A 66556-nucleotide genomic window follows, 5' to 3' on the forward strand; every position below is an offset into this window, starting at 1 on the left:
GATGATTTAAGCTTCCTGGGGATTTAAGTGCTTGTCTTTTTTAAGTGACATTTCTAAATTACGTGCTGTAAAACCTAGAATAGCCATAAAAATATCATATCTGTGACGAAACATTAAATGCTAAGGGTCATATACTCAGCTAGCGTACATCAGCATAGCTCTACCAAAGTCAAGAGGGAGACGCTGATATATACCAGCTGAAGATCTGGCCTAAATCTTAAAGGACTTATCTCCATAATCAATAAAGACAGCCAGAAAATTATATTTAGCCACAACCAGCAAACTAACCTTGTGTCATTGTGAAAAATTTGTAAATTTCCTCCACTCATCCATCATCAAGACATAATAAACCTATAATCAAAATGATAGAACTTCAACTTTTGCTGCCAGTCTGTCCTCAACAGATTTAATTTAATAAACTCTTTTTGTTCTGCAATAGCTCCATACAAATCCTTTGTGGACAGCAATAGTAACAATGGACACTTTGGGGTAAGAAAAGACAAAATAAGGCTCCAGTCCTGCAAGCTGCTCCATCCAGGTGGACAACCGTGCCCACGGGGAGTCAATGGGGTTCCCCACAGATCAAGGGGTCTAACTCAGGGGAATCTTGTACAGGATCCAGGCCTACTTGTTCTAAGGGAAATAAAGTACAAAAGAATTAATTTTTCTTGCCCACCCTTCTGTTTTCTTTGCAGCATATGCCACTGGCTGAAAGCCAAGCCCAAGAGGACTGATTGCTGTAGTTTCAGATGTGGGTTCCAGGTTTCTGCACCTGTAGATAATGTTTCTATGTCTCACTTTGCAACACTCATGGAAAGGTAAACTGCTATCCCCCTTTGGCTGTTTCCCTCATGAGAAACATCTGCTTTGTAAGGCCCCTTACTTCCAATCATTTATGACAATGGGCCCAATCCAACCCACACTGAAGTCAATAGGAATCTTTCCATTGACATGGGAAGGGCCAACAACTTTAGCTTCCACCAGCCAAAAATCCCATCAAGCAGAATGCTGAGCTGTCACACACAAGGGTCTATGTTCAAAGAAGAGACTCCGGTCCAGAGAACAGGAAGATTTTGAAATTAAAATCACTGCAAGCATGTACCCATCAAAGTCAATGGAAACTTTGCTGAGGCCCTCAATGGGAACAAGGAAAATCCTCTCATTGCACTTTCAGAACCCTTGTGCAATATCTCACAGAATGGGAAAGTACTGTTTACAGTAGCTTCATGCTCCTGTAGCTTTATAATACTTAGTCCTGCCTTGAGTGTAGGGGACTGGACTAGATGACCTCTCGAGGTCCCTTCCAGTTCTAAGATTCTGCCCGTTGCCTTGTGTGTTCAGAATGTCATCTCGCACCAGAAGGCAAGTCTAGAATGAATACATAGGGGAATGAATGAATTATATAAGCCAATGGCAAAACTCACATTGACTTCAACTGGAGCAGGAGAAGCAGCCCTTCTATTCTATTCTCTCCTATATTCTAAATTCACTTCTCTCTTCTATTCTGGTTCGGACACTTCTCCCATCACTGTGGTATCTGAGCACCATAGGAGTTAACAGAAAAGGGGAAGGAAAAGAAAAAGTCAGTATCGTATTCTATCTAAAAACTGAGAATGAAATAGAATAAAAAATTGTGTGTGCATAATAACCTATTTTGTCCCTTAGATTTTTCCAAAAGGTGCTGAGATTCCCACTGGAGAGACCGGAAACCAGAGTTCAGTCTCTTTTGGGTTGTCTTTGGGAGCTGAGTATTTTGCATTTTCACTTTGAGGAGTTGCATTATAATAGGGTACTTGGCTTGGAACTAAGCCATTGTAACTTTATATGAATGACTCATTCTACTGAAAATCTGTGGGGATAAAATCACCGATAGTCATCTGACTGCATTTGTCAATGGACTGTGCCTCTGAAAAATAAAGGACTTGACCCTGCATTCCTTCCGCACGTACTGAAGTCACTGGGAGTTTTGGGTGCACAAGGAATGCAGGGTAGGACACAAAATAGGGCCTGATTCTCCTCCCCACATAGGTTTCACAATAGCATAATTCCACTGATTTCAGTGGAGTCACTCCTGATTTACACCAGGGTAGCTGAGAGCAGAATCAGACCGCAGGCCTTTGTTCCAGAGAAGCCCTTAAAACAGGGCTTAACTGAGGCCAAGAGTCTATTCACATTTATGCCAGTGTAAACCTGGAATAAATCCACTGGGATCAAAGGAGCTATTTTAGATTTACAGTGTATACATGAAAGCAGAATTTGAGCCTTAAAATGTAAGTTCCTCAGGTCAGGACTATCTGTTTGTTAAATGCCAAGTGCACCCATGGTCCTATACAAGTAATAATCAAAATAAATAATAATTAATATATCAGTGCCTAGAGGCTCTCGCCATGAGTGGGCTCTGTTGCACTAGGCACTGTTCAAACACAGAGTAAGAGACAGCACCTGTTCTGAAGAGCTTGCCATCTACATCCTCAGGACAGAGGTAGGAAGAGAAACAGAGGCCTGGAGACATTTGGGGCCAGATCCTCAGCTGTTATAAATCAGTGTCTCTCCGTTGACCTTAGCAGAGCTATAACAGTTTATACTAGCTCAGGATTTGGTGCTTGACTGTTTTCCTCTCATGCACCCCCACAAGCAGGGCAGGATCCTCCGCTGATGTTACTCCATGAAATAACATGTTACATCTCCATGAAGTCAATGGCACTACGCCAATTTACACCAGCTGAGGATCTAAGGTCTCAAAGTCTGTAGCAGGGAAATTCTGCATTTTTGCTAGTGTTTATGTCTGGTCAAATAGAACACCAAGTGAAGGAGTAAAAATGAATGAACAGATAGGGCCTGATCCTCTTCTCACTTACACTAATGTAGGTTAAGAGCAAATCCAGTCAATAGCATTGAACTGGCATAAAACTGGTGTAGGTGAGGGGAGAAACAGACCCATGATCTCAGATGAATTTACCAATCAATGTATTACCTTCAAACTATGCGCTGATTAGATACCAACACATACACATTTTTAAAGCCTTTCTCAGACATTGGAGAGAAAGTAAGCAGAGCATACGGAAAAACACCCCTACCTCGATATAACGCGACCCGATATAACACGAATTCGGATATAACGCGGTAAAGCAGTGCTCCGGGGGGGCGGGGCTGCACACTCCGGTGGATGAAAGCAAGTTTGATATAACGCGGTTTCACCTATAACGCGGTAAGATTTTTTGGCTCCCGAGGACAGCGTTATATCGAGGTAGAGGTGTATAACTGTTTGCTCATAAAAGCTGCTAAAATCTGCTGAAGTTTACCAGCCATAGTACTGTCTACTACAATAACCGTGGCCTTGTTAAAAAGAAAGAATTTGGTAAAGAAGTTGGATTTGCAATTATGACTACCTAGTAGGTGGGAAAGGTAGCGGTAGGGATCTCACCTACCCTATGTATGTAATAGTTTTGTATTTTTAACTCCCCCCCATCCCCAAACCTCAAGAGGATCTCTTTTAATGCTTTAAAAATGCATAAGGCCTCACAGTTGGCTACTGAATTTTCAGTGTTCCTTTGCTGCCACCCAGTGGTAAAGAAATATAAATCGACTGAGGCTTGGAAATAGAATGTCTAACAGAGCCAGAAATAAGGAGAACTGATCCAAGATGGAACTAAAAGGCCTTGTCTATCGTAGCCTTCCTTCCTGAAAAGGTCCAACTAGTGCTACCTCTCGTGGGAGTTCTAGTGTAGATGAGGCATTGGCAGCTGCTGCCATTTTAACCACTGTACTGTCTACACCTGTTCTGAGCAAGGGGAGACGACATGGTTAAAATGCCAGAAGCCTGTCTACACTGTAGCTCCCGGTGATGCTACCAATGATAGATTTGTACTGTTGGGAAATTGTATTGGAAAAAGACACAGCATGGGGTCCTGAATAACAAAGCGCCCAACATTACCACATGGTACCTTTGATTGGGGAAGTGCTTCGTTAAGCATTTGCTCTCGGTATTAATATTTATTTTTGGAGCATACACTGTAGCAAATCTAAATACAGAGGTTCCCATTTAAATTCTTGTCATGTTGGCATCCTATTGCATTGCAGAGACGAGCCCATGGTGAATAATGTAAGACCTGATCTTATTTTCCCTTTGTACCTAAAACTCCCATGGAAGTGAATGGGATTTTTTGCCTTTGTAAGGATGCCAGGACTGAGCCTATAGTGGGATATATTGGAAGGAAAACATGCCTGGTGTCCACAACCTTGCTTGGTTCAGTGTGGTTTCGTGGTTAGAGCAAGCAACAGGAAGTGGGCATTGCAAGGTTCTGTCCCCCACTCTCATTGTGTGACCATCTGGGTCCAACTCTCATTACATTGTAGTCAGTGTATGCATATCTGAGGGCAGGATCTGGCCCTTAATTTGCTGACTGTACAATTTTTCCTGAGATTTGGGGACATAAGGCAAAGAAGAAAAGGTATTTGCAAGCTTAGAATGTTTAAGAAGAACAAAATAAGTGGATCTGGTCTGGATCTGGGAAGTTTGCCATGATTTTTAAAAAAATTACACTATAGGGAACAGGTATATCTAGAAATACTAAGTTCTTCCCAGAAGTGACTCACTTATCTACCACGATCTTTCATTTAATCCTATTGGAATTAGGAAATTGAGTTTGGGATCTTTGTTAATGGGTTGGGCATACTGTATGAGAACACTTCTTTTTGTATTGCTGAGTACCACTCAGCTTACTACTGGTCTCGGTTATAGCAGTATAAATCTGGAGTAAAAATCATTAGACTCTGACATGTGTAGGAGCTCTACGTTTTGAGCTGTGGCAAAATACTTAAAAGATTCTGCATCTCTTTAATGTATGCAAAAGACCAACCTGTGGCAATCATTAGGCTTCAGTTGCAACAAAGGGGATCCAGTAGGGTAGATTTGGATTTTAGTGAGGCCAGCGTAAATTTGATATAAAAGTTATTCCAACCTGAGACCAGTGTCACTGAGACCAGTGAGAGCTGCACAGATGCATCTAAGGGCATAAAGCAGTCCAGTACATTTTAAAAGTATGAAGTATAAACAATTATATTCCAAAATAATATGGTAAAAGAAGGCTATTAAGATTGCTAAGTCAAGCATCAAAAGTTAGGTAATGCCAGATTTATGGCTCTGCTCTTCGTGCCTATGATACAGGGCCAGATCCTCAGCAAGTATAAATCGCTGCAGTTCCATTGAGGTTTACATTGCTTGACACCAGCTGTAGATCTGGCCCTGTGCCATATGCACAAAGAGCAGAGCATAAATCTGTCCTCAATTACTAGATCCCACACTATTTTGGGGAACAAATATTTAATAATGGGCTCTTCACTCTAACAGAGAAAGGTATAACATAATCCAAGGCTAGAACCTGAAGCTAGACAAATTCAGACTGGACATAAGGCATACATTTTTGACAGGGAGAGGAATTAACTACTGGAACAATTTACCAAGGGTTGTGGTGGATTCGCCATCACTGAACATTTTTACATTAAGTTTGGATGTTTTTCTAAAAGATCTGCTCTAGGAATTATTCTGGGGAAGTTCTATAGCCTGTGTTATACAGGATGTCAAACTAGATGATCACAATGGTCCCTTCTGGCCTTAGTATCTATGAAACTGATTTTTCCCCCCACTTTTGTGTGTGGCTTTTCAAAACTCTGCAGGAGGCTCAGGGGGGCTTGAGAGCATGCACAGTGCAATTGGAATGTTCAGTGAAATAAGGACAATTTCTACTGTGCATGTGCACATGGCAATTTTCAGGGATTATGTGTGGCCCAAACCTAGACAGATTTTCACAAGGACAGTGGAAGTCGCCTCTCTGAGTTCAAGTATGGAAAATTTCAGTCCGAGTAGTTAAAGTTTGACAAAGGTATAAGCAACTGAAAACAGAGTGTTACAATGGAAATTGTTAGGCAACCTTAATATAGGTGTTGCCACTGGTTCCACTTATAATAAAAGGAAATCTGATTTAAACACCACCAAAGGCCACCAAAAACTAGCTGATTATATATGCAGGTACATACATACATACATTGGGCCTGCTTCTCCACTCTTTTATACTCTGTTTTTTCCAATGTACCTACATTGAAATCAAAGGAGTTAAACTGGTATAAAGGAGGGGAGAACTGGTCCTATCCAAACTATCTCCCAAACAAAGATTTCATTAATACACTCTCTGATTTCGATCTATGTTGAGGGAGGAGTTTACCACAATATACTACCAGGATATATGTTTCTTAGCATCATAAGGCGCGCTCTGTGTAACAGCCTTCATGAAAATCCCTTTCCATGGAAACATTACATGTTTTCTCTCTTGCTTGTGCTTGGGGAGTAGGTTTCATCAGCTCAAGGCAACAAATTAAACAGATTGTCAAGTGAGATAGTATAAACACTGTTCACTGTATCTTTCAGCTTTAATAAGGGGGAGGTAACTGTGTGGTTTTAAACAATGACTAATTCGTTCCTAAGGGGACAGAAACTTGATAAAGAAAAAAGTTGGGAGAAAACACAAGCTTAAACATGTTCAGGAAAAATGTAATTAATACCACAATGGCCACCATCCAAGTTCATTTCATTATGGGCCAGATCTTCAACTGGTGTAAGTCAGTATATCTCCTTTGAAATCAATGGAGTTGCACCAATTAACATCAGCTGAGGATCTGGCCTTATCATTTTTGTGTATTTAATATTGTGTTTGCAAGTGTCCGCAGGTGAGCATTATTCATGTCTCTCTCTCTTCTGAAGCACATTATTTCAGATTTGACGATGTTCATAGATTGCATCAGAACCAAGATTTTTTCACTCTTGCATATTTACATGATTCCCTTGAAATCAAGGCTGTTCTGTTGGCGTAAACCTGGAGAAACAGAAAGGTGAACCAGGCCGACTTGCTAGAGTTTAATACAGGCTTCAAAGTCTACCACAGAATCTGTCCACACTAGATTGAAGAGAAGCCTCTTGGAGTGCTGAATCATCATACTGAAATCTCTTCCTCCATTCCCTGGAGGCTGCCAAATTGAAATGAAGCATGACCAGGCAACACTACACTGAAAAGTAAAAGATAGCCTCTTAAATGTTCCTTTTATAAAGCTTTTTATCCACAGTTGAATATTTAGTATCCTAGACTCCGAAATATATCACTTAACAAAATTGAGGCCTTGCCATTGCATATAGCAGTTATTCCTCCAAGATTTTCATGACACATTCATACAGCTTAGTAGTAAACATAAGGCTTTGCTCTTTCCTCTTCAGTACAGCTAATGAAAACTGAGCAACATAAGCTCTGCTTTTTACATCACCACCAATAACTATTCCACGTCTCTGTGACCCACCCCTACAGAGGGGATGTAATTCAGCAGGGAGGCATCATTTTAGTGGTAGCTTGAAGCATTCTCTACAAGTGTGTCTGGTTGAAAAGCGGAAATGAAACCAAAAAATGAGTACTGTACACTGTTCTTGCCCTGGTAGAGGGATTGAAAGTGCTCTGTCAAGGAGGAGCACTCAGGCAGACCCTTACATTGGAACTCTTCTTGTAAGCAATATCATTCAGAGCAAATTAAGCAAAAAGAGGAAAACCTACAATGTGAAATTGCAGAAGCCTAATGTGTTTTTTTCTAATACACTTATCATTGATGACTATAAAATGAGAATATAAAAAGCAAACAAGACTTTGGTCTCCTAAGCTGCTAAAGTCTGAACAAGAATAATTTTTGTTTTAGAAAAAGGCTTAGCATAGCAAGTAAACTGCAGAGTAACCAAGGGTGTGCGATGCTATAAAGTATCTTTTTTGCAAATGACCTATTTCAGTATCTCCGTTTTGCAGTGGGTATAGTACTTCCATACTTTAGGTCAGTGGTTTTCAAACTTTTTTTCTGGCGACCCGGTTGAAGAAAATTGTTGATGCCTGCGACCCAACGGGATGAGGGGTTTGGGGTGTGGGAGGGGGTCAGAGCTGGGGCAGGGGGTTGGGTGCAGGAGGGGGTCAGGGTTCTGGGCTGGGAGAGCAGGCTGTGGACTGGGGATGAGGGGTTTGTGCACCAGCCATGTTGGAAAAAAATATTGTAATTAAGCAAAGTTACAAATTACTTTTGCGATGGATATTTTGGGGCCCAATCCAGCTCCCACTGATGTCAATAGAAAGTTTGGTTTTCATTTTTGCCATTGGCTTCAGGGGAAGCAGGAACTATGGGCCAGATTCTATAATCAGATGTGCACAGAGAGCCCCTTGTGCCCACAAAGAGCATCACTTCAGTCAATAAGAGTTTGTGCATGCTTATACAATTGCAGGATAGGGGCTTATGTGAGTCTGCTGTTCTCTAGTGACTGGGTGCAACTTACAATGACCATGAAGTCCTTCTATAGCTAATAAAGCACCTACTTCTGTCCAAGTGGCAGAAGCCTTTGTTGCTGGAGCTGTATAACCAGGGTTCTCGTCCTACTTCTGCAGTGGGTGTAGTTTACTATGGAAACTGGGTAGCCTCTCCATAGTTAAAATTGCCATTATAAAACTGATTTTGATCCCCTTGTAATTCCAAGAAAAAGGAAAATCTTTGCCTTTTTTGAGGGTAAGTGTCTCATGGACAATTAGAACATTTTTTGAGAATTTTGATTAAATTGGGTAAGTATTTTTGAGATTGGTGTCTAATGTTTCTGAGCATCGAATTTAATTACATTACACCAAAAAACATGTCAGGTGAGTAGACTTTTGACTTTGGCACATGAAAAAGGCAGCGTTCAAGGGCAGGAAGAATAAAAAGAATGTAAGGGCTTGTCTACACTACCGCTTACTTTGATGTAACTTATGTCGCTCAGGGTTATGAAAAAAAAACAAAACACCCCTGAGCGATGTAAGTTACATGAACTTAAAGTGGTGTCTACATTGTGCTATGGCGGGGTGAAACGCTCTCCCACTGACATAGCTTTCACCTCTCGTTGAAGTGGAGTAATTATGTCGATGGGAGAGCACTCTCCCGTCAACATAGCGTGTCTTCACCAGACGTGCTACATCAGCATCGCTGCACTGATGCAGAGGCACCGATGTAGCACAGTAGTGAAGACAAGCCCTATGAAAATTCCTATTGGAGTAAACTATAGGTATTTTCTGACATTAAAGCTAATGGAGGGAAAGAAAACCCATGTTGATAAGAGAAGATTTTCTAGGTTGGCCACCCAAGTAGTCAGGGCTACTGTTCAAAAGAGAAGGCAAATTCCAGGTGCTGATCAATTTATTCCTCCTACATTTCTCTTGGCCTTCAGGGTTTGCACACAGGTCCATTTTCCAGGAACTGACTTTAAGTATCTTGCCAAAAGTTATACAGCAAGTTTGTGGTACAGCTGGAAACAGAGCCCTCATATCTGAGGTGCTAGACTCTGCAGCTTATCTTGAGTTGATCAAAATCTTTTTAGTTAGTTAAACCAGTTATGAAATTGGGCTATCCACTCTTGTAAGGTGCTTTGAGATCTCCAGATAATAAAAAAAATCTTTATTAAATACACCTTTTCAGGTGGAATATCTAAAAGACAGAAAGTACTATGACTTGGCTGAAATATACTCTGGCCTAGTAGGTTAGTCACTGTGACACTGTACCCCATATTCTTCATAGTGATATTATAATGATGTATTTTATGCAAGATAAGTCATGTGAGGGGTCATTGGAAAGGTTATGATTTGCTGAATGATTATACTATTTGTATGCATGTATCCTTTTTGTTTCTGAAATTATAAATATTGACTGTGTCTATACTTCCAATGTAGTTACACGTGGGTAATGCCCACTAGACAAGATGCTGTCAGTCTAGATAGTGGGTGGGGAAGGGCCTATCAGGGCAATGGGCCATTAAGAAAAACAATAGTCCTTAGGAGTAGCTTATGCCACACCTGCTGAGCCTTCCTAAAAACGCTACAGACAGCTTCTAAGTAATGGCTGCTATGATTCTACAAGGACATGTGATGAGATCATATGTCTCTAGGCTCCATCTTGGTATATCAATATTTTTCCACAGACTGGTCTGGGAACCAAACTTTGGGAACAAAAAATTCCCGCCCTATGCAAAAGCTATATAAGGCAGGGAGTGACATCATCTGGTGTTCCCCGCTACCCACACAATAAGACTCCTGGAAACACCTGAGGAACAAAGACTGAACTGGGGGAAGTACTGGGGGTAGGGGATTTTTAGCAGGTGAATGAAACACCTGAGGATTCCAAGCTGTAAAGCAAGTGCAGCTTGCCCCTTAAGAATCTGCAACCTGCTTATATCATCTCTTAAGGTGAGAATCTGCTATTCATATCCAATCTATTTAGTATGTTAAACAAAAAACCCAAACTAAGCTTATTTGCCAAGTAATCTGCTTTGATCTGTTTGCTACCCCTTATAACAATTTAACATCTATCTTTTGTAGTTAATAAACTTGTTTTTGCTTTATCTAAACCAGTGAGTTGGAGTGAAGTGTGTGGGAATCATAACTCAGGGGCAAAAGGCTGTTGCATATTCCTCTCCACATTGAGGAAGGGGGCACATTTTATGAGCTTACGCTGTACAGTACCCTGTGCAGTGCAAGACGGTATAATTTTGGGTTTATACTCCAGAGGGGGTGCATGCCTGAGGAGCTGGGAGGACTTTGCAGCTTGTCACTGCAGTACAGTGTGAGAGGGAGCCCAGGCTGTTGGGTCAGGGGGCTGAGTGGTACCCTAGTTCCAGGTGGCACTCCGTGAGGAACCCATCACCGTGAAATCAAGAGACCTAGCTTTCAGACTTAGGTCCAATACTTGAATAGTTATTTCTTTTTACCAAAGTTTGGAGAGAAAGAAGGCTGTAGTGTGCCTGGCTAATATTGGGCCCAATCCCAAGACCACTGACATCAGTGAAAAGTTTCCCATAGATTTCAGTGAGCTTTGAATCAGGTCCTTAGATACGTACTGGACATGGTATTATGTCAGGCACATGGTGAAAAAGCAGGGTGTGGTTTGAGCATTGGCCTGCTAAACTTAGGGTTGTGAGTTCAATCCTTGAGAGGGCCACTTGGGGATCTGGGGCAAAATCAGTACTTGGTCCTGCTAGTGAAGGCAGGGGGCTGGACTTGATGACCTTTCAAGGTCCCTTCCAACTCTATGAGATAGGTATATTGCCATATATTATCACTACCACTCATTCCTTTAATTTAATAATCTGGTGACTCATCCACCCCATTAATTTAAAAGCTGCATTTTCATTTATCTACACAAATTAAAAAGGAAAGGTTTTGTTTTTTAAAATTTCCAAACAACTTTATTTCAAAACAAGTTATAGATGCTAACCTACTACATACTAAACTATCACATAATCTTCAAAATACAAACACTTAAAAAGCATGGACATTCCTAATGAAGGATCCTAAATCTTACACTGCCCACATAATAAACAAACACATTCTTATCAAGTATACATTAAATATATCTTTTATCACAACACAATCTTAACTGACACAAATAAATAATAGTACTATTCTCTCATCAGTAACTTCGGAATATAAACACAAAACTCACTGAAAGAGAATGTATATGCATGTTAATGACAAGTCCATAAACATACATAATTTTACCATAAATCAATAGTGTTACACACTTTTCCTATTACACTACATAAAAAATATCATCAAGAAAGAGCAGTTATAAGTACTTTATCAACTGATAGCAGAACTTGTTGGGAACTATATTTATACTTAATTCTATCCCTAAAAAGTACTTATACTTAACACTTAAGTAAACTTACACTTATACTTAACACTTAATACTACTCCTAAAAAGTAAATATTTGAATAGCAAAATCAAGATTAAAAAGAAAAAACACTCCACAAAATAACACAAAGAAAAACACCCATGCGCCATAGTTAAGATTGTTGTATTGAGATAAAACATGCATTTCTTTATACTGCGTAAATGTGTGTGTTTATTATGTGGGCGGTATAAGATTTATGATACCTTAATTAGCAATGTCCTTGCTGTTAAGTGCTTGTTTTTGTAGATAACACCATAGCGAAGTATATGGTTTGCCATTTAGCAATCCTAATTGGTTTCAGAAATCAATTGTTTCAGGTTTTGGAATACATACTAAAGGGTGAGTTGCCGTTGATTTCAGTGGAACCCATTCTAATTTAAATATTTAATTTTGCTTAAATAAATAAGCAAAATTAATACCTGACAATTTTCCTGTTTGGAATGAATAAAAACCTGTGTGTATCAAGAATAAACCATTTCATTTGTAGTCACTATGAATGGCAATTCCTTATCCTGCAGCAGAGGTAACAAAAGCATTTAAATACAGTTAATGTAACAAAGTCTTAGTGTTTGATTTTAAACCGAATATCAATTCTGTATACTACTTACTGAATTAAATGCTTTCTTTGCCTTGGATAGTAACAAGAGGTAGGTTTGGCTGTCTGCTGTCTCTTTAAATTCTACAATCATTCAGACTTTCAGGATAGACCTTTCTGACAGACCAAGTCTAACTCTGTGTTAACTGCGACAATTATTTGGTGTAGACCCTGCCAATCACAGCAGATTGTGTGGAAGGCAAGTAATTACAGCACAGTAAATTAAGAGCAGAAACATCTCTATTCCCACTTAAAGTTAATTAAGCTCATCCTACATTTGTAGCATCTGGGAACAGGTTAGCCATAAGTTACTGCTATTTGTTATTAACCTCTCAGGATGCTCAAAAGTCAGTGCACCACAATGTTTCCAGTATTTAGTGTTAATAGTTTAAAAAACAGATAATTAACACTAGTCCACTAATAAGTATTACAAATAGATTTTTAAACTGGCAGCAGTTTACTTGTTTGGATTGCCCAATATCACAATTGAGATAGTAGTTATTGCCTGTTATTAGCAGGTCAGGGGGAGACAAAAGGACCCATCCTGAGACACAGCGCCAGTTTTCTCTGCATTACACGGGCATAAATCTAGAGGAATTCCACGGAGTCAATGGTATTACTCCAGAGTTACACCCAGTGAAATCAGAGAGCAAAATCTGGCAGCCATTAACCTGCCATGTAAGTGCTGTATTTCTACTGTACATGCAGGACAGGGGTTTCTGAGAGGAGATGCAGTGGAACTTAGCAGCCTTCTTGAAACTGTGCAGCATCCTAGACATACTCACTCCAAAGGAGCTTGTGGGGAAGGAAGAGATGGTTTGTGGGCAGTTCCAGCTGAATGACTACTGGGTCCACAAACACGCTGTATCTTCAACTACACCTTAGGGGCTATTATTTCAGCTACAGCAAGTCTGCACGTTCTTCTAGCCCTGCCTCCTGTTTTGGGAAGGGAGAAGGGTGAAGAGTCTCTTACCTCCAGTACCCCTGTAGTTTTCCCCTTTAAGGCCCCTTTAACTGGGCTGTGCAAGGAGGATCAGAATACCTGATTATGGTGGATGGGACCCAGAATTCTCAGTTTCTCTTCTGTCACCATCATTAACAATATAGATGAATGTGGGCAAGTCATTTAACACTTCGTGCCTCAGGTTTACCCTCCAGTAAATTTAACTACCTATTTTGAGGCTCAACTGCTTTGAGATCCTTGGTGCCATGAGTAAAAAGTCTTTTTATTGTCTTGCATGTCACAGCCTATTTCACAAGAGTGAAATGTACGCTGTCTGTAATGCTACTCCTTAAGTCCTACTTACAGAAAATGTGAGGAAAGATGCACTTCTGCAGGTCCAATACTCAACAGATTAAAAAACCCACAGCTGGCAACTTTAAAACATCCACACAAACCAATCCCAGCCTCCAGGGGGGAGTATTACAGACCTACACAAAACTTTGTAGGTTCCTACCCATATATAATAAGGCAACATCACTTACCATGGCACATGTGCTTGACTGCCAACTACTGGTCTACAAAGGTGATTTACTGCACCAAGGACTGGCTTGACTATCTGCTACCCATGCAGGAGTTGGCAGTTAGTAGTCCTGTTACTTCCTATTAAACATTTATCTGTACACACTGTGCACCTAGCTGAAGGTTGAATTATGGTCCCTACCTGTAATTATCCCTTTATAACACAGAGAGTTATAATAAAAGGGTTAAAGGAAAATTCAGAAAATCATGTTCTAAGAGGAGTTTAAGAAAATGTCCACAATATAACTCTAGAGGAATGAAGTGTCCTTCAGTTTTTAATGACGTTACTAAGCCTTTACACAGAAAAGTTCATTTTAAAATGCCTGTTCTGTTCTTTCCAAGGGTAATTTGAGTTTCTTGATAGTGAGATTATTACAACCATCTATTGCCTGGGAAGGTACAGAGCTTACATTTTATCTGTGGAGATATTTAACCTTCAGGAATGTTCAGTAGTGATTAACACTTCACTGGGATATTTTTTAATACTTCAGTATTCAAGTGAAATCTCCCTGCTAAACTTGCATATGAAACTATAAACCCTACTGTGATTACCAGGGCCTACAGGTAGTATTTTATATTGTCCTCAGTTCTATTCAATATATTCACAAATGATCTGGGTAATGACATGGAGAGTACATTTATAAAGTTTGCAGACAATACCAAGCTAGGAGGGGTTGCGATCGCTTTGGAAGACAGGACTAGAATTCAAAATGATCTTGATAAAATTAGAAAAATCGTCTGAAATAAATAGGATGAAATTCAATAAGGACAAATGCAAAGTACTTCACTTAGGAAGGAATAATTAATTACACAAATACAAAAATGGGAAATGACATAGGAAGGAGTACTAGAGAGAGAAAAGGGCCCGGGGGTTATAGCCATCACAAACTAAATGAAAGTCAACAATGTAACACTGTTAAAAAAAAAAATAGTGAACATCATTCTGGGATGTTTTAGCAGTGTTGTAAACAAGCCATGAAAAGTAATTATTCCACTCTACTCAGCAGTGTTAAAGCCTTGTCTGTAGTAGTCTGTCCAGTTTTGGGCACCACACTTCAGGAAAGATGTGGACAAATTGGAGAAAGTCCAGAGGAGAGCAACAAAAATGATTAAAGATCTAGAAAATATGACCTATGAGCAAATATTGAAATAATGGGTTTGTTTAGTTTGGAGAAGAGAAGCCAGAGAGGGGGTTATGATAGCAGTCTTCAAATACATAGAAGATTATTATAAAGAGGGTGATAAAAATTGTTCTCCTTAACCACTGAGGACAGAACAAGATGTAGTGGGCTTAAACTGCAGCAAGGGAGACTTAGGTTACAGATTAGAAAAAACTTCCTACTGTTAGGGTAATTAAGCACTGGTACAAATTACTAAGGGGGGTTGAAATCTCTGTCATTGGAGGTTTTTAAGAACAGGTTAGGGGACTCTTCAGGGACTATGGTCTCAGGGCAGGAGAATGGACTAGATGACCTCTTGAGGTCACTTCCAATCCTATACGTCTATGGTTCTAAGCCATTAGTAAGCAATTGCTGCCAAGTGCTTAGCTAACCAATCCTGTTTTTCCAAGACTATTCCGCTCTTGCTTTTACTAGATAGCTGAAACTTCAGGAGGCTTCTTCTCAAAACTTTCTCTAGCAAATTCTTCCCCTGAGCGCCCCCACCCCCATTTCAGAATGCTGCTATCCTGCTGTTTTCCCTGTGACTGAAAAGAACGTCTGGCTCCCTACTGTTAGTCCTGGGGGAATTTTGCATACAAAAATTAAAAATTCAGCAAAATTCTGCATATTTGGCAAAACAACAATATAATCAAGCCAGTTTCAATTATTTTGGTAATTTATTTCAAAATACTTGTTAGCAACAATACAGACTAAAAAAGATTCTAGTAATTTTTTTTTACAAATAGATTCCTTACTAGGCATATTAATACAGAACTTTGAGTAATTCATTTCAGTTACAATACAGAAACATATTTCCTGCACCCATCAGAAGCAATGCAAAAGCTTGGGGGAGTGAGGGGTAACAGAGGAGCTGAGGGAGAGGGAAGGAGCCTGGAGTGAACCTGAAGGGTTGTTGGGTGTGGCTGGGAGAAGTATGGAAGTTTCTTTTTTTTCGGGGGGAGCGGGGGAGGAGGAGAAGAGATTGTTAGGAAGTTTGGGAGCCTCCCCCATGCAGACCCTGGCTGATCCCAAGCCTCTCCCATTGAGTCAGGCACATCTGCCCCTGTCTGTATGCTGCCCCCCATCCCCATGTATCCTTGCAGCCCACCCGCTCCCACCCTCATGTGACCTTGCACCCCCCATTCCCATTCAGCCTCTGGCTCAATGGTGTTATCCCACTAGCTCCTAAGTCTGCACCTGTCTGTCTCCTGCACTAACCATTCTGAACCCCAGTCTGTGACACCCGCCCCCCCAGCAGCCCTGTGTGCCCTACTCTGCCTGTTCTATCCTGGCTCGACTGTGCTGTGAAGAACTTCTACTCCTGGGGGAATTCTGCGCCACCGCGCAAGCACTTCTTGGGCAGAATGTATTTTCTGCAGAAAAAACATTCTGCACCAGACATGAATTGTGTGCATGTGCAATGGCACAGAATTCCCCCAGAAGTACTAGTGTACACAGGCTGACTAGAGGTGAAAATTGAATAAACAGAGCATTAATGATCATCCCCTGTGCACTGTACCATAGGCCTAGTTTCTGTGCTTAGGACTATTGGTCTGGCCCAGAAATCTTATCTCCTGCATGACTATCCCATGTCTCTGTTGATAAATTGTATAGTCAATTGCTTGACCACACTTTGGCTTCGTATGAAATATATTCAAGAACCTAAAAACCAATGTCAGGATTACTGCTAAAAGTCAATAATAATATAGTACAGGAGGAAAGGTTCAATATGATACCGATTTCCAGGAAGTTGTCTTGTGCACAGTTGTTACATTCACCTTACATAGAAGGTGTGCTCCCAAAGTTACACATTTTAGCTCGGAGTATTTATAGGATGGACAATTTTACAAATTATGAAATGCTTTACCCGTCACTAAAATCCAGTCCACCAGTTTGGCCCAGTTCCTTAATTTCTTGTTCTGCTCCTTCCTTATCTTTGTTTTGGATACTAACATTTGAGGTACAGTCCATGAAGGTTTCTCCTCAGCTTGTATCTGGGTAGAACATTAAGCTATTTTGCCTTTTGACAAGTTTCTTATTTTCTAATGCCAGAGCTGAACTTCAGCTTTGTGAAGTAGCATGGGATATAAAAAGACATAGGCTAATTCAGGCTATGTAACAGCTAGAAATATATATGCACATATTATTTTGATATTGTACACTTAATGCATATTAATGTGGTATCAATAATACATATTGCTGATGTGATTTTATGTACATATATATAGTGATGGGATTTTATATGCATATAAAATCACATCATCAGTATGTATTATTGACACCACATATATTAATCTACATTAAACACACAGTATTTGGCTTGAGTGGCCTGAATTAGTTATGTAACTGCTGAATAATCTCAATTAACTATGGCCTGAATTAGCCATGTAACTGCTAGAAATATATGTACAATGTAATGTTATTTTGCTATTATGTGCTTAATGCATATTAGTATGTGTGGTATCAATAATACATACTGATAGTGAATTTTATATATACACATTTAAAATCCTATCAGTATGTATTATTGATACCACATATATTAATATGCATTAAGCACACAATATCAATATGTTAAGCATATTTTATAACACCTCAGGCCAGCTTTAGAACTTACGTTTTTAGACTAACACTTGATCCTGCAATAAATTCTGTACATACTGAGCTCTGCACCCACACAGAACCCCACTGAAGTCAATGGGTCCCTGCAGAGTGGTCCACCCACATGAAGGACATTGCAGGACCAGGACCTAAGAGGCCCTCAAAAGGACAAACAGACTTCCAAAGGGAGTAAGTTCCCCCCACACCTATCACAAACAATACTGATTTACACCATCGATTTGTATTATATGTTAGCTTAAATAGTTGGGAAAATATTTTAAGATTAAAAATAAAACTAAGCCCAAAGATGAGTCATACGACTTTGAGTTCTTCAGTTATACATAAGTATACCTGTTTCCACAGGGAATCGAGTGTCCTTATTTTGGCCCTGATCCAGCAAACAAACACTTATGCACTTTTAACATACATAACTCATGTGAGTGGCCCCATGGACAAATCGACGAGACTACTTGTGGCAGTAAAATTATGCCCGCGAATGAGCATTTGGAGGAGGAAAATCCTTTGTTAAAACAAAGAATAGCAATTATTCCAGAAATCAGCGTAAAATATATTTACATATTAGCTTAGGCTTGTTTATTCTTCATCATAACATTCACAGAGCCATTTTCTAAACATACAAAGCTATTAACATTTGTGCTTAATAAACAACTGGACAGTTTATCAAAACATCTCTTTAAAAATACATTTCTGAATGGTCAATGGTGATATAGCTTCAGTTACAGCATCTCATTCTACTCAGTCTAGACTACATGTAAGCACATGGTGGTGTAATTCTTCGGAATAACTAGGTGAACAATAACTTTCCATATCATATCCAATAGCTTTCAATTATGCATAACAGAGAAATTCAATGTATCTCAACTCCAAATGAACAATTCAGTAGAATCTTGTTTATTCACATTAACAGGTGAGAGACCTAATGCAAATTACAGGTGAATCTCAGATTGTTAGGATTGGTTCAGTGAGCCCAATTCACCATTGCACTGTACCTTGCATTGTCATTTACACGGGTAAAAAGCAAGTGTAAAATGCTACCCATTCTGATTTGATAGAATTTTACACTCACTTTGCCCCAGTTCGAGGCCCCAATCCTGCAATTTACAACGTAAGGGCAGACTTCTGTATGCCCAAGAAGCCCCCATTTAAGGCAATGGACTCTGTGCAGGAATGCCCCTAATGCCTGTACATTGTAAGACCTCAATCTTGCAATTTAATTATACAAGGTGCAGGGCAACAGTAAATTTAACCCAGTATGTCTGATACTGGGTTTTCCATTTACAAGCAGGTAGTGATACTTCACTTAGGCCTGGTCTACACTAACCCCCCAATTCGAACTAAGGTACGCAACTTCAGCTACGTGAATAACGTAGCTGAAGTCGACGTACCTTAGTTCGAACTTACCGCAGTCCAGACGCGGCAGGCAGGCTCCCCCGTCGACTCCGCGTACTCCTCGCGCCAAGCAGGATTACCGGAGTCAATGGGGAGCACTTCTGGGTTCGATTTATCACGTCCAGACAAGACGTGATAAATCGAACCCAGAAGTTCGATTGCCTGCCGCCGAACCAGCACGTAAGTATAGACAAGCCCTTATATTCATCCCATCACTAATACCAGCACTTCCATCTTTCAAATCAGAGCACGCCTAATCACAGGCATTTTCTCGCCACCTTCAACACAGCAAACCTTCTCCACCAAAAAAACCAAATTTGTATTATTAATTTGTGAGCTTGCAGTGTACTGAAACATGAACTAACAGGTTCTCCTGAACAAATTCCCAACAGATTAAGAATGCATATGCTCCTTAAAAGAGTACAAATTAATCATATATGAAGCAGGGTATTTGCCCAGTATTTCAATACTTTTTACCGTACTAGAGAATACTTTCCACACTCAGTATCAAAGGGAACAGCAAAACACACCATTCCCAGAGCGAATCCCTGCTAAACTGTCCATCTCGCAGTGCCAGCACTAAGCTCTCATCCATACTTAAAGGCCATGGAAACATTAAAGACCATAAATAGCTCTTAATTCAAGTTGAGAGATTGGAGAAAAAAAAAAAAAAGAGGCATCATGTATATTTAATACAAGCAATACAAAGGATAGTATGCCCTACAAATTAAGCATTACATACACAGATGTACTTGAAAACCAGTGGCTCCTACATAAACAATTCACACAGACTAGATGTCCATCGCTTGTGACTGTCTGAATATTCAGAGATTAAATTTAGCAGTAACTAAGAAAATAGAGTTCCAACCAGCCAGAATTATCCCAAAAATTATTAGAATTAGAAGCAAATCATGAAATAGCACATTATTACAAAGAGCTGGCAAAAATGATTAGTTTGTTCTCATTTAAAGAGCCAAGCTTTAAAGTTAATCTCCAAGGACCAACTTTCACTGTCAGATATACATGTGTATATACAGGTGTGATCTCAGTAGCAGCTGTTCAACGTGACCCTACAGTTTAGATCTTTGCTAAAGATATATTCACCGAATTGTTGTTTTACTTCATCATTTATGTGATGCAAAATATATATACAAAACACAATTTAAAAAATAATTTTCTAGTTATCTCCCTATCTGATAAACAAAAATACAACCAAAAGAAAATAAAAAACTAGTTTGTTTTTCTCTTTTTTGTCTTAGCAGAAGCTTTCACTTTAGGATTATTTTCAGGTTTTGGTTCCCATAATGCGTTTCTTACAAATCTTGCTGCAGCTCCTTTATCCAGTTTGGACGCCATTTTCTTGTCAGTTATTTCTTTGACTCTGTTCATGTACGTTCTTATTCTCTCCTGGAAGATATTAAATAAAAAGCACACCCAATATTATTCTGTGAAGACATGTACTATTAAAATTGAGATCAGTGAGAACAAAGCATACGGAACATGATGCATTCCATAATATACAGCAGAATAAAATATTTCATCTCTGTTCAAACTCCAGTGGATTCTTTGCAAACTCAAGACTGCCCTTTTAGCAGATTTTCTGCAACACATGGTGATTGTACCAATAAGTGTATGAGGCCATTAGTAGTACAACTTCAAACATCTTTATATATCTAGGCATACGTATGGTCCTCATTCCCATAGTATTTTATCTAATACTATTACAACCTAGGGGCCTACTCTTCCAATCCTTAAAAAGGTCATACACCCACTGAAGTCAATAGGAATTTTGCACAAGTAAAGCCTGCAAAATTAAGCCATATGTGCATTATATACATATAAAATATATATCTGCTGAAATTCAAATCTCACTACTTCCAAAATATTAATCTGCCCAACCAAAACCAAGAAAGCATTTTTTTTTTTTTTAAAGAAACTCTCGATTATTCTGTGATGTGTATTTTATACAAACACACACAGAGGAAGTATGGTCCTCTGGGACTCAGGAGATCTAGTTCAATTGACAGCTCTCCCACAGGCATCCCATGAGACCTTAGACAATGAGTTAATGAACAGCTATTATGTAGCACTTTACATATTCCCTGAATTAGAGACAATAAATAAAATATATACATTTCGTGTACACAGCTAATACATATATCAACATACAGCGTATGTGTTATATATGCACATGGCCAACATTTTCTACCTTGGGTCTCTAAAGTCAGACACCTACATCATTTACCTGTTTTTCAAGGATGATCAGAACCCACATCTCAAAACTGATCTCTGAAAATGTTGGCCAATATTCCAATGTAAAAGGTGTAGTTTTAACTCGTTAAGCTTTACAGGGTATGAATTTATGGTACGCTGTAATATTTCTCTAGTATGATTGAGATTGCTAATCAGAACAGATGGCAATCCAACACAAATCAGCAAGGGAAAGGAGTTGACAGAAACATCGCAACAAGGTGACAGAAAAAATGAACTCTGACAGCCGGAAGGAGAGTTTTATTAATATCACTTGAAACCCCAAGTATTACCGATACATGATTACATGTTGAGCAGAGTTCTAAAAACAAAACAAATGGTGGGAGAGTAACTTTTTCTGATTGCCCTTTCCACATGAGTGATAAGAACATCACATTACTCATGGACAAAAGAAAGATTTATTCATTCACATTGCTACTTGTAAAAAGAAATTGGATGAGAAACTAGAAGATAATCTGCTTTCAACTAAAATCATCAGCAATTGTCAAGTATATACCAGTATATCACTTGCTTTAGATTTTTATGCTGTATATTTTTAAATAATATATTAAAATAGTGCAATGCTTTTGTACCAATATAGCATAAGAGGGAGCAGAAATTGAATCACCATGAAAAATTAGCAATCCAATTTTTGTTCCATGATCCACTACAGACTGCAAAATCCAAATTATAAATAGAACACGTTCTTTTGATATTCAGAGTAGTTTTCTGTATTCTTCAACCATAAGCACTATTACCTTGATTATGTAGCATTACCTTTATGTGTATTCTAATAATACATATAAGTAAAATATATTCATACAGCACCGATCTATTATTATTATTTACATAAGCATTTCTAAAGGGCATAATTTCTATTTTTAATATTGGTATTAGTATAATATTTCTATTATTTTCTTCAAACTAAATGATTTGATTTTTGAAGTCAGCAGAATTTCCAAGATAGCAGACCTTATATACTGTACTCATGTATCTAAATGGAATATAAAGACAAACCTAAAAGATTTATTATAGGTTGTAAATATGTCACTAATGCAGAATTACTGGACAGTACACATACAACTGATGCCAAAAAAGCTTTTAGCTTTGTTGCTGAACTGGATTCTTTACTGCTGAGAAAATGAATTAATGGAGGAACTGGAAAAGGGGGGGGCATCTTTCCCGTCTTTGCTAGTAAATCAACCACACTATTCTTTTAGTCATACAAGAGTCAGAAAAGGCAGTCTCGGAGATTAACATGATTCCAAGTATTTATAGGAAAAAACACCATACTGGAAACTATAAATTACTATTAGACATGTAACATTTTTCTGTTCAACAGATACAGTGAAAAGCTGGTCTGCTCAGAATCCAATTCTCAAACAAAAGGTGGGGAGGGGGGGAAGAAGGGGAAGGTAGGATGAGACCATTAATCTTATTCTGCTTTTCCAATTTTACCAGGCTTGACAACTTTGCTTTCCACAGATGATACTGTTTTGAACTAAAAATATCATGACTTTCTTAATTTGGAGAGCTAAGCAGCTTATATCAACAGTTATACAATGCTGTGCATACACTACACCAGTGCATGGAGACTGAAATTACATTTTTAAATGCAGAGTTAAAATTATGTAAGAATTACTTGCCCTAGGCAAGTCTGATTTTGCAATGCATTTTATATTGAAATCTTACCAGCTCTTGTTTCACTGGATGTTCCTTGGGATTGATTCCTTGAGTGGCCAGGTATACTGCAAGAAGAAAATGCGTTCTGTTGAACATAAGGGCAGGAATGATTAAGGTCCCAATCCTGTAGCTGACAATACACAGATGAATTGATGAAGTTTGCAGGATTAGAGCCTAGCTGCTCTGTTCAAATATCTAATTTAAAAATATTCTAATCAAGTACTCCAGTACCAATCTAATATGGTTAACCAAAAAGGACAGAAGAGGCTGCCAAAAAAACCCAATATCCTCATTTACATATCTGAGGCTAGCCTATGTAATTACCAATTTTAATTTAGAATTTCAGCATTGCTTACCCTGATTGAAGGATATTAGCAAACTTGGGTTCTTAGGATAACTGAAAGAATACTGGATAGATATTTGACTGCAGAATTTGATTATTTAAAATTTACAGCCATCAAAAAAGAGTTAAAATGGCCACCATAAACTCTGCTTCCTCTTATCGCCCTCCTCCAGCATACTTACCCCAAAACATCGAATTTAACGTGTATGCAGAAACCAAATCCAATTTTGCTTGTTCAAGAGGGTCCAACTTAAAAAACAAACAAAGGTGATCATTTGCTTCTGCATTGTTTTTAACTAAGATGTATAGTAGCTTTCAGTAATATACACAGTATAATTCCATATGAATATATTTGTGACAAAGAACCAATGGTACATGGTTTTGCAATCAATTGTCCTTAAATATGCTGTTAATACAGGCAATTTAGCTACGAGGAGAACTTTTATCACAGAAACTAGAGATGGAAAATATTTTTCAGGGGCTTGCCTACACACAAGAATTGTACTACTTTAAATTTACTGGGACATTTAAAGTAATATAGTGTGTTTTAACCAGGATGGCTTATTCCCATAAGAGAAGGGGAAATAAGTTGGAGGGAGAGTTAGCTCAGTGGTTTGAGCATTTGCTTGCTAAACCCAGGGTTGTGAGTTCAATCCTTGAGGGGGCCAATTAGGGTTCTGGGGCAAAATCAGTACTTGGTCCTGCGGTAGGCGGCTGGACTCGACCTTTCAGGGTCCCTTCCAGTTCTAGAAGATATACCTATTTTTTTTTAAGCTATAGTGGTATAAAGCACCTTTATACTGATACAACTAGGGATTTAATTTTGGTAGAGAAATTCACACCCACAACAGAAATAGTTACATCAGACAAAAAGTGTGTGTAGACCATGCCTAAATCATCAAAGTCTCTCTCTGCAGGATTGTTCCTCAGTGTATATTTATTCACTTTTTATCCAGTTTAACATTAAATGCCACAGGCTAATAAAAGGTGATGGGTCTGGTTGCTGAGAGGCACTGAGCACCTGCTATGCCGACCTCTCAGGATAAAGCTCACATTTCATCACCAGGATTTTTCCTCAAAATAACTCTCCCTATCCCCAAAATAAAACAGCACAGAAATTTAGAATGCAAGAAAAAGTTATTGAAATCCATTTAAAGTTATAATAGAAGGTTAGTATGCCACAGACAATTAACAAACACGAACACTGTACACATTAGATGATGTGTTCTAGGTATGTTGGAACACTTTAGGCTATACATCGAAGGAAGAAAAAACGGGTAATGAGGTTTTTTTTTTTTTTTTGGACTGTCAAAGTCAATTTATTGTTTTAGTCCTATAGGATTTCCAGGAACTCTGATAACATCATACAGACCACCAGCTCTAACATGGATACTGTCGAAAGACTGGTGTTGTCAGGACTGATTTCTTCATAATTTATTCATGTTAGGAATCCTTAATGGATAAACAAGTCCTCTCACGTATGAGCTTTTTTGCCCCAAAGAAAAATTACAAATTCAGTTTTAAATGTTAAAAATATATAGCTGCTTGTATGAAGTCCTCTGGCAGTACTCCTTGCACTGAATCTACATGCAGAAAAAAAAATATGTTTTATAGACTCCCTTAGATCTGCTCTTAATAGTAGGAAGGGATAGCGCAGTAGACTAAGCATCAAGTTTTCTATTCCTTGGAACCAAAAGTTCAAATCCCAGCGTCAACTCGTTCTTCCTAAATATATAAATTGAGAACAAGGAAGTTTACTGCGTGAAGGTCTTTCACATAAAACTATTGAAAAATGGCTCGCCTCTGTACTCTTGGGGGACATTAAAGATTCTATGGCCTTTTCCATAGGGGTGGGGATAAGCCCTCACATCCTTGGCCTAAATGACCTTACTGACCCACTACTCTGTGCTAGCTGGCTAATGCATTGGCTACATTTCAGTGTTATTTTGTACGTATATAGCTTGTGAAGCACTTTGAAATAAGAAGTGTTCTATAAACGTGAAAATATTTATTTAAATACTAGGTCTCTGGGGCAGGGACGGTCTATTATGTGTCTGTACAGTGCCTAGCACAGTTCGGAACCCAATCAAGGCTCGGGTCCCAAGTGCTACTGTAATACAAATTAACAACAAAACAAGAATAATAAAGGTTGCTGGTGGGGGCGGTTGTTTACCTTTTCAAGAAGTTCACTCCTAGAAACAGACATCATAGTCTTCAGCATGTCATCTACAGAACCAAGAGACTTTTCAAATGCTGACAGATAATCATGAATTTCATTTGGGTATTCTTCCCCACTATTATCTTCCTCTGCCATCTCCATCTACAAAGAAACAATTATCATTTTAACCAAATATTTAGGGGTAGCAGGATTATATTTTAAAATATGGGGAGGGGGGAAGGGAATTCATGAAATTTTCGATTAACAGGTGTGTAGCCAATTAGTTCATTGCAGAAGTAATGTCAACAATTATCTAGCTAATCATATGGCAGTTTCAAGTATCTGCCCTAAATGCAGTACAGCATGAAGATCCATCATGAACATCATTGTTTTAATATCATATCTTTACCCCACACCAAATATTTGACTCCATGGTCTGTGTAACAATAATGGAAAGAAATATTTGTCTGTTTAAAAAAAAGGTACCCTGTTAATCATCTTGTAGGTAGAGATTAAAGAGCTACATCAACAACACCCCTTTCCTGTACAGCTGCAGGGCTGTACCAACTATTTTGCAAAAGGAAAGCAGGAGCATCCCATGTAGCTGCAGTTCCTTTATATGTGGGCCCTCTGGCACTTTTGCTCTTTCCTGCTCAGTACAGAAGGAGGAGGAGCACAGAGACCCATGGAATTATTACTACAGCTGGTCAGAAAATTTTCATCCAGTCTTTTGTCAGAAAAAGCTATTTTGACTAAACTGAAATTTTTTACGAAACTGTATTGTTTTCAACAAAATTTCCTGAAAAAGAAAAACCTGAAGGAAAAAAATTGCATTTTGGAAATTTTGTATTTTGGAAAATTTTGAAGTTTTGTTTCAGAATTTTGTTTGAATTTTATTCTATCAAGTTTTTTTTTCATTTTTATAGTAGTAATGCATAGTATGTAAAATTTGAAGTCAAACTCCAAAATCCCAAATCAAAAATTTTTGAAATTAAATATATATTTGTTTTCTTTCCAATTTGGAATGAAAAATTTTGAAATGTCAAAATTTCCCACCAAATAGAAATTCCAAGTTTTGACCAGCTGTAACCATTACTGAAACCATGTTTTCACAAGATGAATTCTTCATGAACAAGTGTTCCAATGCATTAGGCCTAGATAAGCTTGTCTGTGCACCTTAATTCAGTCCCCTTGTGCACATGCATTATGATAGTCTTTAATTACATGATCACATATTTTTTCCACAGCACCCCTGCCTCATTCAGTTCACAGAATGGATGGTGCTCATGTAATGAGCAGTTACTCAATGTTTTGTTTTTTGCTCAGTGTTTTCAATGGGTGGCTTTATCCCTTACTTACTGCACACTATTCAAACTGTGCTCTGAATATACAATTATTAATTTCCTCTTGGCTTTTTCTGTCATGCTCATCACTCTAGTATTCAAGCGCTTCACAAATATTAATGTATTTTCACAACGCCTGTGAGATGAGAGGTAATATTACAGATGGGGATTTAGGCACACAGACATTAAGCTCAAAGTTTTCACTAATTTTGGACGCCCAATCTGAGATGCCCAGGACCTCATTTTTTCCAGAGATCTTATCAGATCTCAAGGGCTCAAGTTAGGCACCCAGAAAATAAGGAACACACAATTAGGAGCTGTGAAACCTAAAACCAAGTCTGATTTATAGGAACTCTGACTCAGGCAGGGATAGAATCCAATTCTGCAGGTCAGCATTCAACTGTGTTAACCATGACACCATCTTTTCTCTTCCTTCAATCTCCTGCCTCATTCATTACACGCCTTTCAACTAGATGAAGCGGGGTCCTACAGACAACAATTTCCTTCATTACACAACCCTGAGTCATCCCCAGAGCAACTTTCTAACAAGCTGTTGCCTTGTTCTACTTGCCTTGTTCTACCTTAAAAGGACGTCAGACTGCATTTTGAAGGACCATGTCTTGGACCCATAGGATTCTGTTTTGCAAGAACTTGGGAGTACACTATGCCCCTGTTGTACTACGGACATGATTGGGCACTAAGACTTTGTCTACATTGGCAGGTGAATGACAAAACTTTTGTCGTTCAGAGGTGTTTAAAAAAAACTGCACACACGCACACACACACACACACACACGAAAGACAAAAGTTTTGTCAATGAAAAGCTCTGGTATGAACAGTGCTTTGTCAGCAGAAGCACTCTCCTGCCGACAACACTAATGCCACTCGTTGGGGGTGGAAGTTTGTTGTCGGCAGCACAGCTGTAGCGGCACAGCTGTGTTGCTAAAAGCTGCGTAGTGTAGACAAAGCTTAAATTTATACCATTAATTCCTCTCTGGTGATAGCTGGGATTACCAATTGACATTCTGTGGAACCCTGAAGTTTGTCCTAGGCTAGGGATCTCCTCACTGGCTTCTGTGGCAGCTCAGCCACTGTCAGGGAAAGTCTTTTTGCTGCTCCCATATTTGTTTATAGGACTGTACTTGAAACTAGGTGTCCTGAAAATAGTAATGGAGTAGTAGAAATAAAGACTATTGGGGGGGAGGGGAGTAACAACGCAAAATGGAATCAGCAATTATAAACAAGTGATACAGTTAGGCAAACAAGATAAGAGGAGGAGGATTTGGGGTAGCGGGGCTGGAGGGTTAGGGAAGAGAGAGAAATGTTTTAGAAAAACTCTTTACCACATTTTGAAAATGGTACTGGCCACATAAGTTTCAGAAACTGTATTTTGTAAATGTAATCTATGAACAACCACCCGCAAAGCCAGCAGAAAAGCCAAGGTAACAGCAAACAGCTGTGAAGTCCCTGGAGTTTGTTTCAGAGGAAAGATTTGATCTTTCCCTTTTCCTGACAAGAGTGTGGTTTATGAGAGAGAGGTTTCTTTTTATTCATTAAGTCCTGCTGGGTTCACATGGGAGGAAGGTTGAGGTGGTACTCTACTCAAATTCTATCCACAATTCCAGTTACTGTAGCAGTATGTTTCTGCTAAAATGATCAACCATGAAATAGTTAAGAAAGCTAACATTGGAACGGTCATCTGCAGTCTTCAGAATTACAACCCCATTGAGATGAATGATGGCCATTCACACCTCTCAGGTCTGCATCGGATCACATTCTACATATTGAACTAACCCTAAAATGTTCAAGCTCCCCTACGTATCATACCACATGTTTACAGGGCATTTAGGTCAACTGCAAGGCTCCTGGGAGAGAGCAGAGCTGCATGCACAGGAAAAGGCAAAGTATCAAATATCTGTATGCAGTCAAATTTTATATTTCTGTGTGTTTATTTTGTCCTGGCCTTTCCTAATTAAATAAAGTTATAGAACATGGTTGACAACAAGCAAAGGAAGAGGAGGTTATTCACCCTGTGCAGTAACTGTGGTTCTTTGAGATGTGTCCCCCTGTGACTGCTCCACTTCAGGTATGCATGCGTCTCAAGCCCTGATCGTAGATTTACTTTTAGCAGGGTCCATTTGGCCTGCACATGATTCTCTATACAACCTCATCCCGCATGTATAGGGCCTATAGAGCTGTGCAGGCGAACTGCTTTCAGCTCCTTCTCTATCGAAATGTCTATCAAAGAACCATCCAAAGCAGAGGGGAAGTAGGGTAGGTGGTGGAGCACCCAGAGCGAGAGACATCTCAAAGAACCACAGGTACTGCACAAGGTGAGTAACCTTCTTTTCATCTTTGAGTAGTCCCTATGGAATTCCACTTCAGGTGGCTCCTCAGCGATTTCCCTACAGCTTTGGAATTGAGTCCAAGACTGAAGACTGTACACATGTACCAACACATAGTTTAGAAATGTATGCACTGCAGCCCATGTAGCAACTCTGCATATCTCAGACACTGGAATGTTCTTGAGTAACACTCTAGAAGTTGCCTGTGATCTGGTAGAGTGTGCTGTTATCCTTTGGGAAGGTAGAACACCAGCTGCGTTGTAGCAAGCAACAACATACCCAGAGGTCCACTTTGAAAGTCTCTGTGGAGAGACTGTGAACTCCTTGGATCTTTCTGCAATGGAGAAAAACAGTCTAGGTTATTTCTGAAATTGCTTGGTTATAGCTAGATAAAAGGCTAGAGCCTGTCTCCCATTTAAAGTATGAAAGGAGGTCTCATGTTGAGATTTATGTGGTTTAGTGACAAATACCGGTGGATGGATGGTCTGGTTGAGAGGAAAATCCAAAAGCACTTCACGTAAGAATTTAAGGTATGGCCATAAAGAGACCTTATCCTTAAAAAAATATATATATATATTACACACACACACACACACACACACACACACACACATACACACACCATAAACAGGGGAGTCAGTCATCAAGGCCCCAATCTCCCCAACCCCGTGGGCTGATATGGTAGCTACTAGAAAAGCTGTCTTAACAGATAAGTGAAACAAGGAGCAGGTCGCCAAAGGTTCAAACAGAAGTCCCATGAGGTATCTAGCACCAGGTTGAGATCCAAGAACGAGTAAGACCCTAAACCTGGGGGTAGAGGGACCCTAAACCTGGGGGTAGAGGTTCACTAAACCCTTATTAAATCTTGAGACACAGGGTGAGCAAATACAGAAAACCCTTCTAGTGTGGAACAAAATGCTGATCTTGCGGCCACATAAACCTTAATAGAGGTAATTGATAACTTTGATTTCTTCAAATCCAGCAGATAATCCAAGATGGCTGAGAGCAAAGATGATTCAGGCACAAGATACTGACAGTGTACACCAGTGGTTGAACCTTTTCCATTTCTGAACTTAAGTAATTTGCGTTTACTTCCTTCTACTGTTTAGTAATACCTGTTATACCCCTGTTGCGCAATGGATTCTAATCCCCTGAACCATCTAGGAACCATGTTCAGAGGCAGAGGACCCTAGTTTGGGGTGAAGATGCAACCTGCATCCTGGGAGAAGAGATGAGGAATGGTCAGAAGACTGAATGCCGGTTGGACACACAGGTGAAGCAGGTAAGGATACCAAGTCTGTCTCAGCCAGGTCAGTACTATAAGAATAACCCTGGCTCTGTCCTATTTGATCTTGTTCATCACTCTTAGTATTAGCAGTGTTGGAAGGAATGCATAGAGAAGGCCCTTTAGACAAAGAAAGAGAAAGGCATCCCCCAAAGAGTGGAGACCTAGGCCTCCTCTTCAGCAGAATAGGGGGAACTTCTTGTTGCTGAATAGGTTCACTTGTGGAAGTCCACTTTTAAAATATTACTTGAAGAATTTGAGTCCAACTCCAATTCAGAGTCATGGGAAAAGTGTCTGCTGAGTATATCGGTTGTAATGTTCTGGACTCCAGGAAGGTAAACATCTGAGACCTGCATCTGAAGACTAAATTCACTTATTGATGAAGTTAAGCATCTTTAGAATCTTTGAGAATATCCTTGGGGATGAAGAGAGACTGAAGGTAAGAACTTGGTATTGAAAACGATCCTGGCTCATGGTAAAACGTAGAATTGGTTTTTCCTGTGTGGGAGATGTATCTCTATATGAAAATAGGCATCCTGTAGGTTGACAGCCGAAAACCAATGTGCTGCCTTTAGAAAAGCAATTACAGCTGCCACAGTCACCATCGTGAACTTCTGAGACTTTATAAATTTGTTCAGTCATCTCAAATCTAAGATTGGTCTCCACCCGCTGTCCTCCTTTCGCATGAGAAAATACTTTTGTAAAACCCTTTCCCCCGAGGAGATGGGATCATTCTCTCACATCTAAATGAAGGAGAGTGTTCCCTTTCTTGACTCATAAGTAGTCTCATAAGAGAGATCCCTAAAGAGGAACGGGTAAGAAAGGTGGGAGAGAGCATGGGATGTAAAGTGGATGTTGTAGCCCAATGTTATACCCCCCATGATCCACTTTTCTGTGGTAATATGATGCCAACCCTATTGGAAATGGGAAAGGCTCTCTCCAAAAATGGGAAGGTGGGCAAAAGTTAGCCTGCAAGCTATAGGTGAGGAAAGTATTGAACCCTCAACAAACCCATCAAAACTGTTGTTTTGATGATGATTGGATTCTCTCTGAAGGAGCGTGAGAAGCTCTCTTCCTCTGGAATCTTTATCTCTTTCCAGCGGGTTTGGTGGTTCTGTGAAATCCAGAGAACTGGGCAGGGTGCAATCTCTGGACAGTCTGAGATGTGCTAAATCTCCTTGTTTGTATGAGTACATGTACGCAGAGACCTCAACAGGCCCCGGAGTCCCTCAGTGTGTGAAGGGACTCATCCACAGTCCCTGAGAAGAGCTTCTGACCATCAAATGAGATGTCCTCAACAGTATTCTGAAACTCTCAGAAACCCCAACAGCTGGAACTGACACGCTCTACACATAACAACCGCCGTGGAGATGGATATGGTGGAGGTGTCCATGGCATCGAATGAGACTTGGAGAGCGGTTCTGGCTTATACCTGAACTTTCAGGATGATGATCTGAAAGAGTTCCCTATGCTCCTGTGGAAGATGTTCCATAAAGGGCTGCAAACTTGTAATTCATGAAGTCATACTTGGCCATGATCACCTGACACTTTGTGATCTGAAATTGGAGGGTCACGAACAAGTAAGCCTTGTGAATCTTTAACTTCTTCAAAAGACACATGAAGGTCCTAGAATTGGCAAAAATCATCGACCATTGATAGTGGTGGATGCATGACTGCCTTATCTGGAGACAAGGATGAAACAGAAGTTTGAGGGGTGGCCTCCTTACCCGCCCTAGTCTCCTGTTCTTCAAAGATCTCCTCATGTTGGGGATTTGGTAGAGGAGATTGTGTAGCTCTAGCCTCTTGGTGCAATGGAGCCAGAGGTCTGGCAAATTGCTGCCGATACACCACCCAAGCATCCCAGCATGGCCACTGGGGAGGGGGGTCCATATGCGAGAGCAGCTGGTACTCAGGACTGATCCAACCATTCCTGTAGTAGACAAGGATCCTTGTCAAAGTATGGGTTCCTATACCTATGTGGAGGGGAACCTTATACTGATAAAGAGGAGACTAACTAAATGCCTCCTTCATCCACCTCAATGTCCTCCAAAGGGGTGGCTCCAGTAGACAAAGGCAGAGAATCCTGCAGTACGAGGAAGCAATGGTAATCCAGAGATTAAGGTCTTGGTACTGAAAGTCATTTGGTATTCACAAACAGTGAGGACTCCAGCTCATCTAAAACGGACAAGTCTTTAGAATAGCAGAATTCCTCTGGTACTGAGTGGGTTGGTATCAATGCAGCAGTTGAGGTGGATGGTACTGTCAATCTGGAAATACATAGGCAACAGGGCCAAAGGTGTCCCATGCTTCGATTTTGCTAGTACCAACAGTGCTGAATGAGAAGGCACCAATGGTAAGTGTGGGGTAAATGGTGCCGTTCTAAAGGAGTGTATATGTCCTGGGCCTCCCTGTCCTTCCTAGATAGTATTGGGGGGCCTGCTGGAGCCATACTTCAGAGAAGCACTCTGGGATCTCCCAACCCCACTGGTACCAAAGGAAGAGTCCTTTGTCCTCACAATACTGAGTCAAGAGGTTGAGGCCTCTGATACTATAGACTTAGCCCGAGATCACTGCCTTTTGAGAGTTGGCTCCTTCTGGTGAGAGACCGAGCACCTCTCCTTTGGAGTTTTCCCTGAGCCCAACCAAGTTTTCCCCCTCGAAGGTGTGCTGGACCAGTCCAGAGACCGATGTACAGGGGTGGGGGGCATTCTACTGCTGATTAAAACTGGCTAGGATCACATGATTGCAGTTGCCATCGGTAAAATACCTCTATTAAAGGAGCATAGATGCATACTTTTCCATAACCCAATCTGGACCAAAAGAACAGAAGACAAAAAAATGGAAAAGAAACGGGGAAGAGGGACAGACCAAAAATATTTCTTGCTAACTCTGGTATCACACATACCAAGAATGAAGTTACTAATGATTTAGTTGACCTTGTCATGCAGCATGGACAGGGAAACTGCATACAATGAAAATTAACCACACATTAGAACAAAGCTGAATATTAATACCTACACAGTACCCTCCACTGACAGGAGAAGCGTGCTCCCCCTCCTCAGCATGGGAATGGATTTGCTGAACCTACGTGTTTTCTGTTTGTTGCAACGGGAACTTGCAAGTTCCTACTCCTGCTGTTTGGGGACCTCTCTCTTTTCACTAAACTGTTATTTCAGTGTAACTAATCTCTACACAGGATATGTTACAGTGCTGGCACATGCCAACAATAAGGCAGCAGTTAGCTTAAATGGTTTTGATAACATTAAATACACAAGAAAAAAACTCACACTACTTTAGAAAACATACATCTTCACAAAACTGGTGTTTGTATTTTTTGGATGGGGAGCTGGGGGGGGGTCCTTGGCCAAAATCAACATGCAGGCTGCATGTTCACACCTACAGGATAGATCACACCAAAGGGGAAATAAGACTACATAGATGACTACATATATTTAGGGGCAATCCTGTGACCTCCTCAATCCTTACATTTCAGTTATTAAGCCACAAACACAATTACCTCAAAGTTCAAAATACACAGACAACCACTTTTAGAACAAGCAGAAACTTATCACAGACTTGATTAGTTCCTGTCCTGGATTTTTGCTGTATAGGTTTGTCTGTTGGATTTGCCAGCTTTCAGTCTGTTCTTGTTTGTTAGTTAAGCACAGCAATTCCATTTTTCCAAAACATTACCGGGCCAATAAAACATTTAGTTAAATGAGGATCTGCATAGTTTGGAGAATAAAACTATTGGGTAAGCAATTCATAAGAAGAGTTCAGGGTAGTTCAGGAGAAGATGAGGAGAATAAGAGATTTGAATAAGACAGTACTTCAGGCAAATGAGTGTTGGATAAATGGGGCTGGAATATTGCTGGAAGGATAACTTGTGGCTGATAATACTTTATCGTTATACCACCTTTAATCTCAATAGAATACAAGGCACTGAAAAATCCAACAGTGAATACAGCAACTTCTGGGATAGAGGAATGTTTGCATCCCACACATGGTACTCAGCACAGTAAAGAGGAGCAGGGGTATTTTGGCTAAGGACACAGAGGCAAACTATTATTCATGAAAAATGTGACATAAGTGCTGTAATATCAACATACAGTAGACAGGATCCTGGTTTTAAATCGTTGTTGAAAGGTTGTCCTGCAGTAACTAACCCAGGGGTCGGCAACGTTTGTATTCTACGTAATATTCAAACAGAAAAGAAAAAAGCACTTAATATTCTTTATTCTGCTGCTTCAATATTTTAGTATATTTCACTGTTCACTTCAATATTTATCTATATTTCTAAGCACTACCAGCTCTCGGGTTAGACATTTCCACTGCCTTCTCAAATGAGATTTCACTTTTGCCAAATGAATTCCCTAACAAATAGAGGATTAACCTCCCTACAAGACAAATATTTAATAAAATTAAATCAAAATGTAAAAAACCTAATAGGTTGAACAATTATCTCAAATTTGAGTATAATTTTAATACCTACATAATATCATGTATAACACCTGGTTTGAAATGTAGATCTGATCATGCAGAATGGTATTAACCTAGTCCTCTACTTTGAGTGTCAACTCCTGGGGGCAGAGACTATCTTTTTCCTACGTGAGTATACAGTATCTAATACAATGGGGCCCATGACTAGGACTCCTAGACATTACTGTAATATAAAAAATAAATCAAATAATAATCATTGCTGCTGGCAGTTAATAACTCATTGTCACCGTGTCCACAAATGTTTTGCTCCTAATCCCCGTCAGACCAGCAGAGAAAACATGGTAGAGCTGGAAAGCACATACAACTGTTCTGAGTTCCAGCATAGCACTTTTCAGCTTTTGCAGAGCCTCCACAAACTAGAGACCCTTCCTGAGAGAATGACTGCCATCACAATAATAATTAAATCACCACGAAATACAATATTTTCACAAATTTGCCTGTCCTGATCTCCTTAAGAATATCCCCCAAAAGATACAATGGCTCCTGACTCATTTTCTGCAAAGTTGGGAAACAGACAAATGATCATTTTTTATCACCGCATTCAGAGCTCTGGCCCGATTAGCAGCCCAGCGTATATAATGCATACTTCCAGAAGAGCTCATGATCAGCAAGATCCCGCTGATGCCAATGAGATGGAAGCTGCCGCTGTCTTTCGGCACTAAGTAGTAAAACGTAAGGATGTCTTTCAACCTAAGTTCAAACTATTAACGATTTTTATCTGAGACCCGGAAAATCTCAATCTTGTGGTTGACACAATGCAGAACATAAAAAAGCAAGTGTCTAAACTTGGCTTGACAGCCCCATCATTGCTGCACCACCTACACTCAATGAAGCCGGCTTTCAGGTGAGCTCTTCAACCTGATCCCTATGACTCATAAAACTGTTTTTATTCCTTGTGTGATATCATTACCTGTCCTAGATTCCACATGTTGCGCTCTTTTTGCTTACATAGTAGGTTCTCCCTCCTGGACAAATCTGACATACACCCACTCCTGTTCAGCTACAGACCTGTCAATGGATCCATCAGCAATCACAGTGATGGCTTTCTTTATGTATATCTGGAATGCTTCCTAAAGAGCATTTGCATTTTAGAGAACAATCTAGTTACAAGAGCTTCTTGTGCACAAAATGACATTTCCTCCTTCCACATAGGTACATGGGAACACAGAACTTCTGTCATCTGTTTAATAGAGCCACAGTTTGAAGCACCTCTGCAAATCAAACCGTAACAATACCCCCCATCTCTGCCCATCCTCCCAATGCAATTTAACATGTTGATACCCTGAATGATTTATCTCCCAGTAGGGTGACCAGATAGCAAGTGTAAAAAATCAGGACGGGGGTGGGGGGTAATAGGTGCCTAAATAAGAAAAATCCCCCCAAAACGGGACTGTCCCTATAAAAATCGGGACATCTGGTCACCTTATCTCCCAGAAAGAAAGAAGAGAAATTATAAAGGTAGGGGAAGAGGATGCACACAAGCCCCTGGCATGGGGGGAAGGAAGACTGGGAGAGGACTGGAAAAGGAGAAATGGAGGGGACATAGCCCTTGGCACTGTGGGGAGAATGGGGAACTTAGGCATTGGGGGCACACAAGAACCCTGATGGGGAGAATGGTGGACCGGGGCACATACGGAAAGGGAGCACATTGTTCCCCATGCCAAGGGCTTTTACAGGGCAAGGGGGACACAGAGACCCTGTTAAAAGGAAAGGATGGAGGAGCTGTGGAATGAGGGGGATGGGAGGGTGGCACACTGGGAGCTTGTGGAAGGGAGAGATGCAAGAAGCCCCTCATGCATGCAATAACCTCATCCTAAACAAGTTACAAAGCGTGTGACCCCCCCCCTAGTTTTATATACTCTTATACCCTCTCTTATTTGACACATTTCAAAGGTAAGCAATCCCAACCTTCTCTTTCATCTGAGTTTTTCCATACCCTTCATCATTCTCATTGCCCTTCTCTGAACCTCTTCTAGTTTTGCAATATCCTTTTTGAGATAGGGCAACTAGAACTTCCCACAGAAACCAGATGAGGCCACACCATTGATTTATATAAAAGAATTATAATATTCTTTGTATTATTCACCATCTTATTCTTTATGTGTCCTAACATTGTTAGCATTTTTGACTGTAACTGCACATTGGGCAGAAGCCTTCATTTTACATGAGCAGCAAAACAGTCCTGCATGTGCAGGAAACAAATTCTAAACATCTTACAAGCATTGAAAAGAGGAACACCTTTATGAGAAAGTTATACATGCTTTCTGCAAAGTACCCCAAACAGGTCACATTTCAGATATAATACCTGTGAATTCTGGTAGGCACATTTATATCTGAGGGCTTGTCTATACTGGCAATTTACAGCGCTGCAACTTTCTGGCTCAGGGGTGTGAAAAAACACCCCCGAGCACAGCAAGTTTCAGCGCTGTAAAGCGCCAGTGTAGACAGCTCTGAGCGCTGGTAACTACGCCCCTCGTGGAGGTGAGTTTTTTTAACCACACAAGACACGTTAAAGCGCAGCAGTGCTTTAGCATTGCCAGTGTAGACTCGCCCTAAATTTCTCATAATCCCTAGCACACTCTTCTGTGCTACATACTGCATGTTTTCTTGGCCAAGGGACTGCAGTACTATAGTATCCAGCCTCTTTGCTGATTCAGGCCGATTTTATTTTTTTAACCAAAAAGTGTTCATTTCAAACAAACAAAAAAACATTAACCAAGACGATGTGCTTTTTATACAAACATATTTAAAACAGTGTGCAAATTGAGGACTGATTTGCCAATTAAGCTGCCTCACACTAGCAACCGCAGTTAATTTTGCAATTCAAAACTGTAACAAGGTATCAGTATTTTTCTATCTCACACTCCAATTGTGTTTCACAGCAGCAGGAGCTAGTCTGACTGTAATCCAGGCCTGCACAACATGCAGCCCACGTGGGCTCACTGTGCAGCCCGCGGAGGGTGAGTAGGCAAGCGGCAGGTGAGGGAGGGGGGCTGAGTAGACAGGCGGGCAGTGGGTAGGCGAGCAGGGGGTGGGGGGCTGAGGAGGTGAACGGGCAGGCAGTGGTGGGGGGGCAGGTGAGCTGGCGGCGGGGGGGGGGGCGGAAGAGGGGGGGGGGGGGGCAGGGGGGGGGGGGAAGGAGGCAGGCCGCGGGGGGGGGGGGGCCTCAGGAAGCGAGCGGGATAGCAGTCGCGGGGGAGTGAGTAGGCAAGCAGCAAATCGGTGGCTGACCTGTTCTACTGATCTGGCTCCTATCCCCTCTCCAAGGGTTGCAGCTGTCTGGAGGTGCCTGCCTTCCATGCCTACCTCATACAGTCAACAGGGCAACTGATTAGAAAGTGGGGGGAAGATCTTATTCTACTTCTAGCAAAAAGACATTTTTCTTTTACCTTAATTATACTACCTTCGGGGCCCGCTATAATGTATTACCGAAGTGCAATACTGCTGTCTCAGTGGGGCAGCGCTGAGGAAGTAGGGTTTGTTTCCGCGGGACAGGCAGAGCTGGGGGGGAAGGTGTTGTGTTTCAGGGGGGCCTGGGTGGTGCTGGGGGGGGGTTTCAGGGGGGCTGGGGGGGGGGGTTGATCCTCATCTGTTTTCTTTGGAATAATATGGCCCTCGCGGCTTTACGAGTTGTGCGCGCTGCTATAATCCATTTTACTAGGGAGCCGACTCGTGCTTAGCGGACAAGCTGAAGCGCTGCTCTCCTTTCGGGTACAATCACAGCGCAGAAGAACGGCCTCTGAACTACGCGTGGCCCATACCTGCCGGCTTTCCGTCCTGTCCTAAACGCCCACCCAGTTGTGTCTCGCTGTAATTACTGACGAACTCTCCCAAGGCGCCAAACGTTGCTGCTCTGGGCTCGTACGGAAAATAAGACGGTTACCGCGAGGGCGCGGTGAGGGGGGGGTGCGGCTCAGGCCGGAAGGGGAGCCCGGGGTCCGGCCGGAACACGGGCGCGGGTGGATGACGTAACAGGAAGGCCTGGGCGGAACGCCGCAGCAGTTACGGACACTCAGCGCTCTGTCCGGGGACGGGGTGATGGGCGGTGAGTCCAGCCTGAGTGACTGGGCGAGAAGCCAATGGAAGTTCTGCTGTTGGGGGGTGACCAATCCGGAAAGGGACTGAAGCCGAGGCGGCTCCGGGAGCCGGAGCCAATCCGCGGAAGACGCTAGCTTTATGGGGCGGTGTCAAAGTGACGCGGGCTAATCCGGGAAGGGAGATCGGGAAGGGGCGGGTGGGGGTTCAGCGTCCGCTACTCAGGAGGTGAATAAGAGCAGGCCTTGGCGCTCTGGCCAATCAGAATCGGAGAGGGCGGGGCTTGGTCCCGTTGCGGGTGGGAGGGGTGTACCGCGGCCGGGGCCTAGGAGGAGAGCGGCCCGCGCGCTGGGGGTTGTTGGCCCGACCCACCTGGCGCAGCCGCAGTGCAGTCTGAGGCTGAGGCCGCGCGCCCTGGGGAAGGGGCTGCGGCGGGGGCGACGCGAGTACTGCTGGAAGTGCGGGGGGGCTTTATCCCTTTGCAGGGCAGGGACCCTGAACCCAAGAAAGTGGGGCCCCAGCTGCTACAGGGGCAGCCCTACAGGGCTGTGACCATTCTGCTTACACAGCCAGCCCCATATACAGAGGGGCCGTGGAGGGACTTTCCCCACAGAGGGGCTTGAGAGGAACTCCTCATTTCCCCCCACCCAGGCAGGGGGTGATGGCGAGGGCACCCCTCACAGATCAGGAGCTCACATACACAGGGGGTGTTCGTTGGTGCGTGTCCCCCAACATCCGGTGAGCTTTAGCATTGCTAAGCTGAGCCATTTGAAAATCATGGATCAGGCCACCTCCAAAGCGACTGACTTTAAAAACAAAATTGTTTAGAATAAATACAATTTGGGGTCCTTAGCTGACAGCTTATTTTTGGGCCTGCAAGCTAATTCATCCTCTTTGGCCACGACCAGTATGATGCCATCTTTAATTGCATGACCAGTAAGTTAAAGAAGTATGGATTGGATGAATGGACTATAAGCTGGATAGAAAGCTGGCTAAATTGTCAGGTTCAACGGGTAGTGATCAACGGCTCAATGTCTAGTTGGCAGCCAGTATCCAGCGGAATGCCTTCATTAATGATCTGGATGATGGGATGGATTGCACCCTCAGCAAGTTCACAAATAACGCTAAGCTGCGGGGTGAGGTAGATATGCTGGAGGGTAGGGATGGAATCCAGAGTGACCTAGACAAATTGGAGGATTGGGCCAAAAGAAATCTGATGAGGTTCAGCAAGGACAGGGGCAGAATCCTGAACTTAGGACGGAAGAATTCCATGCACTTCTACAGGCTGGGGACCGACTGACTAAGCGGCAGTTCTGCAGAAAAGGACCTGGGGATTACAGTAGACGAAAAGCTAGATATGAGTCAGCAGTGTGCCCTTGTTGCGAGGAAGGCTAACGGCATATTGAGCTGCATTAGTAGGAGCATTGCCAGCAGGTCGAGGGAAGTGATTATTCCCCTGTGTTCGGCACTGGTGAGGCCACATCTGGAGTATTGCGTCCAGTTTTGGGCCTGCCACTATAGAAAGGATGTGGATAAATTGGAGAGAGTCCAGCGGAGGGCAACGAAAATGATTAGGGGGCTGGGGCACATGACTTACAAGGAGAGGCTGAGGGAACTGGGCTTATTTAGTCTGCAGAAGAGAAGAGTGAGGGGGGATTTGATAACAGCCTTCAACTACCTAAAGGTGGGTTCCAAAGAGGATGGAGGTAGGCTGTCCTCAGTGGTGGCAGATGACAGAACAAGGAGCAATGGTCTCAAGTTGCAGTGCGGGAGGTCTAGGTTGGATATTAGGAAAAACTATTTCACTAGGAGGGTGATGAAACACTGGAATGGGTTACCTAGGGAGGTGGTGGAATCTCCATCCTTAGAGGTTTTTAAGGCCCGGCTTGACAAAGCCCTGGCTGGGATGATTTAGTTGGGGTTGGTCCTGCTTTGAGCAGGTTGGAGTAGATGACCTCTTCCAACTCTAATATTCTATGATTCATGCTATTTTTTTCCCCACAGATCACCCGCTTCATTCCTTGCATATTGGCTTGATTTGTTTCAGACATTTTCAGAAATAACAGGAAATCAGGGAGAAAAAATATTAACTTCTGTGTACATTCTTTTTAACCAGGAATCAGCACATTAGACCAATACCAAAATAGAAAATCTGTACCTGCATTTGGAAGAATCTTTAATTGCTTGCTAGTTTACAGTGAGAGTGATAGGGCCATTAATTCTCTAACAGTTCTCTACTGCTATGCACATTTTCATTGAGTTAGAATCTTATTAATACTGTTATAGTTATACTTTCTATACACTAATGAAACAAATACATTTTATCAAGCTGCCATTCTTTACCGTATCTCATTTTAAAAATAGCAGACAACCACAACTTTATAAGATAAACAGAGACAGCATTTAAAAACCTTTTATATAATTTAAACCAAAAAGAGGAAATAGTAATAAGTAATTGCATATGTATACGCAGTACTAAGATTTCCCAAAAAAATCAAAGGTTTTTGCTGTGAAGTTAAAGGCAGTATACTAGAAGTGTTACCCACCGGTTTTATGATACCTTCATGAATCCCAATGCACTATTACTAGAGTTTATGGAAACAGTTTATATCATATTGTGATTAGAGAAATAGGATTTTAAATGTTTTCCTGTAATAGATGGTATCAAGATAGCTCTTGTGATTACGAGCAAATATAAACTTATGCTAAAGAAAGTCTTTCTGGGTTCTATGTTACATGTTTAACATGCACCAGCTTTAGATCTGTTTGCTGATTTTTTTAATAATGATATTGGTGTGCTAAGAGAAATACGCAGTTCATGCTTTTGTTAATCATGATAAGCATGCACTGCAAATCTAACATGAATGCTAACTTTATAATTATGATATTGATACAATATTGACATGCTGTTAAGAAAATCCAACATGCAGTGCGTGATTTAATAATATAACATATACTGGATATGTTTGTTTGCGAAATTCTTAAAAATGATATTTATTCACTTTGAAGAAATATATGTAATCTATTGTTTGCTAAATATTACGGCTGTGAAGCGATTAAAAAAATAATCACTATTAATCATGCTATTAAACAATATTTTTGGATGTTTTCTACATTTTCAAATATATTGATTTCAATTACAATACAAATATAAAGTGAGCACTATACAGTTTGTATTCTATTTTTATTACAAATATTTGCACTGTAAAAAACAAAAGAAATAGTACAGTATTTTTCCTTTCACCTAATACAAAAACTGTAGTGCAATCTCTTTAACTTTCATGATAAACTTACAAATGTAGAATTATGTACAAAAAAACCCTGCATTCAAAAATAAAACAATGTAAACTTTAGAGCCTACAAGTCCACTCTGTCCTACTTCTTGTTCAGACAAACAAGTTTGTTTACATTTGCAGGAGATAATGCTGCCCACTTCTTGCTTACAGTGTCACCTGAAAGTGAGAACAGGCGTTTGCATGGCATTGTTGTAGCCAGTGTCGCAAGATATTTACGTGCCAGATGTGCTAAAGATTCACATGTCCCTTCATGCTTCAACCACCATTCCAGAGGACATGCATCCATGCTGATGACAGGTTCTGCTCGATAATGATCCAAAGCAGTGCAGACCAACACATGTTCATTTTCATCATCTGAGTCAGATGCCACCAACAGAAGGTTGATTTTCTTTTTTGGTGGTTTGGGTTCTGTAGTTTCTGCATCAGAATGTTGTTCTTTTAAGACTTCTGAAAGCATTCTCTATACCTCTTCCCTCTCAGATTTTGGAAGGTACTTCAGATTCTTAAACCTTGGGTTGAGTGTTGTAGCTATTTTTAGAAATCTGATAATTGGAATCTTCTTTGTGTATTGTCAAATCTGCAGTGAAAGTGTTTTTAAATCAAATAACATATACTGGGTCATCATCCGAGGCTACCATAACACAAAATATGTGGCAGAATGCTGGTAAAACAATGGAGCGGGAGACATACAATTCTCCTCCAAGGAGTTCAGTCACAAATTTAATTAATGTATTTATTTTTAACAAGCGTCATCAGCATGGAAGAATGTGCTTTGGAATGGTGGTCAAACCATGAAGAGGCATATGAATATTTAGCATATCTGACACATAAATACCTTGCAATGCCAGCTACAAAAGTGCCATGCAAATGCCTTTTCTCACTTTCAGGTGATGTAAATAAGAAGTGGGCAGCATTATCTCCTGTAAATGTAAACAAACTTGTTTCTCTTAGTGATTGTCTGAACAAGAAGTAGGACTTGAGTGGACATGTAAGCCCTAAAGTTTTACATTGTTTTGGTTTTGAGTACAGTTGTGTAACAAAAAAAATCTACATCTGTAAGTTGCACTTTCACAATACAGAGATTACACTACAGTACTTGTATGAGGTGAATTGAAAAATACTATTTCTTTTGTTTGTCATTTTGTCACAGTGCAAATATTTGTAATCAAAAGTAATATAAAGTGAGCACTGTACACTTTGTATTCTGTGTTGTAATTGAAATCAATGTATTTGAAAAAGTAGAAAAACATCCAAAAATATTTAATAAATTTCAATTGGCATTCTGTTGTTTAACAGTGCAATTAAAACTGTGATTAATTAAGATTAATTTTTTTAATCACGATTATTTTTTCAGTGTTAATTGTGTGAATTAATATAATAAATAAATAGAATACATTGCAAATTGATTCAAATTTCTAATGATATTTACATACTGTTAGGAAAAATATCAAGTCTGTCATTAAAATAAGAATATATTAAAAATTCCAAATTTATTTGAATTGTATGCCTTGCACGGGAGGGCAGCCCCACAGACCCTGGGGGCTAGGCCATACAGACTTGCGCTGAAGGGCGGTCCAATGGTGTCTGGCCACTAGGCCAGAGTGCCCTGACTCTAGGGACAGCCCACTGATGCTGGACATTTTGCCAGATGTCCCTGAGCTACAGGGCCCTCCTCACAGAATTAGGCCGTGCTGCCTGGAATCTAAGAGCAGCTCCCATCCCGACTCGAACCATTAGATTGTACCACCCTGAGAAGAGGCAGTCATTTGAACTTGGCTGCTGGGGTATAGTGCCCCTACAGGGGTGATGGGGTATACCTGCTCTGTGACGCATATGCTGTGGGACATGTGAGAGGACTACTTGAACTGTTTCAGCTAGCCCACGTCCAAACCGGCACTAAAACAATTCAGATTGAAATGGTTCAGACTGATGAGGTTCCTAGACCTACTACCAAAACAGTTTTTAGAATGCATGGAAACCAGCTAGACTAGCTTTGTGTGTGGACACAAAATTTCAACAGTTTACCACCACATTCTCTCTCAGTCTAACCCATGTCAAGAGGAATGTGATATATTGCTGGTCTTTTAGGGTCAGAAAGTGATGGGATTTTAATACCATTCCCATTGTTGCAGTATGTGATGGCTTGTCTATAGGAATACGTAGGCCTGGTCTACACCTAAAACTCAGGTTGACCTAGCTACATTGCTTAGGAGGACTATGAAATATTTCACACCTCATGCAATGTAGTTAGGATGACCTAACCCCCACTGTAGACATAGCAAGTTTGATGGAAGAATTCTTCCATCAACCTAGCTACCGTCTCTCAGAGGAGTGGATTACCTACATTGATGGGAAAACCCCTTCCATTGATGTAGGAAGGGCCTACGCTACGGCATCACAGCTGCAGTACTGGAGCTGTGGCTCTGTAGCGGAGACCTAGTTCATGGCAGGCTGGGGTATAAATCTGCATTGCGTGCCACACCGTAAGTGTTCATGTGGACCCTGCTGCTGTGTACTAAAAGTTCTGTAGTGCTCTGATCAACCCCCCTTTGAAACGTTTTCAGTGCTCAGTGTGAGGCACGTGGTTGTGTTTTCACACTGGCTTTTTCAGAACTATCATTTGTCTGCAAACCCAAAGGCCCTCCTAGCTACAGTATATGTTTTAAACTGTTGCAATACCTAGTTTGTGCCTAACCATGTTATAAGAGGCTCCTCCCTGCCTCCTTCTCTTTGTGGACATAAAGGGACATGTTAGGAACCCATATTTTAACCTCCATTCCTGGACGAAACAAGGTCATCCCATTTCCCCCTCTTCCTGTTCCTACAGGCAAGAAAAAAATATTGTGTAAACCTGTTTGGACCACTTACTGTGGCTCCAAGGAAACGGCCGCCAGGTCCCTGTGGCCTCTAGGCACATGGGTGGCCAGGCAGCTCTGGGCGGTGCATACGGCCTTTGCTCCTGCAGGCACCGCCCTCCACAGTTCCCATTGGTCACGGTTCCCGGCCAATGGGAGCTGCAGAGCCGGTATTCGGGGTGGGGACAGCGCGCAGAGCCTCCCAGTCCCTGACCTCCCCAGCACCTAGAGGCCACAGGGACCTGGCAGCCGCTTCCAGGAGCAACACGGAGTCAGGGCAGGTAGATAGCCTGCCTTAGCCCCAGGCCTCTGCTGTGCCACCAACTAGACTTTTAATGGCCTGGTCAGCGGTGCCAACTGGAGCCGCCAGAGTCCCTTTTCAACTGGGCTTTCCGGTCAAAAACCAGGCGCCTGACAACCCTAGTTAAGAAAGTCACCAATGCAGTACCACATGAGAAGCCCTTGAAAATACTCACTGCCTCATTGGCATACCCTATGCTCACGTGTTCCTTTGAAACTTACTGTACAGAAAAACTGCAGCCTTGCTCTTCAGAGGCAAATTCAGATAGGATCATTGGAATTCAGTCTCTGTAGATGGAGGCAGCTTGGTCTCACCCACTGATCAGAGACAGAAGAGCACCCAGCTGATTAGTACTGGCTACCTGGTAGGGTGTGCTTGCCTTGCTTCATGTGGGGTCAAGGTCTGTGGAGCAAGAGGAAGACAAGTCCAGCCTGGAGAAGGGAGGAACCAGGAGAAGTCTGCTTAGGGATATGGGGGAGTGTAACGATCGTAGGGTTCATTAACTAACAAACCAGGGAATGAGAAAGGAATAACACTTTAATAAAAGGAACGGGAGAGCATCGCCGGTGAGCTGTTGCATGCAGCCATGTGGTGTTCCAACCCCTGCTTCCAGGGCACATCTCCAAATTCCTATGTTCATAATACTGTCCCTCATGAGGGAGTATCTCCACATCACAGTCTTTCATAAACACATCTCTACAGTGGGCTAGGTTGGGAAGAAGTGTCTGGGGGAAAGTAAGTTGAGAGCAGGTCGCTTTGGGATGGGGAAAGGCACACATATTTTGGAGTGCATCTGGGTCCTGTTTTAACTTTAATCCATCAATGCCATCCTTTAGTGCAATTTAAAGTGTTGCATTAAAAGAGTTAATACGCTTCCTGAAAGGTAACTGACTGAGTACTAAATAAGAAAATATCAGTATTCAAATAAAGCCAATATGAGGCGGTCAATGGGAGGCTTCCCTCCTGTGACGTTGCACTCCATACTGTTTTATGGAAATATGCTTATGAGTGTAAATATGATGTAACTGGAATATGCTTCATGCAAAAGATCTCTTGTAAGGTATCATTACAAAGCTTATGATCTACTGAGTGTGTTCATCCTGTTTGTTTGTATGTATTATTTCTATGTCTGGAGTTAGGAAAATAAGATATAAACTTGTATTACTTATGTAAACATATTAAGTGGAAGCCATTAAGGGTGCTTCAGAATCAATGAACTGTGAATGGGTTTGTTTACCTGCAAGCCTTCCTGTGTATGTGTTGGCCAACTCCTAGGTAATGAAGAAGGAGGTCTTACAGTGACATGTGATCATGTCACCTGAACTGGAATCCATCTTAAACCTGGTGCTTTTCCATTTAGAAGGAGGGGTGGGGACCAGAGATAAAAGATTCCCGCCTTGTGCCAAAGCTATAAAAGGGGGTGGAACAGAACAAAAGGAGGGCCAGTCATGAGAACACCCCTAGTTTCCACCTAAGATGTCTGCTGGAACTCACAAGGACTGTACCAGGGGAAAGGATTGGGCCCAGACTAGGAAGGAGTCTAGTCTGTGAAAGAAGCTTATTGGAACATCTCTGAGGGTGAGATATTATCTGTATCAGTTTCTTAATGTATTAGACTTAGACTTGCGTGGTTTTGCTTTATTTTGCTTGGCGACTTACTTTGTTCTGGCTGTTATTACTTGACACCACTTAAATCCTACTTTTTATACTTAATAAAATCACTTTTGTTTATTAATTAACCCAGAGTAAGTGATACCTGGGGAAGAAAACAGCTGTGCATATCTCTCTATCAGTGTTATAGAGGATGGATAATTTATGAGTTTACCCTGTATAAGCTTTATACATAGTGAAACAGATTTATTTGGGGTTTGGATCCCATTGGGAGCTGGGTGCTGGAGATAGGAGACCTGCTGAGCAGTTTTTGGTTAAAGTCCGCAGCTTTGGGGGCATGGACCAGACCTGGGTCTGTGTTGCAGCAGGCTAGCGTGTCTGGCTCAACAAGGCAGGGTTCTGGAATGCCAAGTTGGCAGGGAAAACAGGCTCAAAGGTAATTCCAGCACGTCAGGTGACAGTCCCAAAGGGGTCTCTGACCGAATCCATCACACCTCCTACCTCCAGTTTGCTCTGAAGCAAAGAGATTTTCTGATCAAGTAGTTACCGCATGTACTCGTTCATTAGCCCGTTCGTTTATAAGCCGACCCCCCAAAATAGATAGGTAAAAATAGCAAAAACTGTATGACCCTTTCATAAGCCAACCCTATATTTCAGGGGTTGGAAAACTTTGGCTCCCAGCCCGTCAGGGTAAGCCACTTGGATTGTCTGCAGGCATGGAGCCCCTCAGCTCCCTCTGGCCGCGGTTCGCCGTTCCCAGCCAATAGGAGCCGTGGGAAGTTTAAAATCATCAAATTTTGGTGTAGACCCATTTATAAGCCGACCCCTGCTCTTTGATGTATCACTTTTTTACCAAAAATATTCGGCTTACGAATGAGTATATACAGTATTTGTTTTTGGCAGTATTGGGGTTCTGGTCTTCAATTTCAACTAAAAATAACTGATAGACTAATACCAATCCAAATTTTATAACAGAATGATAAAAATAAAAAATGCAAGGTTCCTTTGATTTTTTTTTAAACTACCAATAGTATCCTGGTTGCACATAACAGCAGCCTGGGCACTGGGCTATGAAGTGGTGTCCGTTAGCAGAGCACAGCAGTAGCTAATGTTTAATAGTAGTATTAAATAGTTTTGTCTCATTGAAGCCTTCCTGAGCATTTCTTTGCTTTTTAAAAGACTTAGGCTCATGATTTTCTCTCATGCATTCATACTGGAACAAACTGCAGAATTATGCAGTCAAAGTTAAAAAGGAATGTATAGAGACTGATAAGTGAAAATGCAGTTTACTGGCCAAAAAGTAAAAACAGAAACTGAAATCAGTATCCCTAAATATAATAATATTTTGCTCTTTCAGACTGCCTTCAGACAAAGGATATCTGAACATTTTACAAACAGTTAATTAATCCTCACCTTACTGCCCTCATATTACAGATAAGGAAAATTAGGCACAGAGAGACTGATTGATTTGTTTAAGGTCACACAGAAAATCTGTGCCAGAGCCAGATCTCCTGGTTCTAGTGATGCTTTAACTACAAGAACAAAGGAAAATGTAACAAGCTCTTATGAATGTTCAGGTTTAACTAAATTTTATTTATAAAATTATAAAGAGTTAGCATTAATGTAGTGCTTTTCAGCTATGTGTAACCCATGCTGCCTGTGTGGCTCTTTGTCCCATCTGGTGGCTCAGATGTTTATAGAAGTTTATGAGTTTGCTATTGCCTCTGAGCTAAGACTTTGGTCCTATAGTTCCAGCAACAGAGGCTTGTACTTTTTAGATCCCAAGGTCCTGGTTTCAGTCCCTGCAGGCAGCCCATCCAGAGGCATTGTTACATGTCTATCAAAGCATTTATTCCCTGCTTGCAATGGCAATTTTTGCACATTTTGCTTCCAAGATTACCAAATGAAAAGATAAGGATTTGCCCTAGATTGATTGGTGCAAAGTTCATATGATGTAACTTTTATGCCTCTCACACTTCCTTCAAATTATATTTTATGATTTTATTTTATGTGTATGTCTGCCTGAAATCTATCAGTGAAAAAGCCAATATGCAAACCAATGTTAAATGAAAGCTGTTTTATTTCAGAGGATTATCAATAATTATTGATTTTTTCGCCCTACCATTTCCAGAATGATTGGAAAACTTTCCTAAATATTTCTTATGAAACATTCAAAGTAACAAGCATATTGAAAAATTAATACTTTCCATAGATTCCATTCATCGTGGGTATTGTATATTAACTCACATAGATTACTGTAGTTCTTAGCACAACAGTATATTTTGGGCCTGTAGTCCTGACTCCAATAGTTTTGCCCATACACAGACAGAAGGATTTGGCTGTTTTTATATTCTTAATATAGGCAGGCTTATTTTATACAATATTTTCTTTTAACAATTTAGCAGTACTGTATGCTATTAAAAGGCCTGATCCCATGAAGTGTTGCACACTCTCAACTCATCACCTTGCAGGACTGGGCCTAAAGATTTTGTTATCAGGAAAGTCTCCTGTTTCCCTATATAACAAAGAATAAGGAATTATACCATAACTAAATGAACAGAGCAAGTTTGGTAGGTATGCTTACAAAGAGCCATTGTGAGCATTTTCATCATATTAAAAAGTGAGAAACAAGGTCACTTTAAACAGTATATCAAGGGTTGTGACATTGATGGGGTTTTCAGGTAACCAGCTCTGCAGTGAATCCGATCTGACATTCTAGATAGATTAAATTCTAATAGAGATTTGGAGTAAGGAAAAATGTTTCTGGTATCAAATCCAAAATCCAAGGTTTTATTTGTGGTATGTTTGCGTTCTAATTTTTTTTTTAATCTCTTTCAAACCATGTTGTATAGTGCTGACTACTGAAAAGGTTTTGGGTGTTTTTGTGGGCCTTAACATTCATTGTTCTACCTGCAGAATGTGATTTCCATGCAGGAACTCATGCAAATCTGTCAGTTCCTCTTTTTGGGAACTAGTGTTTTTCAAATGTCTGCACTGTATGTTCATAATTTCATTTCTAACTCATTGAGCACTGTTCAGATTTATCAACTGACTCCTCTCTGTGCTAGAACTTATTTTGTTTTCAGGATTACAAAAATTAAAGGGTTCCCCTGATTCAATACAGAGGTTTACATCTTGGCCACACTGCAGTCAATGGGACTTTTGCCCCTGACTTCAATGCAGTCAGAGTTCACCCAGAAAGAAGTCAAGAAGGGCTTCTAATAACAGTAATTAGATAATGTATTTTAAAAATTGCACAATCTATCACTCCCTCTCTTCCTGTAAATATATGGTAGCTGCTGTACTCCGAACTTCCCAAATATAGGGCCTAGAACAGGGGTGGTCAATCTGTGGCTCCGGAGTCACATGCGGCTCTTCAGAAGTTAATATGCGGCTCCTTGTATAGGCACCGACTCCGGGGCTGGAGCTACAGGCGCCAACTTTCCAATGTGCTAAGGGGTGCTCACTGCTCAATCCCTAGCTCCCTAGCTCTGGCCCCCACTCCACCCCTTCCCACCCGCCTCCCCTGAGCCATGCCCTCGCTCCTCCCCTTTCCACCCCACCCAAGCCTCCTGCACGCAACAAAACAGCTGATCAGGAGGTACGGGGAGGGAGGGGCAGGTGCTGATTGGCAGGGCTGCCGGTGGGTGGGGGGCAGGGAGCTGATGGGGGGCTGCTGACGTATTACTGTGGTTCTTTGGCAATGACATTGGTAAATTCTGGCTCCTCAGGCCAGGTTGTCCACCCCTGGCCTAGAAGATGCTGCATGCCCTCAACTCCCATCATCAATGGATGTTGAGGGTGCTCTGCAATAGGGCCATTGTGCTTGCTGGGTGAAATTCACTCTTATGCCAGCAGAAGGCTTTTGGACCACTTAAATCCAACTTAAAATACAGCTTAAGTGGGACTTACGTGTTGCATAGCCCTTGTAGTGGGCCATTGGCACAAGGGTGAATTTCATCCACTATATGTATCATACCTGCCCTCGGGTGTTCCCAGTAGAGAAGTCTGAGAATAGTGGACTCAAGAGGGGTAAAATCCTGGCTTTATATAAGTCAATGAGAGTTTTGCCTTTGACTTCAGTAGAATCAAGATTTCACCCAAGGAATTTAAATCACTCGGATTTCTATTTTTGTGGGGGTTAGTAACAGGCTGGCTAGACGCTGAATTATATAGAAAGTGTGACTTAGATTGTGTGGCTGGTTTTGAATGTAACTGTAATATTGTTGTAACCGGAAAGGAATAACTATACTGCTGCTGGGATTTATAGGCTAATCGTATTCCCTTTGAAGTCAATGAGAGCTTTGCTATTGACTTCAGTAAGAAGAGGATCGGGCCATATATTAACATGTCCATATAAACACTTAGGAGAGAAGGGTTAGCTGAAAAACTGGCATGTTTTAACTGTATATGGGTTTGAGCTACAATAACACACAGCCAGTTGTAGCAAGACAGCCCCTAAGTAGACACTAGTGATAGGTGATCTAGAAATAACTACAAGAAATAGATAGCCCCCTGCCCACCCTGACCCCTGCACCCCCTCACACACCCCCAGCCCCCTGCCTGACCCCTGCACCCCCTCACACATCTCCAATCCCCTGCCCTGACCCCTGCACCACCCCCCACATACCCAGCCCTCCCCACACCCCATTCTCTGACTCCTGAACCTCCCCACATCCCCACCCCCATCCTGAGCACCAAACAGGAGCTCCTGCACCCCACCCCATTCCCACCTGCACCCCTTGCACCAAACAGGGAGCTGCCCCAGGTAAGTGCTCCACACCCCAATCTCCTGCCCCAATCCTGAGCCCCCTCCCGCACCCTAGCTCCTGGCCAGACCCCACACCCCAACTTTTTTTTACAATATTTGGAAAAATCATTAAGTGGTCCGTCGAGACCCTCCGTAATTTTCAAGTGGTCTGTGGAAAAATAAGTTAGACTACAAGAACAATCAAGGTACCTCACTTTATTTTCATTTACTTGCTATTATAGGAGGAGGAGGAAGAAAAAAAGAATGAAAAATGGGGGTGGGGGGAGAGAAGAGAGAATTCTTTTTCTTGGCTGGGTTCCAAGGAGGGGCCCCAAAAATGAAGCTGAGCACAGAGCCGGGGGCCCCACTAACTCTAAATTCACCACTGGCTGTAACATCACCTGGGCTGGGGATACTGTGTCAGCTGATACCCACAGTCTCCAACCTACCTGGGCAGTACAGCAGACATGGCCCTGCCCATTAGTTCTTCTCCACTCCCTAGCCCACCCACCCCTTGCTTCCCACTGCTTAAGGCTTAAGGCTTAGCCCTCTCACTTTTAAAAATGATTGCTTGCCCCTCCTTCCCCCTCAGGCTTTTCTGGCACCCCTGTTGCCAGGTATCCAGTTTTAGACTGGAAACTCAAGTAGAAAATGGGACCTGGGTGTCAGTTAGCAGTGCTGACTGGAAACTAAAAGTCCAGTTATAGGCTATATATAACCTCCGCTCCTCCCACTCCCAATACCCACCCCAGAGGGCTGGAAGAGAACCAGTCCTGCTGCTGCGGGATGTCACAGAGTGTAGGGGAGTCAGGGTCTTGCACCCCGCCCCCACTTCCTGCAATTCACTATGACTCTCTGCCAGCCAGTAAAACAGAAGGTTTATTAGATGACAGGAACACTGTCAAAGCAGAGCTTGTAGGTATGGAAAACAAGACCTTTCAGTCAGGTCCGTCTTGTCGGGTAGGGAGCCCAGACACCATTTCCCCAGCCAGCTCCAAACTGCAACCCCCTCCAGCCCCTCCTCTGTCCTTTGTCTCTTTCCCAGGCCAGGAGGCCACCTGATCTCTTTGTTCTCCAACACCTTCAGTTGGCACCTTGCAGGGGAGGGGCCCAGGCCATCAGTTGCCAGGAGACAGGGTGTCAGCCATTCTCTGTGCAGACAGCCCTGCCCTCTAGAGCTCTGCAACAATCACACACCCTTATCCTACCACCTAGATACTTAAAAAATGCATAGGGGAAACTGAGGCACCCACACAGTATTCAGAGAAAACATTAAGAACATTCCCACTTTGTCACACTGGAGGAGGGGCAGCTCAGTGCAGAGAAAGACGAAGAGAATTGGCTAGAACCAGGGAGAAGGTAGGTACCCTTTCTATGTGTGCAGGGGCGGGGACGGGGAGATACTGTTTACCCCCTCCCCAGCCCTACTGCACTTGCAGTTTACCCCTGACCCCTCCCTTGCTCCAGGGACCAACCCTAACTCCCGCCCCACTGTGCTTTTGCCCCCGGCCCCTTTTACAATCATTCCCCAGGGGGGCCCACAAATATGTTTGGAGCTAGGCCCACAAAAAGTTAATCCGGCCCTGGGTGGGTATGGTGTGATGACTGAAAAAAGGTGTCCTTTCCCTCCTCCCATTCTTTCATATACACACAGTGAAAATATTGGCTGAATGACCCCACTTTCCAAGCTACAAGGAGCATTCAGTCTATGATGCTTTGTATTGCAGGAGTGCTAGGGATCTTAATCATACCCGAGGACCCTATCGCGCTGGCTCTGGTCAAATACAGACTAGCTCTTCCCATCCCCATTTAAGTTTGGCTATATTCAGAAGAGTGATTATTGAAAAAATGTCACCTTATTAAAAAGATCTGTTTTCTGAGAGAATAAGGTCATCCTCCATGCCCAATGAAGATGTAACCCCTCTGCTGAGACTGCCAGCAGTGGTGGTTGTGAAGTGGACTCATGCCAAATGGGGTTCTCCCCAGGCATGTTAACTGGACACTTATTTTAATTTTTTAAAATTGCACTTGTCAGACCTTTCCCTGGCATAATTCCACAGAATCTCTTTAAAAGCATGCAAAATGAAGTGAATGGTGTCACTTTAAATATAACAACATCAAAACCTAGAAATGAGCTGTAAACACAACCATACCCTTTAGATCACCTACTCAGCCAAAAGCCTCAGTAAAGAGACCTGGATCATAGAATCATAGAATCACAGAATATCAGGGTTGGAAGGGACCTCAAGAGGTCATCTAGTCCAACCCCCTGCTCAAAGCAGGACCAATCTCCAACTAAATCATCCCAGCCAGGGCTTTGTCAATCCGGGCCTTAAAAACCTCCAAGGAAGGAGACTCCACCACCTCCCTAGGTAACGCATTCCAGTGCTTCACCACCCTCCTAGTGAAATAGTGTTTCCTAATATCCAACCTGGACCTCCCCCACTGCAACTTGAGACCATTGCTCCTTGTTCTGTCATCTGCCACCACTGAGAACAGCCGAGCTCCATCCTCTTTGGAACCCCCCTTCAGGTAGTTGAAGGCTGCTATCAAATCCCCCCTCATTCTTCTCTTCTGGAGACTAAACAATCCCAGTTCCCTCAGCCTCTCCTCATAAGTCATGTGCTCCAGACCCCTAATCATTTTTGTTGCCCTCCGCTAGACTCTTTCCAATTTTTCCACATCCGTCTTGTAGTGTGGGGCACAAAACTGGACACAGTATTCCAGATGAGGCCTCACCAGTGTTGAATAAAGGGGAACGATCATGTTCCTCGATCTGCTGGCAATGCCCCTACTTATACAGCCCAAAATGCCGTTAGCCTTCTTGGCAACAAGAACACACTGTTGACTCATATCCAGCTTCTCGTCCACTGTGACCCCTAGGTCCTTTTCTGCAGAACTGCTACCTAGCCATTCGGTCCCTAGTCTGTAGCAGTGCATGGGATTCTTCCGTCCTAAGTGCAGGACTCTGCACTTGTCCTTGTTGAACCTCATCAGGTTATTTTTGGCCCAATCCTCTAATTTGACTAGGTCCCTCTGTATCCGATCCCTACCCTCTAGTGTATCTACCACGCCTCCTAGTTTAGTGTCATCTGCAAACTTGCTGAGAGTGCAGTCCACACCATCCTCCAGATCATTAATAAAGATATTAAACAAAACCGGCCCCAGGACCGACCCTTGGGGCACTCCGCTTGAAACCGGCTGCCAACTAGACATTGAGCCGTTGATCACTACCCGTTGAGCCCGACGATCTAGCCAGCTTTCTATCCACCTTACAGTCCATTCATCCAGCCCATACTTCTTTAATTTGGCGGGAAGAATACTGTGGGAGACCGTATCAAAAGCTTTGTTAAAGTCAAGGAATAACACATCCACTGCTTTCCCCTCATCCACAGAGCCAGTTATCTCATCATAGAAGGCAATTAGGTTAGTCAGGCACGACTTCCCCTTCGTGAATCCATGCTGACTGTTCCTGATCACTTTCCTCTCCTCTAAGTGTTTCATAATTGATTCCTTGAGGACCTGCTCCATGATTTTTCCAGGGGATAATCAACAATTCTTCTTTAAATGATGTCCCTGCACCCCCTGCACCTGGGATCTTCATCAATGGGGCCCGTTGGACAGCACATGCGCACCTCTCCATCTTGCGCTGTGAGCAGAATGCATATATAGTGCCATGCAGTCAAACCACCCCCCTCGTTCCTTCTTGACCGCCTTTGGTATGGGAAAGAATCCACAGCAGAGCCTGCTTCTCCTTAGAACTGCTAGATAATGCCTTACCTGTTAGCTTTTAGTGTAGTTCAGTAGATATTTCTTTCCCTTCTCATTCTTGGATATGCAGAATTGGAGCGTAGAGGATGAATAAGCCTTGTGACCAAATAGGTCAATTGCTTTAAGTCCCTGTCATAAGGGTTGGATCTAGGTTGGTATTGATGTCCCTTTTTGTGCAGAGCATTGACAACAAAGGAATTTGGAGTGGGGTCCCTAACGAGGGACAGGGAGGGAAGGTGGGCAGGATAGATAGGAATGGGATGGAGTATCCTTCCTTGATGATCTGAATGAAATTTTGCAGATGCTCTGACGGAGAAGGGAAGCTTACAGAAAACAATGGGCCTGAGTCTAAGGGTGAAAACCAGGAGTAATTACTAAGGTCGGGGCGTTGCACTAGTGGGAAACTGGGGTAGACAAAAGGAGAATCCTACCAATATGCTGGTTCTGCCACATGTTCTGTTGCCTTTATTTCAGCTTTTCTTTGGCTAGTTTTCATTGATGGATGGATTGCAGTGTCCTGCAAATAAAGTACATGAGAGGTATCAGTGAGAAAATTATATAGCTCTTTAGTCATTAATGTGTCAAACTAAATATTTGAGATGTTGGCAAGATAGGAATATGGATTTATTAATGCTAAAAGGGAGACTATATTGTTCCGTTGTTAGCTGCAGGTTAACTCCTGCTAGAACTAGTTGGCAGAAACCCAAGGGTATTCATAATAGGCAGCTGTATTCATTTCAATGAAGTAAACAACAACATAATATTTAGTCTCCCGAGTCCAGCTTCTTCTGGCACAACTTGTGCTTTCTGGCCTTTTAATGTATGTTTTAGCAACAGCAGCAGAAACAGTATTAAATAATTCAACCTTTCTAAGTAAATACCTTTATGGGGTGTCCACTGTGAAGCCTGAATATAAATCAATAGACAAACAAATATGATTGATCTGGGAGAACGTTTCCTCTACTTCTAACAGTCTCGGTTCTAAACCTCAAAAGAGTCAGCACATTGTGCTGAACCAATTCAAACTTAAATAAGGTTTGGCAGCGTGAACAGAGCAAAGTTTAGAAATTGTGTTTTAGCCTAGGTCTGATTGTCCCCCCACCCTTAAATTGAATTGAGTTAGGCCTGCTCTACACTGCACATTTAGGGGGATGTAAGGCAGCTTATGTCAACCCAATTATGTCAGTGTCTACACTACTGCCTTGTACTGCTGATGTAAGTGCCCTACTACACCGACATCATAACTCCACCTCCACGAGAGGCGTAGGGCTTATGTCAGTGCAGTTAGGGCAACACAGTGTTTGCATAGACACTGCGTTACTTACATCTGCTGTTAGCTCTCCAAGCTGTGAAAGTGACAAGAAAGCCAGGCAGCTAGAGTCCAGCTGCTCCCCCGGCGATCTGCGCGGCTGGCCCCCACTTCCAGCTGGAGGCCAGGGCAAGGAGCCTGGGCAGCTGGACCCGGCGAGGAGTGGCTCCCGGCGGGGAGCAGGTGGGGTGGGGGCCGAGAAGCCCTAGGCGGCTTCCCCACTGTTCCCGGCGGGGAACGGGGAGGAGTCTATGGGGCAGCCAGGCTCCCAGCAGGGAGCTGCCGTCGGAGCTGAGAGGCAAGGCTCTGCTCCCCACACTACCCCTCTTAGGTTGGTGGAAGTGCTCCTGGTGAGGAGGTGCAGCACCGACCCAAGGAAGGTAGTATGGACATGCACAACCACAGGAATCATTGCAGAGGCTGTAGGTCGACCTAATATAGTTTTTAGTGTAGACTTATCCTTAGTCTGAGTTGGAGTAAAATTGGGCTTTAAACCATTTTAAGAAATATCCGATTTGTTTCAATGTGTTCTCTTCAGGTTATAGGCAAAGGCACTGATAAGCCTAACTATCTACAAATACATATTAACATGTTGGGAAGGAACTGGTAAACTAGTTTGTCAGATAGTATTATTTGTATTACAATAGCACCTACAGCCCCATACAGATCACCCCATTGCTGTGCTAAGCACTAACACATAGTGAGAGCCTCTTCCTATGCCAAAGAAGTTGCAATCTAAATAGACAAGCGGTGGCAAGGGAAGCAGAAGTGGAAGTGACTTGCCCAAAATCACATGGCTGGTCAGAAACAGAACCCAGGATTTCTGGTTCTCAGCCTAGTACCCTAGCCACTAACCATACCACGCATTTGGAAAGGAGGGTTAGGGCTGGTCTACAGTGAAAAATTACATCAGCATAGTTTCATCTCTCAGAGGTGTGAAAAATCCACACTCCAAGGAGATGTAGCTCTACAGACCTAACCCCTGGGGTAGACAGCGCTAGGTTGACAGAAAAAGTCAACTTAGCTACCACCTCTCGGGGTATAACATCTCCCGTCACTGTAGTGAATATCTATGCTGTAGCATTTAAGTATAGACAGAACCTTAAAGTTGAGGCTAACCTACAGGGCTCTCCCACATCATCAAGGGCTAAAGGCATCGTAACTGTGGCACTCTGAGTAGTGGAAGTTAAAAGTGCTACCTTCGAGACTTTTCTTAGTCTATAGAGTAGTGATAACTGTGTGTCAACCCTCTTGACTGTGTGCTGCCCCAGGCCTACATGAACTTACACTCACCTTTCAGTTAAAATGCTCTGGAAACGTCTGGTTTTTTCTGTACTCAAATTAAATTAGAATGATTCTAAATCTACTTACATAACCTCTTGTTCCTTTTACAAACATAACATTTCTAATCAAAATGTAGATGCAAAAATAAACAAAAAGAAGGAGACCAAGCATGACATCGCTTTGTTTTAGGGGGAGGAGGAATAATATAATTCAATAAGACTAGCTCATGCCCTCTGATTAAAGCTTTTTTTGAAATAACAGATAGGGCAGCTGAGATCTCCATTGAGATAAAGGTAGTTAGTATAGATCAAAAGGACTCGAACACATGTCAGCTAGATTAAATGACAGGATGTGGTGAAGTGCTGGGCATGGTATCCGGTAACTTTATGTACAAGAGCTTATTTGTTGAATGCAGATACTTCTGATAGATTATATACACTTTAAATTGAAAGCAATCTATAATGGTTAGTGTTTGTTCTGATATTGTTCCAAGACCATATTTCTTCTAATTAGTGCATCGCTGTAATTTTCTATAGCTGGCTGTTTTCCTAAACTTGTGGTAGTAAATTACATTAGAAACCCCGAGTTGTTTTTTCCAAGTGAATCGGTGTTCTAGGTACTCACTACCTCCTGTGGATAAATTTGGTAGTGTAGTAGCACCCTCGATAATCTGTACATTATTCCCTGATAACCAGAAACTTCTATGCTCAAACTCTGTTCACTTTTTTTTTTAACATTATCTTAAGAAAAATTTTAAATATTTCAATCTCTGACTCTGCTCCCAGGCTCCTTTTAACATGAAGCCCATGATAAGATTAGGGGTAGATTTAAAGGGCCTGGAATGCAGATATCTCCTCTTCTGGACTTTTTAAAAGTATTTTTACATTGTTTTAAAGCACTTTGGTACTTAATTTTTAAGTACTGTAGTAACATTTCTTTCCCAATGTGGGCCTTATGGTACTATGTAATGTCATATCATCCTTAGCTGACATGTGCAATAGGTGATAGGACGTGTCACATAACTGAACATTGAGATTCCCCAGCTTCATTGACAATATCTTCCTGGCATCATTTTATTTGAGAATTTAGTCACGTATTTGGGATGAAATCCAGTTGCCACTGAAATCAATGGCAAAGCTCCCATGGACTTCACTGGGGCCAGGATTTCACCAATGATAATCAAAGAATATCAGGGCTGGAAGGGACCTCAGGAGATCATCTAGTCCAACCCCTGCAGGCATAGTGGCTTGGGGTTGTGGTGACACAAGGGAACTTGTGGAAGTGGGGACAGAGATCATCAGTGGAGACAGGGGGTCTTGTTTTCCCCACCAGTAATGAAGAGGGGAATATAAACACCATGTTGGAAATAAAAATGATCCAGTCTCCTGCCACAAGGTAGTTTCTCATCCTTTCTGCAGAGTTTGGGTGGGGCCTCAGGCAGAAGAGGAGGGGTGGGGCAGGGCCTCAGGTGGAAGAGATGAGGTGAGGCCACAGAGGGGGCAGGGCCTCTGGCATCCCCACTTTCGGGAACAGTCTGCTACCCCTGCGTCCAATGGAAAAAGGAGGGTCCGCGCCTCCACAACTGCCCACGGGGCTCTTATCCCAACCCAGCAGCTGTGAGGAGCTGCGGACCCTCCATCTGCCCTGGGTGGGGGCCCACAGGCGGGGGAGAGGAGGGCCAGGGGCGGGGCCCAGCCCATCCACTTTCAAAATATGGGAGGGTCATATTTTGACCCTCCCACATTCTGGCACCCCTTAATTTGGACGGCATATCTTTTCTATATGGGTCACCTTACAAGGCTTTTGCCTGTCATCAGCTAATAAGAAACACCTACAGTAGATAGACAATGTTGAGAACTCCTCATGCAGACTACATGGAATACCAGTTAGGTCAATCAGGATAGGAGGAAGTATAATAGAGATGCTAGCTGAAGCAGGAAGTAAGTTGACTTCTTGTAAAAAAAAAATCAGTTAATAACCTTTCCATAACTGTTCTCTTCAAGATGTGTTGCACATGTCCATTCCACTGTAGATGTGTACATGCTCCGAGCACAGTCGCTGGAAATTTTTCTCTCAATGGTACCCATTGGGTCAGCTCTGTGCCCCCGGGTGCCACACGCTCATAGTGCTGGTGTAAAGGGCCCGACCAACTTCTTTGCTTTCTTCCAGCCAACTCTGAAAGAGGGGTAGGAGGGCTGGTAGTGGAATGGACACATGCAACACATCTTGAAGAACTACAGTTACGGAAAGGTTAGTAACTGTTTTTCCTTCTTTGAGTGCTTGCTCATGTCCACTCCATGTTAGGTGACTCCCAAGTAGTAGCATATGATGGTGGGATTGGAGTTCATGGACATGCTGACTGTAAAACAGCTTGACTGAAACTGGCATCATCCCTTGCCTGTTGAGTAATGGCATAATGAGCAGAGAATGTATGCACTGATGACCAAGTCACTGCTCTGCAAATGTCCTGAATAGGGACCTGAGCCAGGAATGCTGCTGATGAAGCTTGTGCACTCATGGAGTGGGAAGTCAGGATAGCTGGTGGCGGAATACCGGCCTGCTCATAAGAGAGGCGAATGCACAATGTAATTCACCATGAAAGCTTCTGAGCCAAGATAGGGAGACCTTTCATCCTTTCCGCAATTGCTACGAAGTTGGAACAGTTTGGTCCTCTCGATGTAGAATACTAGGGCATGTCTGATGTCCAGAGTGGGGAGACATTGCTCCTCCCTGTTCATGTGTGGTTTTGCGTATAAACTGGCAGGAAGATTGTCTGTCTGATTACTGTGAAACTGCAAAACCACCTTTGAGAGGAAAGCAGGGTGAGGTGCAGCTGCACCTTATTCTTGAAGAAGATCATATATGGGGGTTCCGATGTGACCTCCTGGCTGAAGTAATAGCCACGAGACAGGCCACCTTCCAGGAAAGGTATGACAAGTGGCACATCACCAGTGGCTCAAATGGCGGGGCCCATAAGTTTTGATTAAAAAAACAGGTTTAGGTTCCACAGGGGCATGGGTTCCCATCTGGGTTATAGTCTTTCTATGCCTTTGAGGAAACAAATGGACATCTTGTGCAAAAAACGGGATTGTTTATGCACTCAGGGGTGGAATGCTGAAATCGCTGCAAGGTGAACGTTAACTGATGAAATCGCTAAGCCTTTTTGTTTCATGTGTAACAAATACTCAAGAACAGCCTGCAGTGACAACTGTGTGGGTGAGACTCTGCACTAGGATGCCCAAATGGAGAACCGCTTCCATTTGGAGAGGGATCATACCCCTGATAGAGGGTTTCCTGCTACCTAATAGGACCTGGCACACCGGCTCTGAGCAGGCCAACTCCACAGTATTTAGCCATGGAGCTTCCAGGCCATCAGGTGGAGGGCACTGAGGTTTAGGTGGAGCAGCTGATTGTGGTCCTGGGAGATCAGGTCCAGAAGTAGAAGGAGTGGTATTGGAGTTGCTACGGAAAGGCCTACCGGTGTGGCAAACCAGTGCCGACGGAGCCAGGTTGGGGCTATGAGAAGAGAGGGTTACTCGCCTTGTGCAGTAACCGAGATTCTTCGAGATGTGTGTCCCTGTGGGTGCTCCACTTTAGGTGTCGGTGCGTCCCGGCACCGCTGATTGGAGACTTTTTGTAGCAGTGCCTGGTCGGGACGTGCATGCGCAACAGGCGCCTTGTGTGGTGTTAGCACTCACCCCAACCCCCCGCTGCCCGTTCCTTCTCTACCGTGAAGCTCCTCTATAGAACTCTGGAGTAGAGGGGAGGAGGGTGGGTGGAGCACCCTCAGGAACACACATCTTGAAGAATCTCAGTTACTGCACAAGGTGAGTAACCCTCTCTTCTTCATCGAGTGGTGTCCCTGTGGGTGCTCCACTTTAGGTGACTGTAGAGCACTACCCCATTAAGGTAGGCTGGGCTCCGGAGTTGGTTGAATAGTGGAGGATAGTACCGTCAGACCGAGTATTGCATCAGCTTTAGAATCTTCTGTCATTGCATAATGGTTTGTGAATGTGTGTATTGATGCCCAGGTTGCAGGTTTGCATATCTCTGTGATTGGTACATATGTAAAAATGCGGTCGAGGTGGAAATGGCTCTAGTTGAATGTGCTCTAACCCCTTGTGGGGGCTCTATATTTTGTTGTTGGTAGCATGTTCTTATGCAGTTTGCAATCCATTTAGACAATCTCTGTTTTGAGATGGCCATGCCTTTTCATCATTCCATAGTGGATATGAAAAGTCTTGGTGACTTAAGGAACAATTTTGTTCTGTCTTGGTAAAATGTTATTGCTCGTCTAACATCTAACATGTGGAATACGGATTCCTGAGCAGATTCATGCGGTTTAGGGTAGAACGCAGGAAGATGTATGGGTTGGTTGATATGGAATTTTGAGGTCACTTTGGGTGTGGTCTCAAAGTCACCTTGTCTTTAAAGAATACAGTGTAAGGTGGATGGGCCATCAGGGTCCCGATCTCACCCACTCTGTGTGCCGCTGTGACTGCTACAAGGAACACTACTTTCATTGATAGATGTAGTAGCGAGCAGGTAGTAAGAGGTTCAGTTGGGGATGTGATAAATGAAGGGGGGGGGGGGGAGCTCCCTTTTTATGGACACCCAGCTATAAAGTCCCTCTTGGTGGCTGTTCTCTGCTTGTTTTACCTGTAAAGGGTTAAAAAAGTCTCCCTGCATAGGTAAAAGAAAGGGAGTGAGCATCTGACCAAAAAAGCCAATGGGACGGCTAGAACTTTTTAAAATTGAAACAAGCCTCCCCCCTTTGTGTCGGTTGTTGTTCTCCGGGGAAGAGAGGAACAGGGCAGCAGTTATGCTGTGAGAAGCTGAAGGCCAGGTATGAAAATCATCAGAATCATACCTAGAAATTGTTTATTTGGAAACCCAGATATGTAAGTAGATCAGAAAATGTGTAGAACGACACGATTAGTCATCTAAATCCTCCAAATTAAAGGAGGGCGAAGAAAGACTTCACCTAAGGGAGCGCAGGTAGTTTTTCCTAGTGGAGTGCTCCCAATATGATAGCCCAAAACCTGTTCAAACTCTAGCTTACAGTCTTCATGGGTAATCTCCGGACCCACACTCACACCTGGCCATATGCTAGGCTGGGTCCTGGAACTGGATGTTGACAAAAATGCAAGTTCTGCCCCCACCTCCAATTCCAGGTCAGACCACTTCCTCCTCCAGATGGAAATCCGGACTCTCCCAATCACAAGACAAGGAGAAACAACCTGCAGGCACCTCCCTCAAAAGCCCTTTGGGCCCTGCCAAATTCTGACTTACAGATAACTAAGGCCATGATTTAGTCCTGGGTATTTTTAAGAAATGTCATGGACAGGTCACAGGCAATAAACAAAAATTCATGGTCCGTGACCTGTCCATGACTTGTACTATAAATACCCCTGTCTAAATTTTAACTGGGGGGCTGCTGCTCTGGGGGGGGGGAGGGGGACCAAGGGCCAATAGCACCAGCTGCCAGGGGCCACCGAGCTGCGGCTGCTCCCACTGACCACTGCTCAGGCAGTCCACGGGGCCAGCGGCACTGGCTGCTGCCCAGGGCTGCCCAAGCCGCTGCTGGTTTGGCTGGCCCCGGGGCAGCTCCAGCAGCGGCCGGTGTGGCTGTCCCTGGCGCCACCAGAGCAGCTGGCCCTGGGGTCAGTCATACTGGCCGCTGCAGAAGTCACGGAGGTCGCAGAAAGTCACTGAATCCGTGACTTCCGCGACCTCCCTGACAGACACGGAGCCCTACAGCTAACCCTCCCTATCCAAGACGTTAAGGTGTGGGAGTATTAATGAAGCAGCTGATCACTCTGTCTACTACTCTTGCACCAGAGTACCCCTTCCCTCCCGCCAGAGATTGCCATGGTTCTCAGACAATAGAAAACATGCTGTGATACAGTCAGACTCAAGGAATTTCTGCAAACCTAAATCTATGCACTGCACTGAGGGAGGCAGAGAGCCTCCCCCTCCCCACCATAGAAGCTGTAAAGTCACGCTCTGTAGAACGTTGCCAAAATAAAAATGCATGAGTCACTTGCCTACCTGAACAGAAAGCCCAGCATAGGATGCAGTTGAGCTGAACACTTTTTATTGGCTGCATTTAAATTATGATGGTTATTTATATTATGAAGCTGCCTGTCATGGACCAGGACCCCATTGCGCGAGCTGCTGTACAGACACAGAACAAGACGATGGTTCTTGCCCCACCAGCTTACAGTCTAGGTGTAAGACAAAAGGTGGATGCAGACAGAGAGAGGGAAATGCTCTACTATGTGGAGGACATTGTTAATATTGAATTGTTTTTGGTGGAGAAGAGACAGGGGGGTTGGGGACACAGGTAAAATTATGAGGACTCTGGGCCTGATTCTGAGGGAAGAGTTCTGATCTAGGAGTCTCTTACATTCACTTTGCACTGCTGTAAATGCCTACACAGAGAGCAAGACAGAGGAGAACCAGGCCCTCTGACTTTAAAGTTTCTTGAACACAGAAATTATCCACGAGAATGGGCAATCTCTGCCTACTGAGAGAAGAGCTGGAAACAGCTAGAACTTTTCAGACTTAACCAAGCAACTGAGATGAAAAGATCAGAATTTGGTAAAAACTACTGTAGTTCCTCAGCTGGGAATACCCTTGTCTCATTATTGACGGACTCATCATTGTAACAGCAATAGCTCAATGCTATAAACAGACTGAGCTACTGTGTCCTGAAGCACTACAGTTATTAAAACAACAAAATGCTCCACCCACCCTATCTACGTCGTGTATGTAATGCTTTGGAACCCGATGTAGTCTATGTGCAGAAAATACCTGTTAAATGTTTCATATGCCTAGAAAACCCAACTAGTACAGGAGCGCTTGCCTGAGTTTGTGTTTTATATCTTGCTGCTGGGCTATCATGGTGATTAAAAACACATACAGCTTCATTTCCAGAGGAACTGAACATTTGGGAGGTTCGGGGCAGAATACTCTGACCAAGGTCCAGCATGCCAGAGGGGCAGGAAAACTCTTGGAATTCTTTGCACAAATGCACTCGAGTGACTGTAGAGTTTGGATAAGAAGAAGCCTCCCAACCCTATGGATTTTGGGGGCCTACGAGGAATGATATCTTCCCACGCCCAGATACAGGTACAAAGGAACTACCTCCACATGACTCACCTCCCTCTAGCAGTGTGGTTCCTACAGGAGTTGTGGTAGCAGCTTCCAGCTGTACTAACTCCTTGTCTGCTTTCTATTTGGAAATCAGCTAAGTCTTCAGGGGATGATGCAGTGGAGAGGGGCTCCTCCTCCTCAAATCTCCACAGAGCCCTTCGGTTACACAGCAGCTGGGGAAGTGCATCTGTGAGGTCACAGAGACAGGCGTGTTGCCATGGAGGTATCCCTGAAAATGAACTGAGGCTATGAATTGAGGGGGGTGGTTTTTTCAGATCCCTGACAGACAAAAGTGCTAGCGTAGACATCGTCTAAGTGTAGGTGGCTACTGTGCTGCAGCCTGGAGGCGAACAGTTTCAACTTGGGCCCTAAATGTAAATCCACCTCCAAATAGTCGTCAGTGAAATTGTAGTTAGATGTAACTTTCTCCCTGCAGGTCCAAACCCAACAGCCTTGTGCATCATCTGGGGTGAAATTTACTCCATCAGCTCAAAGCCTGAGTAACTGGGCCTTGCCTTATCTGCGCACTTTTGCCGGTATGAGCATCCATTAAGAACTGAACTGAGACCATCAACCCATTTCACACAGGCCAGTAGGTAGATAGTCACTTCCAGCATCAAGTGCCACTTCTGTGGATGTGCACCACTCCTACACCCCTGGGACATGGAGATACTCCCTCTTATTACTGTAGTAGCTCCTGCAAAATGGCACTCACACACCGGAATGTCAACAGGGCCTGATATTCCCCTGATATAACCAGAGCAGAGGGAAGCCAGGTCAGGCATATCCAGGCCAGGGAGTGCTAAAGGAGAGGCAGCTGATCAATGATATGCTCCCCTCTGCTGCCAAACCCACTGAAATGCCTCTGCCCCATCATCAGGGATTTGCAGGGGCTGTGGCCTGGCCTGAGAGGGGGCAGCTGCTCCCTGCACTCCAGACACCACAGATCACCATGTGGGAATTAATGCTGCATCAAGCAGCAGTAACTCATGCAGTTTCAGTGCCTAAACTGCTCACCCACTGCAGGATACTTGTGAAGGAAACCCAGTGCCAGGTCAGCCTTAATTTCCTAGGCCTCTCTTGTGGCTGTTTCCGACTGGTGGGTAAAATATGGCCCCCAGTAAGCACCCATAAGTCTGCAGTGCACTTAGAGATGCCAATAAGAATATTTAGTACTTGTTTACAGGTGCCCCTTAAAAATCAACTGTTACTGATTTATTGAAT

General features: G+C 42.5%; 1 protein-coding gene across 2 annotated transcripts; it reads right to left on the reverse strand.

Moving 5' to 3' along the window:
• Positions 1 to 19149: 19149 nt before the first annotated feature.
• Positions 19150 to 38886, reverse strand: C1D (C1D nuclear receptor corepressor). 2 transcript variants are annotated; one of them, XM_034764245.1, is made up of 6 exons: positions 38724 to 38878; positions 29457 to 29511; positions 25505 to 25651; positions 23514 to 23580; positions 22998 to 23053; positions 19150 to 20462 (listed from the first exon to the last, which is right to left on the reverse strand). In XM_034764245.1, the coding sequence occupies exons 3-6, from the start codon at positions 25649 to 25651 to the stop codon at positions 20286 to 20288; spliced, it is 447 nt and encodes a 148-aa protein (XP_034620136.1). In that variant the 5' UTR covers positions 29457 to 29511; positions 38724 to 38878; the 3' UTR covers positions 19150 to 20285. The 2 variants fall into 2 exon arrangements, with proteins under 2 accessions (XP_034620136.1, XP_034620135.1); XM_034764244.1 differs by lacking the exon at positions 29457 to 29511 and having other exon boundaries at positions 19151 to 20462; positions 38724 to 38886.
• Positions 38887 to 66556: the final 27670 nt, after the last annotated feature.

Source organism: Trachemys scripta, chromosome 3 (assembly GCF_013100865.1).
Source record: "Trachemys scripta elegans isolate TJP31775 chromosome 3, CAS_Tse_1.0, whole genome shotgun sequence".
Taxonomy (NCBI): domain Eukaryota; kingdom Metazoa; phylum Chordata; order Testudines; family Emydidae; genus Trachemys; species Trachemys scripta.

Coding starts and splice junctions, on each gene's coding strand:
- C1D (XM_034764245.1), bottom strand. CDS start 25,651: ATGGAGATGGCAGAGGAAGATAATAGTGGGGAAGAATACCCAAATGAA. Junction 23,581..25,504: donor GGAGTGAACTTCTTGAAAAG/GTAAACAACCGC, acceptor TTGTTTTTTAAG/TTGGACCCTCTTGAACAAGC. Junction 20,463..22,997: donor ATCCAGTGAAACAAGAGCTG/GTAAGATTTCAA, acceptor AATATCTTCCAG/GAGAGAATAAGAACGTACAT.